Source organism: Rosa chinensis, chromosome 2, assembly GCF_002994745.2.
Source record: "Rosa chinensis cultivar Old Blush chromosome 2, RchiOBHm-V2, whole genome shotgun sequence".
Classification (NCBI taxonomy): domain Eukaryota; kingdom Viridiplantae; phylum Streptophyta; class Magnoliopsida; order Rosales; family Rosaceae; genus Rosa; species Rosa chinensis.
This window is the reverse complement of record NC_037089.1, coordinates 83333492-83402160: the sequence shown is the minus strand read 5'-3', so window position 1 is coordinate 83402160 and position 68669 is coordinate 83333492. Positions and strand designations below refer to the sequence as shown.

The following is a 68669-nucleotide window of genomic DNA, read 5'->3' as shown; positions in this document are numbered from 1 at the left end:
TCACTATGTCTCAAAACAGCTGCAAGACTGAGGGTTGCTGCAATGGAAAAGGCTGAAGCAGAAAAAATTTTACAGGTCAAGAGAGCTGAAGCAGAAGCAGAGTCCAAGTACTTAGCAGGGCTTGGAATAGCTCGCCAGCGCCAGGCCATTGTTGACGGGCTGAGAAATAGTGTTGTTCTATTCTCTGAAAATGTTCCTGGAGCATCAGCCAAGGATGTCATGGACATGGTTCTACTGACTCAATACTTTGACACCATGAAGGAGATCGGAGCATTATCTAAGTCATCATCCGTTTTCATTCCCCACGGGCCAGGTGCTGTGAGAGACGTTGCTTCGCAGATTCGAGAGGGTCTCCTTCAACCCGATTCTGCTCAAAATTGAAGGCATACAACTTTAGAATAGCAAGTACTATCTGGAAACTTATTGACTGTTTAGGTTTCACTTAATAAGATGCTAGCTGCTCATATTTTTCATGCTTGAATTTTGGTTTTCTCCTTGGTAACACAATATTGTCATATTCTTTGTAGTGAATCCCATATCGACAGTCCTCAAATTTTGGTTGTCTTCTAGTATTATGCAACTCACCACGGCACAAATGCAGAATGACAACTTAAGCAAGAGTATGGTCCTGCTATGAAATATCCTAATTAAAAGAAACAAAAGCATGAAAGCATTGCCAATTTATTGAAGGGCCACTTTAATTTCTAATATCAAGATGCAATAAGGTCATATCATGATGAAAATCTATTGGTGGTTAACATATTATTATTATTATTTTTAAAGGGGTTTGGAACCCAGTCTAGCTGGGAGGCTCAGCCCCACACCCGGTTTCATTTATTATATTAATATTAGAGTTTTGCATCGAGAGGGACATAAAACCTGAACCCCGAGCTACATAAAAATAGTTACATTGATCCTCGTAGAAAATATCCTTAATAATTACAGGCATCGCATCTAACCACAAATCATCAATATCGCATCTAACAATTTTAATGAGAAAGTATAGTATAAAAGTCTAGTATCTCTATTTCTAGAAGTTTGTTTTTTGTCGCAATCATTCATTATTCATTTCTACCTACCCAACTCAAGAATCTATATTCACACTTTCTATAATCTATCCTAAACAAAATTTTCATGATGTAAGGCTATAAGCTATTAGAAGAAACAAATACCATCAAAATTTCAACCAAAAAAAAAAAAAAAAAAAGAGAAATTGATAAAAAAGAACAAAAAATTGAGTCCTAACATGAACTTCCTACTTTTCATTGAGGTGGAAATTAGAAAATTTCAAACCTAATTGGTCCTTCATTTCAACTTTCCCAACTGTCGAGTACTGAACTGCAATTTCTCACTTTTTTTCTGGTCTTTATCTGCAAATTTCTCACCCACCACAGTACATGCTACAGGTAAAAAAAAAATAGCAAAAGTTACGAATGAACGTGATCAGAGTACAAGGGCACTATCGACATTTCCCCAGTCGTCCTTGTTTTCTTGGAGATGAGGCACCTGCATACGTTGCCCACGTCAGCGCACAAGGGCAAATCGGTCATTTTCTTCACTGAGCTCTTATGCCAGTGTAGTGTGCTCTCTCTCGCTCTCTCAAATATATAAGCAAGTTTTTCAGTGCTAGAGAGAAAGAAAAGCAATTTCAAGAAGAAGAAGAAGAAGCATTTTGCTTTGTAAGGTAATATGCCTCTCCAAGACTCCAACTTTGCTTCTTTCTCTATTTGGTAGCTTCATAAATTTTTATTATATAATATGTTCTTGTGCTAGATCCTTTGATGCCTATTTGTTCTGTTTTCCATGTAATTTCTCTTTTGGTTGATTTTTTTTCATGTAAAAATGAAATGGGGCGTGGATTTTTGTGAGAAATGAGCATATTGTTCTTCTGGTTCCAAAGAGATGTGGAAAACGAAGTCACACAAGTAAAAATTTGTGTAACATTTACAGAAGAAGGGAAAATGTAAAGTTTTTCTTTGTTATTTGAGTGGATCAGACTTGTTATTGTTCTTTATTATCATGGAGAGAAAATAGATCTTCACTTTGAGTCACTTGTTTGAATTTATTGCTCAAAATGTAAAATTCAATTCAATTTGAATTTTTTTTTTTTCACTTTGCCTAGCTACTGTTGTTGTTTGTTTTGTAATTCTTCTTTTGCTTTATTATTTTCTGTAAACTGAAATGGGGCTGTTTGTGTTCTCTGAAATTTATGTGACTTGGATGAGGTAATTGTCATCTTTTGCTTTGAGAAATGAGCATATTGTTCTTTTGGTTCAAGAGAGAAGTGGAATACCAAGCCACAGAAGTAAAATTGACATTTATAAAAGAAGAGAAACTGTTATGTCTTTTTAAGAAATAAGGGCTTTATCACATGGAAATACCTCTTAGTTTTTCATTTTTTTTTCGTTCTATTAGTAATCATTGCAGAGAAATCCATCTTTACATTGACTCGCTTGTTTCAAGTTCTGTTCTGATTTCAGAGTTATGCTATATATTTTCTTGAGATCTCATTCTGGGTTTTTGATGTTGTGTAACAGAAATTTCTTTTCTCTAGATGGGTTTTAGTTTCTAATATTTCTAGTATTAGTTGCAGAATTGAAGTATGGGTCAAGTATTTGGTTGTGTTCAAGTGAAGCAGTCAAAGGTTGCTGTGAGGGAGCGTTTTGGAAAGTTTGATGGGGTGCTTCAGCCCGGAGGTCATTGTGTGCCTTGGTGTTTCGGATATGAAGTAGCCGGTGAGGTTTCACTGCGTGTGCAACAAATTTGGTTTAAATGTGAAGCCAAAACTAAGGTAATTTTCACATTCTTTACTTATATTCCCGTAGTGATGTATTTGGAACTTTAATGATATTCTCAGATTAATTTGGCTATTTGACATTGGCTTTTCAGGATAATGTGTTTGTCAATGTGACTACATCTGTTCAATTTCGTCCATCAGCAGAACAAGTAGAGGATGCTTTCTATAAGGTCAAGAACACCACCCATCAGATTCAAGCCTATGTTTTCAGTGGTAAGATACTGTTGATTGTTCTACTGTTAGAGAATGTGGTTGGTAAACATTGCTGCATGTACCAGGTTATGAGAAGCTAATTGTTATTCTGGTATTTTTCAGCTATCAGGGCAAGTGTAGCCAAGTTGGAATTGGATGCTGTGTTTGAAGAGAAGAATGGCATAGCAAAAGCTGTTCAAGGCGATCTTGAAAAGGTGAACGACTAATAAAAGGCTAGATTATACTCAAACATAATCTAAGAATTACCAACAGTATAACCACTTGTGTTTTGTTACAGGCAATGTCTGCTTATGGTTATGAGATGATTGAGACCCTCATTGTCGATATAATGCCTGATGATTCTGTGAAGAAAGCAATGAATGAGAATGCAGGTAATGTACAATTATAGTTCATGTGCTATAGTACCTCTGTGTTGTATATCTTAAAAGAAGCGTGTAAAGTCTGTTACAAATAACAGTTTCTTATATGGTAATATCTCACTCTACGTGTCTTAATTGCTCACTAATTCTTATCTGGTAATACATGGTTAGTGTGCTAAATTAGTACCTTTCTGTTGATATATCTTAATAGATGCATGTAAGTTTTGTTACAAGTAACAGTTTCTTATCTAGTAATATGTGATTTTAAATGTCTTAATTGATCACTCTGATGTTAAAACAGCTGCAAAGGAAAAGCTTGGCACAGCTCACCAGCGCAAGCCCAAAGAGGAGCTTTGAAGCCTTGAAGGACAGTGTCATTGCATCATCATGTTTGCTGTTAAAGTAGAGTACTACCAGTCTATTGGGATGTTTCACCACCCTTTTATATTTCTTATCATGCTTGGATGTTAACTAATGAAGTGGCGGAACTAGAATATATTGGGGTGTTTCACCCTTAATGTTTTATATTTTGGCAGTTGCTGGATGCTGCGAAAACTAATTAGAGTTTACATGCTTGGATTTTCTTCTTCAATATGTTCTCTTAACTTTGGCATGCATGTTTAGAATCACTTTCGGCGATGTTCTTCACATATACTATCGAGGTTGCCAAACTAAACCGTTTATGCCAGAATGTACCATTAAACAATTCTCTCTTCTGCTCTTCATACATTTTCCAAATTCTCTTTCAAGTTTCAACAGCCACTACGTACTAAACCATTTATGCCAGAATGTACCATTAAAATCCTCTCTTCTGCTCTTCATATATCTTCCAAATTCTCTTTCAACAGCCACTAAACCAAAATGTCTAACACAATCTACTTGTATAACCAAATCCACCGTATGTGTTCATGGCGAGGGACGTGGCTTCTCAGATTTGGGAGGGCCTCCTTCAAGCAACGCTATTCTGCTCACAATTGTAGATATAAAGCTTGTACATTACATCAGGTTGCTGCTCATATGCATAAGAAAACTTATTTGATGAATGACCAAATCAAAGATTTCCATTTGGTGCTGTTAGAACTTCCTCATTGTTACCCTTATTCCTCTTGAGTGAGGCTTTTTTTAAAAAAAAAAAAAATGGAAAAGTTCTAATTTTGGATAGTGAACTTCAGATCATGACACAATGATAACCTCAAATCATGATAGCTTTCCATCGTTAAACAAAACAAAAACATATACGCATTTCTCATTTAGTGTGCAGTAATATTATTCCTTTAATAAAAATTTATCAGTATTTGTTGTAGGAGAATAGAATTGTGTTTATTATTGATAATAGGAGCTCTTTATATAGGGAGTTTACAGAGTACACAAAAGGTAACAGAATCGGAATACAATTAGTATACCTAGGGTACTTTCCTATTACAACTCTAAACCCTAGTTTGTAGAGGCACACATTATGTCGATATCCTTCAACACTCCCCCTTGTGCCGCTCAAACTTGGTGATGACGCTTTAATTGTTGCCTCGTTAAAAACCTTGTCAGGTAACAAAAACCCTGTGGGACAAAAATAACCCTGGTCGAAGGACAAAAAGAGCACAACACATCCTTCACTCTTCGAGATCGAACATGTAGACATCATGCCTCCCCCTGATGTCAATATCTCCCCCTGATTGCTACAATCATGGGAGTTCGGATAACTTTATCAATCCGATGCTCTTCACATGTTTCTCGAAGGTGGATTTTGGTAACGACTTAGTAAATAAGTCCGCTACATTATCCTCTGATCGGATTTGGTTCATTTCAATATTTAGAAATGCTTGTTGTCATTTCGATGGAGGGGAGGAGGAGCACGGAAGGTGGCACTTTGCCTTGTGGGGTCCGATCCCACACTTCCGTCGTCTCTTTTCTCTGTAGGGATAGAACAAACCCATATCAATCGTACCTCTCAAATATCGAAAGATTGTCTTTATACCAATCTAAATGGTGTTGCGTTGGCGCGGGGCTATATCTAGCCAACAAGTTCATAATAATTGAGGTGTCCGGTCTTGTATTGTGCTAAGTACAATAATGCGCCTATTGTACATAAGTAAGCACTTTCGCTATTAACACGTCTTCGTCATCATCCCTGGGACGAAACGGATCCCTTTTAGGGCTAAGACTACGGACGACCATGGGAGTGCATTTTTGACTTTATCAAAAATGTCTAGTGACACGGTATACAAGTTCTGAATCTAGACAAAACCGTGCTCTCCCAAGGTCCTTCCTCTCAAACTCGGATTTCAGGTGTTCAGCGGTTTCCCTTAACTCTCAAGGGTTCCAATTATGTTTATCAACATAAACCGCGACAATTGCAAATCCGGAACTTGTCATGGAAACGTGTGGGCATAGTTCACCATATCCCTTCCCAATCAAGTAGTCATTTTAGTGAGCATTTCAACCTCGTTGCAAATGCGCTCTGTGGTCTAGAGCCACTTGACTTGGGTAAATGAAGTCCACAAGAACCTTCATTATATTCCGTATCTAGATCCCCATAAAGATACGTAGTGACCACATTCGTAAGCTGCATGTTCAGTTATTTGGAAGCTACCAAACTGACAAGGTAGTGGAGTGCAATGACATCCATTACGAGAGAATATGTCTTCTCGTAGTCGATTCCAGGGCGTTGTGAGAAACCTTGCGCCATAAGGTGAGATTGCCATCTCTTTTCCTCATCACGCTATCTAACGAAGACCTGTTAATGTCAATAGGTTTTATGTTAGGAGGTGTTGGCATCTCAGGCCCGAAATCCTTCCTCTTCGTTAGTGAATCCAATTCAACCTGGATCGCATCTTTCCATTTAGGCCAAGTTTCTCTATGTTGGCATTCTTCAACGGAGTAAGGTTCGATGTCATTGGTCTCAATAATTCCACGTCCTCATGTACACTAGTGTAGTTCGTAGAGATCTCTATATTTTCAGGAATTGGTTCTAACATTGAGGCGTCCCCCAACGATGTCTCTTGGACATAACCACAATCCAAAATATTCTCATGAGACGGATTATGAGTATCAATGATCAATGGATCAAGTTGTGCCAAACTCGCTCTCTTCTTAGGGCGAGAATCCATCGAACCTATGTGTCTCCTACTCTCTCTAGCGGAACCCATGGCCTATGACGCCATTATGCCACCTTTGTGGCATCACCATACTACCATCCATGGTAGTGGTGCAGTACCCATCTTCTCTGGGTGGCACCCTGTCCTCTTGTGGGGACATCAATCCTTGCAGGCATGTTTGCAACAGGTATATGTGATCTCGTCACTTTTAGGGGATCAAGATGAGACATAGTGGGGACAGACCACGACAATTCCTGTCGTTCCTGTTGAACATTGACGTTCTAATCTCCCCCTAACGACGGGAAGACTGTCTCATCAAAGTGACAATTGGCAAATCCAGCGAAATAGAGATCGCCTGTCAAGGGTTCTACATAGCGAACTTATAGTTGGAGACTCATGTCCAACAAATATATATATGCATTCGTTGCAATGACTCATGTTGATGCGCTGTGGCGACACAATTGGCACATGAACCGCACACTCAAATATGCATAAATACGAGATATTAAACTCGAACTCAGTCACTAGCTGTAACGCAAATAAAAGTTGAGTGGCTACTATGAGTCGTAGACGAATTAGCATAGCTGCATGCGTTATTGCATAACCCAAGCGGAAATATTGGTGCGCATTACCAATGTCCGGGCTACCATTGTAGTCGTTTAATGGTGGCTTTTCCGCGAGACCAATTGGGTGTGTACATGGGAATATGATACTTGATATCAATACCCAATGATATGCAATAGTCATCGAAAGCTGTCGATGTAAACTCTCTAGCATTATCAAGTCAAATTGACTGAATGGGATGATCTGGGTAGTGAGCCCGTAGCCATATGTTATGTGCTAGGAGTGTAGTATAAGCAGCATTACGAGTGGATAATGGCACAACACGTGACCAGCGTGTTTGCGTATCAACCAACACCATAAAACATCTCTATGGTCCGCAAGTTGGTTGATCAAATCCATAGAATTCCCTTAGATTCTTTGTGAGAATGGAATTATTTCCTCAATCTCCTTTGCATAGGATGGTCTCAATTCTAAATAACAGGCTTTACAGAACGAAACATGGGCTTTATAATCAACCAATAAAGGTTTTGGTGAAGTCATAGTGTCACAATAGACTTGAGAAGTAGATAGAGGAGTTTATGGCGTCAATGCCATGTATTTGCCGCAGGGGGTAGGCGGCACCGGCCATGTATGGCCTGTCTTTGCACAATCATGGCGCCATGAGGCGTATGTGCAGCTCCTCGAACCAATTCTTGGTTCTTACTTTTCTTCGTTCTGAAAATGGATGTCCGTGTAAAGTCTTTAATACACGGATCATCATGTCAAAGCTTATATGTGTCAAAATCCCATAAGTCGTCTCTCATGACATAGTTGGATTCAATAACTCAAATAGTGGTTGCATACAACCCACTAGAGCGACACATAAGTTTCTCTAATACTCGTTTATTGTCCGTAGTCATTAGAGGTGATGCAAAGGAACTTTGTCCATTCTCATAATGTGTTTCCACATGAAAACCATTGGCTCTTATATAATAAAGTTCGAATTAAGGTATGTCCAAGACATTAAGTAAAAGAATTGACACTTTATTAATAGTCAATGATTACATCCAAGTTTCCAAAGTCTAATCCAAAATAAAATCAAAGTAAGACACATTGTAGTCACTCTATCCGTTTGGTAACTCCAATCAAATATGACCAGGAAAGTAGAGAGAGATGTTGGTGGAGCGAGGCTCTCTTAAGTACCAATAATCTCAATGACTTTCCTAGACATCACATTTTATTGGGTCTGCCACATAAGAAAGAGTTAATACAATTGTCATTTATTGACTAATGCAAATTGCCATTACAAAAGTTCTTGGAAAAATAAAAAGGACTAATCTAATCAAAGTCTGTTGCATCCATGTGCACTTCATCTTCAGCTTTGAAGTCCTCTATGGTGAGATTGACATCTCCACCATCTTCTTCTTCTTCTGCAAGGTACACTTCTTGCTCTCTCATGTCTCTATATGCCCTGTAGCTTGCAGCTAGTTCCTCACTTGCCTTGCATTGCTTGAACCAATGCTCAATTGATCCACATCGATGACACTCATCATTGCGGTTGCCTCCCTTTAATTGAGGTGCACGTTGTGCACGTTGCGGGCGTTCCCTAGGAGGGTTGGTGCCACCACCACGACCCATTGAGCCATCATTACGGCTAGGGATACCACGACCCCCTCTCCCACGTGTGGCATTACCACCACGTGTATCTGCACCAAACTTGTTGTTTCCTTCCTGGTTAGGGCGGTTATATGGGCCCATACGTCCCTCTTGTCCCCCATTCTTAGGGTATCGCTCCTTGCGCCCTCCTTTGGGTGCATTATAATTCGCCTCATGAACGCTCTTAGTTCCAATGGGCCTTGAATTATAATTCCTCACGAGTATGTTATCATGTTTCTCAGCTACAGATATAATATTGATAAGCTGATGAAACCTCGTGATCCGTCCAGCATTGACTTCAGTACGGTATTGCTTTGATACCACAATGGCTGAAACAGGGAAGGTGGAGAGAGTTTTCTCAATTAGCTCTTGCTCTGTGACATGTTGTCTACAAAATCTCAACATGGATTGTAAGCGAAGAGCCTCTGAATTATATTCAGCAACAGACTTGAAGTCAGTAAAGCGTAGATTGTTCCATTGAACCTTCAAGTCAGGGAGGAGGGAATCTTGGACATTGCCAAAGCGCTCTTCTAGCGCTACCCATAGCTCTCTTGCATCCTTGATCGACATATACTCCAATCTGAGTGCCTTATCCATATGGCGTCGCATCAAGATAACTGCTTGAGCATGCTTTGTAGATGTTCGGTTGAACACAAGATCCGGGTTAGGTGCCTGGATTATGGGTAATATTCCCTTTGAAGTGAGATGGTTCTCAACATCGGTTACCCAACTGTGGTAATCCGAGCATGTTGAGTCAAGCATGGGAAAGTCGAGTCTAGGTTCATTCGACATCCTGAAAATAAGAAGAGAAGATATATTAGTTTCGGAGTTAAACTTCCACGAAAACTAAAATAATAAGATTTCCGAGCTATGCTACCAAGAAATCAATTTCCAAAAATCTCGTTTGGACTAGACCAAACAATGATGTTTTAATATGGTCACAATTTGATGCTTACGGACGCTCTTAGTCCAAGCATTGTGAACGCTCTTAGTTCACACGAACACTCTTAGTTCGTTAAGCGTGAATCCCCACAATTCCGCTTTGTTAAATACTCAAAATCATTTGGCAACATATATTCCAATATTATGCAGAAAATAAAAGGAATTTAAATACAAGAAAGCAGCAACCTTAATTATAAAAACTTACGTGATTGTTCTCGGCTTGAAGACACGCGCGTGTTGATGCAGGCGTGTAGCTAAGTTAAGATTGCTGGAATCTGGTCGGAAATTGGCAGTTGGTGGGCTGCCCTTCTCCTTTCCCTTTTTTTTCTTTCTCTTCTTCCTCCTTTTTTTTTCGGGCCCAGCCCTTCTCCCTTCCTTGTTTTTTTTTCTTTCCGGGCCCAAGCCTGCTCCTCCCCACTTTCCTTTTTTTTTTTGGCCGCGTCTTCCCTCTTCTTCTTTCTTTTTCTTTATTTTTTTTTTCTTCTTGTGGCAGTGGACCGCGTCTTCTTCTTCCCCTTTTTTCTGTTTTTTTTTTCTTTCTCCGATTTGCAGGTGGTGTTGGTTGGGTTTGCAGGTGATATCGATCAAATTTGCAGGTGGAAGCGACGAGAGCACTGGGGTAGGCAGCAGCTGGGGTGCGTCACGGGCTTGCAGGTACTGCTGGAGCGAGGGAGGCAACGCGGGGCAGGGGCGTGTGCAGCGTGGGCTGCTGGTGCGGTGGCGGCAGCAAGCAGAAAGCTTGCGTCTGGGCGCAGGAGCGCCGTGCAGAAGGCAGGGCAGCGACGCAGAAGGGCGTCTGTGCAGCATGGGCTGCTGGTGTGGTGGCGGTAGCAAGCAGAAAGCTTGCGGGTTTGTGTAGGCTGCGGGGGAGGAGGCCGGAAGAAGTTTTTTTTTTTTTTTTTTTTTTTTTGGGTTGGCGGCAGAGAAATTTTTTTCTTCTAGGGTTTTATTTTTATTTTTCTGAAGATAGGGTTAGAACTCGTGCTGATAACGTGTTGTAGGAGAATAGAATTGTGTTTATTATTGATAATAGAAGCCCTTTATATAGGGAGTTTACAGAGTACACAAAAGGTAACAGAATCGGAATACAATTAGTATACCTAGGTATTTTCCTATTACAACTCTAAACCCTAATTTGTAGAGTTACACATTATGTCGATATCCTTCAACAGTATTCACAATTTAGATGAACTATTCTATCGCCAAACTCTAAAATTTATTTCCCGTCACAATCATTCATTAATTATTACTTCCTACCCAACCCAAAAATCTCTATTCATACTTTACATGAGATAATCATCCCAAATTTCTCCAAGATCCTACCCTTTTTTTTTCTTCTTCCTAGACTTCTAGTCTTTGGCATTTACTCACTAAAATCCAAAACAGAGTTTGCCTGCAATTTTCACCCACCACAAACCCACTGCAGTATTACATACCATACTGAGAATAGGCAAGGAACAAAGTTTCTTTACGAATGAAAATGGAAAAGCACTGCCTCTTCTACCATTATTGTGAAGGTGGAAGGAAAACAGAACAGATCAAGGGCATTCTCGACTTTTCACTCATCTCAGTGACTCCTACTAGGCTACTACTACTTTCTAGGAAATTTACACAGATGCCAGTACTGGCCAAAGTCAGCATAGAAGGGCATATTAGTCATATACCCACTGCGCTCTAGCCGGTGTTGCTCTTAAATATCATCAATTTTCACTTGGACACCAAGAAATAGAGGCATAACAATTTGCAGTTAACAGTAAGCAGTGCTCACCTTGCAAGAAGGTATGTATGCCCATACAACTCTGTTTTCTTGTTTGGTTCTGAGAAAAATTGAAAGAAGAAGGAAAAAAAAAAAAAAAAAGTTGGATTCTTTACTGGATTTTGATGCCTACTAGTTCTATTTTTGTGTTCTCTGAAATCATTCTATGTTCCTTCTGGTTTTGTGCTTTTAAGCAAAATGGAGATGGAATCAGAGATTTGAAACTTGTAAATTCTATGTATTTTAAGAACTGAAGGGTTATTGAAATTCTGACTCATTGCTTGAAGTTACGTACTGCCTAAAATAAAATATAAACCCTTTTCTGATATTTATTGGAGTTTTGTTAGATGGTTCTTTTTTCTCTATGATGGAGATAAATTTACTTGATTTCTAGTCTGATACTTGTGCAGAAGTATGGGTCAAGCACTTGGTTGTATTCTAGTGAAGGAGTCGACAGTTGTTGTGAAGGAACATTTTGGGAAGTTTGATGAGGTGCTTGAACCAGGGTGTCACTGCTTGCCTTGGTGTTTCGGATACAAGGCAGCCGGTGTGCTATCAATGCGTGTGCAGCAACTCCAAGTTAAATGTGAAACTAAGACTAAGGTTAATTTGCACATTCTTTCATTGCATGTCCTGTATCATGTTTTGTGTTTTGAAGTTTGACATAATATTTGCCTCGAATTAGCTTTGATGATATAACATTGGTTTTCAGGATAATGTGTTTGTCAATGTGGTTGCATCGATTCAATTCCGTGCCTTACCAGCGAAAGTAGGGGATGCTTTCTACAAGCTCACTAACACCACTGCTCAGATTCAGGCCTATGTTTTCGATGGTAAGCATTGCTGTTTGCTTATACGAGTGTTGGTGAAACTGGTTGGTAAATATGGTTGCTTGTACTAGATTAGTAGATGCTAACATTTTGCTATTCTCCAGTTATCAGGGCAAGTGTACCCAAATTGGAGTTGGATGCTGTGTTTGAACAGAAGAGTGACATAGCAAAAGCTGTTGAAGAGGAGCTTGAAAAGGTGACACTAATAAACATTAAGTTGTATTTGTCTGCATAAGCACATTTTGAGTACCATCAGTCTAATCATGTACATTTCTGTTACAGGCAATGTCTGCTTATGGTTTTGAAATCGTCGAGACTCTCATTGTTGATATTGTGCCTGATAATCGTGTGAAGAAAGCAATGAATGAGATCAATGCAGGTAGATATATATATGGTTCATGTGCTAAATTCAGTACCTGTGTCTTGTATAGGCACCAAATAATCTAAAAGGAGCATGTAAAAATGTACATGTTTGCTAGCATCACTCTTGTGTTAAAAGTGAAAACCTATTGACATCCATTTTGAAACACCATATGAACAAAGGGGTTCTTGTTAGCAATAAAAGCAAGCTTGTTTGGAGATTGTTTTGGAATGAAAATTGGATAACATGCAACAGAAATACCCTATATGAAACTAGTCTACTTATAGCATTAGACAATTTACTTGTTTGCTACAATTTGTTGCAAGTTACATAAAGGAAAGCTATATGCAGTTCAACAATCTGTGATTAGATACATAGTTGCTCACTTTCTATTTATCTTTATTAAACAGCTGCAAGACAGAGGGTTGCAGCAAAGGAAAAGGCTGAAGCCGAGAAGATACTACAGGTCAAGCGAGCTGAAGGAGAGGCAGAGTCCAAGTACTTGGCAGGGCTTGGGATAGCTCGCCAGCGCCAGGCCATTGTTGACGGGTTGAGGGACAGTGTTCTTGTCTTCTCTGATAATGTTCCTGGAACTTCTCCCAAGGATGTCATGGACATGGTGCTGGTGACTCAATACTTCGACACTATGAAGGAGATCGGAGCATTGTCAAAGTCAACATCTGTCTTCATCCCACACGGGCCAGGTGCTGTCAAGGACGTTGCTTCCCAGATTCGAGAAGGTCTCCTCCAAGCTGATTCTGCTCACAATTTGAAGGCATAAAACATCTGAAGATAACTGCTTAGTTTTTACTTCTAGTTGTTGGTTGCTGATCTTAGGTTTATGTGCTTTGGTTTTCTCAGTGATGGTACACAGTAGATGCTGATGGATTGCTACAATACTTGGATATTATGTTCTTGGATAATAGAATCTTGACTGGGTTTCATGCTTTTATTTCTGGGTTTCATATATATATATATATATATATATATATATATATATATATATGCTGCTTTTTTTTTTTTTTTTTTGGAGTAAAAGAATGATCTTTATTAATGGGGGATTAGCCTGAGTTATAATCTCGGGCTACTACATCTAGGATACATTCAGGAGGAGTATCTCCCATAAAGGTCTGAAAGGATCTCCTTGTGATGTGGGGGCCAAAGTTGTGCTTAGAACTTGCTCTCGTGCAATCCAATAAGCGGTCTTGACAGAGTAAAAATCCTACTTTTCTGGTTTCCAGAAAATTCTATCTGCACTTGTTCTTGCACTTAGAGGAATGCACATAATTTTGTCAGCAATATTTCCCGGAAAAAGTGAAAGTACAACATCAGACTTCCAAGTTTTGGTGTCTTCATCAACTCGGATACCATCTCTAGCTGCGAGTTTGGGGGCTTATGAATTTGATATTGAGGACATCCAGGTATCCATTTATCTGTCCAAATTCGTACCATGCTGCCATCCCCAATGCGCCAATGTACACCTGCATTTAGGATTGAACGACTTTGTAGAATGCTTCTCCACGAGAAAGATGGAGCTTCACCTAGTTCAGCTTCCCAAAAGGAAGAATTGGGATAATATCTAGCTTTGTATAGCCTAGCAATAAGAGATGAGGGATTAGATCCACCCTTGCTTGGCTAACATTGCTAAATTGTATGCATATAAGTTTTTAAATCCCATTCCACCTTCATTTTTTGTGAGGCATAGCTTTTCCCAACTCCTCCAGTGAATTCTCTTCTTTTCCTGTGTCACCCCAAAAAAAGGAGGCACACAACTGATGGATATCATCACATAGTCCTTTAGGCAGCAAATAGCAATTCATGGCATAGCCGAGCCAAAGAGAAAAGAGTCATCTGCAAATAATAAATGATGCAGAGTGGGAGCCTCTGGACACATTTTTAGGCCAGAGATCAAATTGGATTCAGCTGCCCTGGAGATGAGTGCTGACAATCCTTCAGCACATAATATGAAGAGATATGGTGCTGCTTTTTATTTCTGGGGTTTCATATATATATGCTGCTTTTAATCTTTCAGATACTGCTGTTTTCATCTTTTTAGCTTAACTCAGAATCAACCAAGTTGCTATGCCTGAAACCAATGAGCCTTCTAGCTTTATGTAGTAGAAAGATACCATTCCAAGATTCTGCCACAACTCTCCGGTCGAGCTTAACTCTCAAGAGAATCAATTCACGAGGCAAATGACACTGCCATGTACACATACTATTTATTCTACTCAGAATGAGCAGTAACCGAAAAGATAAATAGGAGCCTATCACCTTCAACACAACAATTGGTAAACAATGACACACTGCAAGATCAATAAAACCAAACTAATTCATTACGGTTATCAATGTGGGAGGGAAGAAACCAAACCAAATAGGCAACAAGTCTAAATTTCCCGATTACTTGACCATCCTCTGTTAACAACGATGAAGAAAAAAAAAGTACCAAAACAACATGAAAAATCTTTATTTTTACAACCAAAAAACAGTACGACTCCCTAACATGTTGACTTGCTCGAGCAAAGGACACAGGAGAGGAGAGACGACCTACACTAGCACTATCTCAATGCTCTCCCTCCCTCGGTCAGCAATAAGCTACTTCTCATGGCTTCAGAGCCAGAGCCAATCCAATCTTGGCGCTCTTCTCAATGGCTCTGGTATCTACCTCTCCAGAAACGGTAAAAAATGATTTTGGGCGCCACTCATGCTGGATGAGAGCATTGGCCTTGCCAAAGTTGTTCACACGTCCCTTGACAGTGGTCAAAGGATCCAGGGCATGCTGAGCACCAAGAGTGATGGTATTCTCACTGTTGGCAAATCTGTGGGTAACCTCAGCTCCTAGAGCAGTGTTTTGTTCGGGATAGACACTGTGATAGTAAGATGCACTCACCATATCACCTTTCTCGTTCCTGCATCATTAAGAAAATCATCATCACAGTGGATCAATGATAAGAAATAAAAAACCAGTGCATCAATGATACGATAAATGACTCAAAATGTAAGCTAGGGCAGCAACATGGATTCTATCTGATGAGAGGAATTTCAGTATAGAAAATAAATTTAATTCATCTTTGGTTCAGGGGAAGAACGAGACAATAACTAATATCATGTAACATTCACTCACAAACAGATGAGAATACTTACAGGTTCAATGACGCAATGAGATCTGCATTGGAGAAGCTCAAACCAGCATTGCATTTGGTGAAATTCCCAGTTTTGGTATCAAATGACACATCAGTACCAAGAGCGAGAAGGTTAGTCCCTAGAACACCAGAGAAGTTGACAACAGGGTTGGCCGTCAATCCAACACTGGTGCTTATCCCTGCATAGTCATGCAAGTACTGGAGTTCCACCTGTTGACAATCAATCATTTATTAGAGGGTAAATCTACAGCCATTGCGATGTTCAATATAATGTCTCAAACCACAGAAGAAGCACATCCACATAAAAGTTTTACTGCATATCCTCAAACTTAATGAAAAACCTGACATGACATTCTTACCTTGCCTGACCTCTGATCAGGAAGTTTGAAGCTGAGAATTGCCTTAAGGCCAGGAGCAGGTTGATCAATGGTCACAGTGGTGAGAAGCTGTCAGCAAAACAAACCATTAGTAAGCTGACTTCTTCTCAGAAGTAGATGTACTACAGTTTATAAATACTTCCACCCCTCAACATATAGATATAGCTTATAAGAACCCAAAAGACCTAATCACAAACAAGAGAGCTGAATAAAATATTATCCAGAACCAGAAGTTGCTCTATGCATCAGAATGAATTCAGTGGCAACAAGAATAAACAATGTGATTCTTACATTGGAGTCAGTGTCAACTTTGACATCGGTAGTGATATTTTTGTTCTTCAACTGAGTAGTAACATCAGCCAGTAACAGCTCACCCTTTTTTGTTCCTGAACAAGTGATAGCCTGCAGAAATGAAGCAGTAAGAGTAAGTACGAGTAAAACCTACATGGTTAACATAGCGCTACTATGCTCAAGCAAAAGGCAATTCACATAGCACCTCACATCGACCAGTTATAAATGAATAGCTAATGCATCAAGTAGTTCAGCTACAAACTTAACGAAATCTTTTGAACTCAACAAAATATACTAAAACCAGTCAAGAGGTTGCAACAAATGGACCTTAATTCATAAAACTAGTAGAGTAAATCACAATCACAAATTGTCCATGCAATTCTGCTTTTAGGTAGTTCCATATGTGCATCAATCAACCAAAAATTAACACTCAGTGCTTCAATTTCACTAAACATATAGATGATAAACGCAATCCAAAACTGGAATCACATAGACTACGAATACGAGCTAAAATACACAACCGAGATTCAAAACCCTAACTTTCCACAGATCACAGAGCAAAAGAGACGAAGAACTAACCACTCCAGTGGGACTGTAGGTAGTGACGGTGAACTTGTGGTCGCTCTGGTAATCCTTATACAAGAGATCTACAAAATTCAACAACAAAAACACTCAGATTCAGCAACCAAAACCCTCGCAAATTCAACCTAAAATCTTCATCCAGAAATGTAATAATTTGAACGAGACAAAAGTGACGAACCTCTGGCTTTCTTGCCGATCTCGGTGTAAAGACCTGGACCTTTGGCCATTTCGCCGATCAGAAAATGAAGCCGGAAAACGAAGCTGCAAATCGGAGAGAGAGAGAGAGAGAGAGAGAGAGAGAGAGAGAGAGAGAAGGTGATAACGGGAGAGAGCGATGTGTGATTATATAGGGGCGCCGATAAACCCTATTTTCGATTTCTACCTTTCTTTTCGGCCAGTATTTCAGATTTTCGGGTCCGGGTTTTATTTTATGGATATATCCTGTCCGTCGGATCTTGATCTTTCTACCGTTGGATTTTGATTTCAGGGTTTTTTTTATTAAATTTTAATTTTATCCACGTAATACTTTGCGTTTCGTCCAAGCTAGTCGCTTTCTTTATGGGCCATGGGGGCCAATTTGACTAGATTATCCCCTTTTTCTTTGGCAAAAAGAAAAGTTTTTTTTTCTTCTTTTTTCTGGGAGGAAAATAGTTTTTGTTGGGTTGTCAGACTGAGAGGTGGTGATCGAAAGCCAAGAAAACCCAATCCAAAATTTAATAAAACTTTTACCAAAAAATAATTGTGAAATCATGTGTGTATACTATCATTATTTTGAGTCGAATCCACACAAAAAAAACACTCTGAGAATTATAAATTTTATTTTTCAAAATAATAGTCTCATTAGTAATTTTAATTTTGAAGATACACAAAATTTTGAATCTGCAAGAATTTAGAGTTGTGCTTTTCTTTCGAGAATAAGAAAAAGTAAGTATAACTGCTCTAAATAATGAAACGAAAGAGTGTAATTTTAATTTTGAAGATACACAAAATTTTGAATATGTGAGAATTTAGAGTTGTGATTTCCTTTCAAGACTAAGAAAAAGTAAGAATAATCACTCTAAATAATGAAAAGAAAGAGAGATTAGCCTTCGAGAGACATTATAGTTGAGGTAATGAGAGTTTTTGTACAAAATCACTTGAAGTGTTTCTATATAGCGAAGTTGCTTAATAGTGTGTCTGTTTTGCTTTGGACTTTGGAATACAAAGAAATCTTTTTATTAAAAAAATTTCATAGTGAATAATTTGAAGATGAAGTAATTTTATAAAGTAATACCGGAAGGAAGGTTGCAAGAACTGAAAATTATCAATCATGTGGAAGCTTCAATAACCGCAAAATAGTTAATGAAGTTGACCACATTAAATCTTTGAGAAAATTAATTACTGAAATTTTAGTTAGAAGTTAAATCTCATTTGCTTCTGCATTTGCTCATACACTAAATATCATGTTAAACCCTGGTAACCAACAAATATCAAGTGCAGTGTATGAAAAATTTTAAGGCAAAAAACTATGATATAAATCGTATTGTTAAATGAAGTTCATTTAGAAATAAAAAGGCAGCCAACCTTTGAAACGGTGTGAGTTCTTGTACTCTAAAATATATTTACACATAACTCTAGCTCAACAAACTAGTAAGCAAATCAGAAAGCCACGTGGCAGCATCAAAGAGGTACCTTATCCACCCACTCAAGCTCAAAGAAATTTATGACATTTTTTTTTTTTTTTTTGCCTTTATATTCCTAAATAACCATGGTGAATTTACATGACTCTAGTCTTCTCATCACATCCATTCATGTGTAGAAGCAGTATACTTACCATCATATTACATGTCAAAGATATTCTTATAGTTAATTTGAATGAGTATCAGACTTTCCTCAATCTATTATATCCTCATAAGTTAGACCCCAATTTGATTTATAATCCCAGTAGGAAGTAGTAGGCCAATGCTATAGGCAAAGCAATGAGCATGCCAAAAATTACTCTGCAACAAAAACAAAACCAGATCATCTCAGAAGTCTCAAATATATGCAAAAAGTGTGATGCAAGATGAACAAAATCAACTTTTAGGTTTAAAATAAGTCTGGGTTTGATCCCTTCCAACGTAATCAAAAACTTACGCGGTGCTTAGAATTTCTGGATGCACATTATATTCCTTGGCGAAAACAAAAGGAACAATTCCTTGAGGAAGAGCTGCCTGCATTAAATTACAGGACAATACTTTTATATCTCCTTCATAAAGTCATAGGTTGTAGAAAGAAAACAAAGTAATATATGTATATACATATATAGTATGTATGCACCTGCACAATTGCTATTCTCAGAGCTCTGCCTCTTAGTCCTATTGCAAAGGAAGACAGTGCCATTACAGCAGGTCCAGCAATGAACTTAAGTCCCATGGCTACCGCTGTCATTCGTGTTCCACAAGCTATTATACTAGGCCGCGACGCCATGAAAAGGCCTAATGACATATCAAGCAAATATATACTAGGTTAAATTCATGTTCATCAAGGGTTTTGGTTCATAATGTCATGCCAAGAAATTGCTGATGTTCCTTCATACCTAAGCTGAATGTTGCCATGCCAAGTCCTCCATTTGCCAGTATCGAAATTGATTGCGTAACAATTTCTGGCATTTTCACTCCCCATCTGCAAGAAATATATACATGAGCCATCAAAATTGATGAAAGAAATTCATGCCTAATTGCCTATACAAACCTCATTATGATTAACTACCTGAAGTGTATGCTAGCCCAAATTAGACTCAACATTGTTGCATGAGTGTTGGGGTTGGCAAAAAGCTTCCTCCCAACTGTCAATAGAATAGATTTCATTTTCTTTGGATTTCTGGGTCTTTCTTCATCCTCTGCTTCGTCTTTCGATTGTGCTTCATTAGGGGCCTCCATCTCCTCTTCAAATCAAACCAGACCACCGAAGTTTTGCAGAAGTTAGAATAAATCAGCATAAGTTGAAATAAGAAGCAAGGCATTTATGAGTTGCCTGAAGACATTTATAAGCAAGGCATTTATGTGTTGACATATCGTTTACAGGCAAAGCTTTTTGCCTGAAGTTGTAGTAGCATTTCAGACCAAAAGATTTATAGGCTAAGATTCCAGTTGTGAATAATACAATTAACATCTAGAGAAACCAGAATTGTATTCAGGATCTTTAGAAGTGTGTTTATGCTGTTACAGCTGCACGTGTGCCATATTGTTCATGCTTCTTTTTTTATATTCTTAGACAAAAATGCAATTTTGAATGTGCCTAACCTGCAGTTGCTTCTGATGAAGGTGTCACAGAAGCTGCCTTTGCTGCTCCAAACTCGAACAGAAACAGCAACAGATTGTACCAAACTAAGCTTTGTAAGACAACTATCTGACTAACAAGCGCGCCTGCTTCTTCACCATACATGGCCTTCAAAAGTGGAATTCCAAGGATCAATGTGTTAGGCAAGGTGGAGAGAGAAAGACCTGTGATGATGGAATTCAAGCCACCATGGGTGCTGAATTTAGTGATTGCTGTCAGTGCCAAGAAAACAATTGCCTTTTGTAGACCATCCGAGAGAATGAGCTTGAGGTTCATTTTGTAGGGGTTATTGGCAGAAATCACTTGAAATGACAGCAATGGGATTGAGAATTTCGCGACAAACTTGTTTATGCCAGAACATTGTTCTGGTGTGAAAAGCTTCCACCATTTCACAGAAACATAGGCTAAGCCCATAGCAACATACAAAGGAACAGTTGCTGCCACAACATGGTAGACATCAATTAGGGAAATCATGGTTTCTGGAGAATTGAATAGCAAAAAATTCTCTAGCTCACAACTGTTTATACATATTCTTGCTAATGAAAAATGATCTCTTTATATGGTTTTCATGAGAAGTCTCATATGCTTTGTTTCTTGCTTTGTCAGATATGAAAAGTTAAGGAGAGAATGCCTGGTTTTGTGCAAGCTTTATCAAAAGCTTTTCTTATTCCCCAGAATGACCTTAAGTTAAAACACGGTAGTTAAAAGCAAATACTATGTACATAGACTTTATTCCCTGATTTGATACTTGACTATTACCAGTATTTGATTATAAGAAGCGTCTTAGTAATAAGTTAGTCAGGGCATAAGTGTCATCAAACTTTAAAGGTAGATTCCAGCTTAATTTCTTCAGGTGATGTTCTTTGGGCAAAGGTGGAGCTAGCAAGCTATAACTGTAGGCTGACATGGTAGCTCTACAATCTTTCCTGTTATGCTTTCCCTTTAGAAATTTATATTTCTTTTTAAGAGAGAGCCAAACACATTAATTATTTCCATACCCAAATATCCAAATAGAAAAATGTAGTAGTTTAGTCTAGTCAATGAATGTATTTTCTAATTTTACTTTGGAGGGATTTTCAAATCTAGCTGTATATAGGAAGGAAATGAACTGAAGAATAAAGAAGTAAATTGCAGGTTAAGTAATTGAACTGCAGAGTTTATTAACAATTTGAAGGAAGAATTTTGCTATATGTGGTCAAAAGTGTTAGAATAAGTGTTGTTGGGGAATTTGCTTTATAAAATGCTAGAAATTTTTCCCAAAAATGATCATTATCTCTTTCTTCAACTTGTCTATGAATATTGATCGAGTTCCATATTGTTCGATCAGTTGTTTTCGATGTTTCTTCACATGAATGCACAATGGAAACATCTTTATGAAATCTAAAAGGTGGGTGAATATATTATATATCTCTGTTGCGTTTGCATATTTATTCCTTTCCTGCAGAGCATATTATAGCACAGCTAGCATTATAAGTTGCTTAGTATAAGTGCTTTTAGTCAAGGGCTTATTCTGTAAGTGCTTCTCAACTAATGCATACCTGTAAATTCTATAATGGCCAGCCTCTTGCAGTTGAAACTTTTAAGTGATGAATCTGAAGTATACAAAGAATAAATTTTAGAATCCATCAATGTTTTGTTCATTGAAAGAAGGAATGTATGCTCTCTGTCTGATATCAAGTTGTTTAAAAGCAATATGATATTATATCAGACTGCAATGGTTTTAGTTATATTTCACTAGCTATCTAGTTTGAACTTCCTCATTTGAGGTAGAGCCCAAGAGGACCAAGACAAAGTTGTTCCATCATCTATTCTATTTTCATACAGTTGTTGTAAGCTAGCTAAGTGTCTTTCTTTTGATAACCTTTCACTAGACAATGAAAATGTGAAGTAGAGCCCAAGAGGGCTAAGACAAAGTTTCGCTTTCTTATAAAGAGCACCTATAGTGTTGCGGATTATGTTTTATGCATGTTTACTTGAGGTTGTAGCTAGTATTTAAGATTTGGCTTGGTTAGCATTTTAATGGTTTGAAAATGAGAGGGAAAATATATATATAATAGGGTTATTATCACAAATGGTACCTGAATTTTAATTTTAATCACAACTGGTACCTTGTTTAAGGATAATAGAATTGAGAGAGAATTGTAGAGAGAGATCTGTTCTTATTATTGAGAATAGGAGCCCAATATATAGGGATTACAAAGTGCTAGTTCTAATGTTACAAGGAATACCAATCCGTGTAGGATTGGGAAATCTAGAACCTTCTCTCCTATTCCTATTCCTAGTTTGATAAGGCACACTAAACTTGATTTTCCTTCAACACTCCCCCTTGTGCCGCTCAAACTTGGTGGTGACGCTTCATCCGTTGCCTCGTTAAAAACCTTGCCAGGTAACAAAAACCCAGTGGGACAAAAATAATCCTGGTCGAAGGACAAAAAGAGCACAACACGTCCTTCACTCTTCGAGATCGAACATGTAGACATCATAACTCCCCCTGATGTCGATATCTCCCCCTGATTGCTACAATCGTGGGAGTTCGGATAACTTTCTCAATCCGATGCTCTTCACATGTTTCTCGAAGGTGGATTTAGGTAACGACTTAGTGAATAAGTCCGCTACATTATCCTCTGATCGGATTTGTTTCACTTCAATCTTTAAAAGTGATTGTTGTTGCTGATTATAAAAGAACTTAGGCGATATATGCTTGGTGTTGTCGCCCTTGATGAAACCTAACTTCATTTGTTCAATACAAGGTGCATTATCCTCATAAATGCATGTAGGTTCATCTGTGGTAGACTTCAAACGACAACTTCCTTGAATGTGTCGAATTACAGACCTTAGCCATACACATTCACGTACAGCTTCATGTAGAGCAATAATCTCTGCATGATTTGAGGAAGTAGCAACAAGGGTCTGTTTCGTAGACCTCCAAGATATCGCAGTGCTTCCCATGGTAAAGACATAACCTGTTTGGGAGCGACCTTTGTGAGGGTCAGAGAGGTACCCTGCATCAGCAAAACCCATCAAGACATCATTGTCGTTTTGATGGAGGGAGATAGGAGGACGCCGGCCATCATGACAGGCGGCGGCGCCGGCAACATGGCCGGCGGCCATTCCATGGACGGGGGCGTTTTGCCTTTTGGGGTCCGATCCCAATTTTCCGTCATTCCTTTTCTCTCTATAGGGATAGAATAGGCCCATATCAATCGTACCTCTTAGGTATCGAAAGATGGTCTTTACACCAATCCAATGGCGGCGTGTTGGCGCAGAGCTGTGTCGAGCTAACAAGTTCACTGCGAATGAGATATCCGGTCTTGTGTATTGAGCTAAGTACAATAATGCGCCTATTGCACTTAAATAGGGCACTTCGGCCTCTAGGGGTTCTTCGTCCTCATCCCTTGGACGAAACGGATCTTTTCCGGGCTCAAGACTACGGCCGATCATGGGAGTACTCGCAGGCTTTGCTTTATCTTCATTAAAGCGCCTTAGAATTTTCTGAGTATATGCAGACTGATGGATCAAAATCCCATCACTACGGTGCTCGAGTTCTAAACCGAGACAAAACTGTGTTTTCCCAAGATCTTTCATCTCAAATTCAGATTTCAAGTAATTAGCAGTTTCCTTTAACTCATCTAGAGTTCCAATTAGGTTCATGTCATCGACATAAACTGCTACGATTGCAAATCCGGAACTTGTTCTTTTAATGAACACGCATGGGCATATTTCATTGTTAATATATCCCTTCCCAATCAAGTAGTCACTTAGACGGTTATACCACATCCGTCCAGATTGTTTTAATCCATATAGTGAGCGTTTTAATCTTATTGAAAACGCGCTCCGTGGTTTAGAGCCACTTGATTTGGGTAATTGAAGTCCATCTGGAACCTTCATATATATCTCTGAATCTAGATCCCCATAGAGATATGCTGTAACCACATCCATAAGCTGCATGTCAAGTTTTTCGGAAACTACCAAACTGACAAGGTAGCGGAACGTTATAACGTCCATTACGGGAGAATATGTCTCCTCGTAGTCGATTCCAGGGCGTTGTGGGAAACCTTGCGCCACAAGGCGGGCTTTATATCTTACCACCTCATTTTTCTCATTACGCTTTCTAACAAAGACCCATTTATGGCCAACAGGCTTTACACTTGGGGGTGTCTGCGTTACAGGCCCAAATACCTGCCTCTTTGTTAGTGAATCCAATTCAACCTGGATCGCATCTTTCCATTTAGGCCAATCTGCTCTTCGTTGACATTCTTCAACAGAGCGAGGTTCGATATCATCATATTCTATAATCCCTTTCGCAATATGATATGCAAATGCATCATCAATCGCCATAGAATTTCTATCTATCATCTCATGTACACTAGTGTAATTTATGGAGATCTCTCTATTCTCTGGAGTTGGTTCTGACATTGGAGCGTCCCCCAATGATGTCTCTTTGACATAACCATAATCCGGAATATTCTCATGAGATGGATTATTCATATCGATGATTAATGGATTATTCTGTGCCAAACTCGCTTTCTTTCTTGGGCGAGAATCCATCGAACCTATGGGCCTCCCGCGTTTCCTGGCAGGAGCCGTGGGCCTAGCCATAACGTCACCATCATTGAGAGATGGGACGTTGGCGCCATGCTCATGCATTCTTGAGTTGGCGTCATGTCCTCTACTTTTAGGGACATCAATCCTTGCAGGCACGTTTGCAGCAGGTATGTGTGATCTCGTCACTTTAGCGATATCAGAAAACGCATCAGGCATCGATTCTGCTACGTTCTGAAGATCGAGAATTCTCCGCACTTCAATTTCAGACTGTGCGGTTCGGGGATCAAGATGAGACAGAGTGGGGACAGACCACGACAATTCCGGTCGTTCCTGTTGAACATTGATGTTCTTATCTTCCCCTAACGATGGGAAGACTGTCTCATCGAAGTGACAATCCGCAAATCTTGCGGTAAAGAGATCGCCTGTCAAGGGTTCTATGTAGCGGATAATCGTTGGAGAATCATAACCAACGTAAACGCCTAATCGTCGTTGAGGACCCATTTTGGTGCGCTGTGGAGGCGCAATTGGCACATAGACTGCGCACCCAAATATGCGTAAGTGTGAGACATTGGGCTCATACCCAGTCACCATCTGGGACGCAGAAAAGGGTTGAGTGGCAGTAGGCCTCAGACGAATAAGCACAGCTGCATGCAATATTGCATAGCCCCAAGCAGAAATAGGGAGATTGGTGCGCATTACCAATGCCCTAGCGACCATTTGTAGTCGTTTAATGGTGGCTTCTGCGAGACCATTTTGGGTGTGAACATGAGGAACAGGATGTTCAACATCAATCCCAATGGACATGCAATAATCATCAAAAATCTTTGATGTAAACTCTCCAGCATTGTCTAATCTTATAGACTTAATAGGATGATCAGGGTAGTGAGCCCTTAACTTAATTATTTGTGCTAGGAGTTTAGCAAATGCAGCGTTCCTTGTGGACAATAACATGACATGTGACCAGCGTGTCGATGCATCAACCAATACCATAAAATATCGAAATGGTCCGCATGATGGTTGAATAGGTCCACAAATATCACCTTGGATTCTTTGCAAGAATGGTATATTTTCTTTAGTGTCCTTTGCATAGGATGGTCTCAATCCTAACTTTGCTAAAGAGCAGGCTTTGCAGAACGAATAATGGGCTTTAGAAATAACCAATGAGGATTTTGGTTGAGCCACAAAGGCACAAGTGACTTTAGAAGTAAAAGTTGGAGACAAAGGAGCCTTGGTGGCGTCAATGCCACCCTGAGGCCGCAGGGGGAAGGCGGCGCTGGCCAAGGATGGTCGGATTTGGGGGTGAACGGCGCCGTGAGGCGCAGGGGCTCCTTCGGTGTCCAAAAACCGAGTTTTACTTCTTTTCGTTCTGAAAAAGGGATGTCCGTGTGAAGTCTTTAATATACGGATCATCATGTCACGACCTGGGTGTCCCAAACGGTCGTGCCAAAGCCTATATGTGTCGGAATCCCATAAATCATCTCTCATGACATGGTTGGATTCAATGACTCGAATAGTGGTTGCATACAACCCACTAGAGCGACACATAAGTTTCTCTAAGACTCGTTTATGTCCGTAGTCATTAGAGGTGATGCAAAGGAACTCTTGTCCATTCTCACAATGCGTTTCCGCAGGAAAACCATTGGCTCTTACATCTTGTAAGTAATAAAGTTCGAGAAGTATGTCCATGACATGAGATAAAATAAATCGATACTTTATTAATAATAGCCAATGATTACATCAAAGTTTCTTGACCAAAATCTAATCCAATATAAAAATCAAACCGTAGACAAATCGTAGTCACTCAATCCTTTCGGTAATTTCAATTTAGTTGTGACCAGGTAAGGTAAGGCGAGATTTTGGTGGAGCGTTGCTCACTTTTAAAACCGTTCTCTCAGATCAAACCTTGCCTAGACATCACAAGTACTCTTGAGTACGCCTAGAGGGAAAGAGTTAATACAATAAGTCATTTTATTGATTTAAGGCATAATAGCCATTACATAATTCTTGGAAAAATAAAAGACTATAAATAAAAATCTGCGGCATTTTGTCTTCATCGCCAGATTTAAAGTCTTTGTGATCTCGAAGTCTTGATCACCATGATGCGACTACCTTCGTAGGTACATTGCAAATTCAGGTCCATTGATCAGACGTTCCATATCAGAAATAGACACCATAAAGAGGATTCTCCCTTGATTGAGGCGCATTGGCGCAATATGCATAGTCCCTAGGACTGGTGGCGTTGGAAAGTGGTGCCCATGGCCAACGTTGGCTCCATGGTTTCCAACCCTATTTCCCTCAAAATCACGCCTCCTACGGTCGTGAGATTGTCGCCTTGAGCGATTACCTTCTTGAGCATTTCGATCGTATGGATCATGACGTCTATGGCGACTTTCTCTAGCCATAGGATGATGCTCTTGATAGCTATCTTGAAGCCTATCAAATCTTCTTTGCACAAGTTCATTGCCATGTCTTTCAGCAGTGGCCATAGCTTCAATAAGCTGTTGGAAACTTGTGATCCGTCTTGCATTTACATGAGTCCGGAATAAGTCAGAGGACCACATAGCATAGACGGGGAAGGTATTGAGGGTTTTCTCAATCAACTGGTCTTCTGTGATCATCTTTCCACAGAGACGCATCATTACTCTGATGCGGAGGGCTTCCGAATAAAATAGCATGACCGTGTCAAATTCAGAGAAGCGAAGATCTTTCCATTCTGCTTCTGTATTCGGAAGTATGGAGTCACGAACATTGCCATATCGTTCGCGAAGCGCATGCCAAAGCTTTATGGCGCTATCCTCATTTATGAACTCAAACTGTAGGTCACTATCCATGTGACGTTTCATGAAGGCAAGTGCCTTGGAATTATCTTTCTCAGTTTGAGGGTCTGGAGCTGTTTCTATAGGACAAAGCTCTTGGATAGTATGCAATAAATCACGGGCAATAAGGTGGATCTCGATATCAATGACCCAAATTAAGTACCTTTTGCCTGCATAATCCAATGGAACAAAATCGAGTTTGTTCATGTTTGACATCCTGAAAGATGAAACAAGAACAAGTTAGTTTCGGAGTCAATGCTTCCACGAAAACTAATATAAATAAGATTTCCGAGCTATGCTACCAAGAAATCGATTTCCAAGAATAATTGGATTAGACCGAAACAATGATGTTTGAATGGTCAAAATAGATGCTCACGAACGCTCTTAGTCCGTAGCATATGAACGCTCTTAGTTCGTTAAATCGATGCTTACGGACGCTCTTAGTCCGAAGTCTTACGAACGCTCTTAGTTCGTTAATTGCGTGAATCCCCACGATTCCGCTTTTCAAGAATCGAACCCACGTTATAAGAAAGGTGGGATGTAGAAGAAGGGAGGTTTTCAAGTCCCCGAGAAAAGAAGAAATATTTGAATTATAGGAACTTCAAAACTTACTCTTGAATACTTACTTGGTGAAAATTCGGAGCAGATTCTGTTTTGAACAGCTTGTACCTCGATTGGTGTACAGATCTCAATATGACTCCGATAAGGCTGAAATTCGGAGGTTAGATGGAAGAGACAGAGACGAACAACTTTGATGAAGAAAGTTTTTCGATCTGAGCTTCTGATCTAGACGTTTCGAGGCTTGCAAGAAGACGGATGTGCACAGGAACGGGAAAAAGATGCAGTGGGTGTGCGTTGGCATGTTTGCGCAGCAGGGATGCTTCGGTGGCAGCAGGCTGGAACGCAGGGCTGCAGGAAGGGGGCAGCAGGGGCTGCTGTGCAAGGTTGCAAGCACACGGGCGCTCGGGCTGCAACGAAGGCTCGGCTAGCTTGGGCTAGGGGCTGCTTTGTGAATGAGATTTGGTTTTCTGTTTTGTGGTTAGAGTCGTGCTGATAACGTGTTTAAGGATAATAGAATTGAGAGAGAATTGTAGAGAGAGATCTGTTCTTATTATTGAGAATAGGAGCCTTATATATAGGGATTACAAAGTGCTAGTTCTAATGTTACAAGGAATACCAATCCGTGTAGGATTGAGAAATCTAGAACCTTCTCTCCTATTCCTATTCCTAGTTTGATAAGGCACACTAAACTTGATTTTCCTTCAACATACCTTAATTTTTCTATTTCATTTTAAATGGTACCTACACTGACTTCCGTTAATGTTCCGTTAAAAAATGACATATGTAAAGCACATGACCTATATTCAAGAGTAGTTTGACAAAAATACCCATTTAAATTATTTTGTATATTAAAACAATCTTCATCAATTAATATGTTAATAAAAATAGAAGTTCAATTAAACATAGAAATTAAAATGTATCTGTACCCTCTTATGAAAATAAAATTTAAAACAAGATCTCATCAAAAATTAGGAAAATTCTACAATGTGTTAACGTATGACATGCATACAATTTCCTTAAAAGTAGTAAAATGAGTCCTCAAAATAGTAATATTAGTCCTCAAAGTAGTAACATGAGTCCTTAAAGTGGTAATTAAATTTTCTTAGTTACCACATGAGTCCTCAAAATAGTAATATTTTAAAGTGATAACATGAGTCCTTAAAGTGGTAAATTTTCTTAGTTTACCATATGAGTCCTGAAAATAGTAATATTAGTCCTCAAAATGATAACATGAGTTATTAGAGGGGTAAAAATAGTTGATGTATGAGAAATGTAAAAATACCATAGTTTTACCCCAAAAATTAATTGGTTTTATAGACACAGACAAAACATTTCAAATAAACTATAAAACTTTTTTTAAAACCAAAATTTTATCAAAACGTTCGTAATTATTTTTTTTCTTGTCATGCATATTTTTAATTGAAGTTGAATTTTTTTTTTAGTCTCATTTTTTTATAGTCACAATATAAGTGAAAATAAGTGATATAATAAAAAAAATTTAAAAAGTAATTTTACAAATTTATCCTTGAAAAATGAGTCACATGTCAGAATTTAACGGAAGTTAGTGATAGGTACCATTTGAAATGAAATGAAATCGAACAGTTTAGGTACTGGTTGTGATCAAAATTGAAATTCAGGTATCATCGATAAGATAGAGTATAAGTTTAGGTACCATTTGTGATAATAACCCTATATAATATTTATCCAGAACGAGACCTCCTCTGAAATTAAAGTGCGAGGTTAGAGTTTAAGATCACTTTTCGATCTCATATCTACATCTCAACTGTTTAGTTTTTAGGTACTAATGTATAAATCATCTCTGCAAAATTTTAGCCAAATTGATAATCTTTAAGGTATCCAACTCGCTTAAACCAATGGACGAACTGAATCTGTCCAACTTGAATCGTACTAGCTTTAAGGCAATTATCGTTAGGCATCCAAAACTGCAATTTACAATTATAAATACGAACGGTTCAGAATGGACAGATTTGGTTTGTTCGTTGATTTAATCGAGTTCGATACCTTGACGATCATCAATTTGGCTAAAAATTTACAGAAGTGTTCTATATATTAGAACCTTAAAACTGAACAGTTAAAATGTAAATATGTGATCGAAAAGTTGTCAAAATATGAAAATCTGTTCCTTAGCTAAGAAACGGACCTCCTTAGCAATATATATATATAAATTCTATCCAGAGCGGAGTTTCGCTCTGAAATTAAAGTGTGAATTTCTAGTTTTTAGTCTCTTTTCGGTCACATATCTACATCTCGACCGTTCAGTTTTTAGGTACTAGTGTATATATCATCTCTGCAAATTTTCAGCCAAATTGATGATCGTTAAGGCATTGATTACTGCCTTAAAGCTATTACGGTTCAGGTTGACAGATTCAGTCCGTCGATTGATTTAAGTGAGTTAGATACCTTAACGATTATCAATTTGGTTGAAAATTTACAGATATGATCTTTACACTAGTATCTAAAAACTGAACGGTCGAGATGTGGATATGCGACCGAAAAGCGACCAAAAACTCAAAATTCACACTTTAATTTCAAAGCAGACCTCCGCTCTGGATAAAATCTGTATATATATATATATATATATATATATTCTTCCATATTTAGCAAATGTAAAAACAAAACAAGAAATAGTCAAAATGGTGGAAATCGATGAAACCCTTCAGCCTGGTCCAGGCATGTATATGTATGAAACTTTTGGGCACGTCGAGATCTCATAGCTTTTTTCATTACATATCCATTTGCAATAAGCACAAGTGCCCTCTAATTCACCACCTTACTAAGTAAATAAAAAGCAAGACTGTATTGTTGATTTAATATTGCTTTGATCCAAACAAAATTGCAAGAGTAAGAAGAAGCAGGTTAGTACGTAGTAGTCATTGGCATCAACGGTGCGCCACGGAGGAGGAGTTACAGACTTACAGGCGCCGATATCGTGCTATGTGTACGGAGTTGATGATCAGGAGGAAGAAGAGGAGGAGGAGGAGGAGGATTGCAGAGAGGGTATGGCTGCAATTGTACCAGGTACCAGGTAGGACATCCAAATTTTGTGCGTTTAGTGGTGGTGGAGTTCAGTATGTGCAGGGGAAGGGCAACTTGGGAAACATGAATTAATGGATTTGTACGTTGCATATATACTTTGCACCAGTTTGCTTAGTGATTTATAATGTGTACCCAATTTTTCCAATTTGTAGTTCTCTTGTAGTTTCCATGTTCTTGCAGTTAATATATATATATATATATATATATATATATATATATCTGGTAACAAAATTACGTGAGGCTTCTTCGGTTGAGCCCCAAAGTATCCGATTGAAATAACATGGTCTACCTCAGGTGATGCTAACCCTTTGTTAATATTTAAGAATTGGCCATAAACTAACAAGAAAATTCTATGGTACATTATTGTACCAATACATCAAGTAGAGTAGATTGGATACAAATATAGACTAACTCCATGCATAAGTAGACTAGATTGACTTAATATTGAGCTAGTCTACCTCTGTTAAGTTAATTTACTTGATATATCGGTACATTAGTGTACCATAGACGAACTCTAACTAACATTTGGTCTAATGATTAAAATATTTCTCTCATACAAAATACAAATGCAATTAGAGATCCAAAATACAAATACAATTAGAGATCTAAAGTATATGAATCACTCATTTCCTTTAAATATAAATAAAATACCAAGAATTAGAGATCCAAAATACAAATACAAATACTAAGAATTAAATACAAATACGATTACAGATCTAAAATACAAATACAATTAGAGATCTAAAGTATATGAATCACTCATTTCCTTTAAATATAAATAAAATATTAAGAATTGGTGCAAACCAAACTTCTTTTCGGCCTTAAGTTCCAATGCTAGATCACGTATTTCCTGTGTCATGTACGTATTTTACTTATTTTATATATTTTCAAAGAATGAACGGCAAAATTTGGTTATAACTAAGCCATAGAATTCCTGTGCTAATTAAGCACTTGAACCTAATTAACCAAATAAGGTTGAGCTAATGAGTGGCGGTGAAGTCCCAATGACCCTTAATTAGTTAATTTCCTCACATTTCATACAAGAACATCTAGAAAATTAACAGTTGGAGCTAATTTTGAACTGCATGGTTCTCCACCTTATACGCATCTATTTTCAGAAGAGCCATGCCTTGAGTTGCTTATATAAACATATGATTTCATTCATCGACATTGGCCAGGCTATACTAATAGTTAGTAGTACTACAGTATCACACCATTTCTCTTCATAACCTTTATAGGCTGGCAAGGTCTATCCGGGCTCAATCAGATCGATCTCTAATAGACCTTGACCATTAATAAAAAATAAAAGAAAAATATATAAAACAGAAGAACTTGTTCAAAGTGTCCTAAGAAATAAGAACTAGCAAGATAGAAGAGGGCATATTGTAGGTAAGAACCCAAATGGCGTCAATGAAGGTCAGTTTAGTGCTGTTTATGTGCTCATTCTGCGTAATACTTCCATGCCTAAAAGCGGGCGCAGATTCCGACAATAGCACAATTGCGGTGTTCGATCCTGTCCTTAAGGAGCGGGAGCATCAGGCCGAGGTAGCTGCCCTCCAGGCCTATCAACCCAACCCCGAAGCAGTTGCAGATGACCTACTTCAAGATGTTGAAACGTACGTACATTCTATTGCCTTTTTCTTTAATATAAATTGAGCTTTACTAGTACTAATGTTTTACAAAAAGTGTCTGAACCGCATGTCTCACCTATATTAAATTTCTGGCTCCGTCACTGTTTGTAATGCAGGATTTTGGAAGGGACCAACACCACAAGGAGGCATCTTGGGCATAAGTACAAAGGCCCATGCACGGCCACAAACCCTATTGACCGGTGCTGGAGGTGCAATAGCGAATGGTCCAAGAACCGGAAGCAGCTCGCCGGTTGCGTGAAAGGGTTCGGGCACAGGACCCGCGGAGGAAAGCGCGGTCCCATCTACGTCATCACCGATTCCTCCGACGACGACATGGCAAACCCCAAGCCAGGAACTCTCCGCCACGCCGTGATCCAAACTGGCCCACTTTGGATCATCTTCAAACACAGCATGACCATCAAGTTGAATAAGGAGCTACTTGTGACCAGCCACAAGACCATCGACGGCCGTGGCGCCAACGTTCACATCGCCCACGGTGCCGGAATCACCCTGCAGTTTGTCCAGAATGTGATAATCCACGGCCTTCACATCCACGACATTGTGTCGGTCGGAGGTGGCCTGATCAGAGACTCATTGGACCACATTGGACTTAGGACCCAAAGTGATGGAGATGGTATCTCCGTCTTTGGATCCTCTCACATCTGGCTCGACCATCTCTCCATGTGGAACTGCTACGATGGGCTCATCGACGTCATCCAGGGATCCACCGCCATTACCATCTCCAACTGCCACTTCACTCACCATAACGACGTACGTAATCTAATATTCCCTCGACTTCGTCTTTTTTATAACTTTTTTAGTGTAGACTTTGTGCTTATGTCTAAAATTAACGTACGTATGCATGCATGCAGGTGATGCTTTTCGGAGCAAGCGATATATTTGAAGGCGACAAGATCATGCAAATCACGGTGGCGTTCAACCACTTCGGGAAGGGCTTGATCCAGAGAATGCCAAGGTGCAGACACGGCTTCTTCCACGTTGTGAACAACGACTACACCCACTGGCTCATGTACGCCATTGGAGGCAGCTCACACCCAACCATCATCAGCCAGGGCAACCGCTACGTCGCCCCACCAAACCCTGCAGCAAAGGAGATCACAAACAGGAACTACGCAACCGAGGATGTGTGGATGACATGGCAATGGAGATCGGAAGGTGATCTAATGGAGAACGGAGCCTACTTCCGCGAATCTGGAGTGCCGAGAACGGGCGGAGAGTTCAGCCGCCATGACATGATGAAGGCAAAGCCAGGCACATTTGTGAGGAGGCTCACACGCTTTGCGGGTACTCTTGGATGCAAGGTTGGTAAGGAATGTTAACAATATAGTATGGGGACTGCAGGCTGCTGTAAAGGGATGTGTCTACAGTCTTGCAGTACCCCCTAAATTAGTTGAAGAGTTGCCAAAATGGGGGTTGTGATGTTTGCAACGCACTCCGGCCCCTTGAAAGGTTTATGTTCTCTTCTCTGTGATTAATATATTCAATGTCGATATTAAGTAGTACTATTACTAATATATATGTTCATCTTTTACTATTAACGTACATTGCAACTAATACAATATGACTTGAACCCGCACAACGTAATGGCGGAGGGAATCCAATTCCCCATTATCTAAACTAAAATAAACAATCAGTACATGCCTTGAAATATGAGTTTCAATATATATACATATATATATATATATATATATATATATATATATTCAATGAAAGAAAGAGAAGAATTCGGCTAAAAGTAAAAGCAAAGAAATGGATATAGCAGTGGCTATAGCAGAAACTATTAAGAAAATAGTATAAAGGATCTAATTTATGATGTTTTATAACAAGAGTTGAAAAGTTTAGGGTTTTGCCTAGCCACAAAACTAAGCGAGAATTTGATTAAAAAAAAAAAAAAAAGAAGGGTTTTGTTCTCAAATCCTCTCTATTTGTTCTAGATTCCACTAGTGATGGCTATTGATCAAGAATAAGGAATTGAATTTGGTCTGGGAATTCAAAATCAAAGTGTTTCGGCCGTTCAAATTCCAGCAGAGTGAAGAGCATGGTGGAAATGAGTTTTCACTTTTCAGGACCGGAGACGGAATGGGTTGTGGTGCACCAATGACAGTGAAGAGCATGGTGGAGACGCTCTGCTTCTGGTTGGGATATCAAAGTAACGCCTGTATAGGCGGAACTTGGAGAAGGAGCATCTCTTAAACAAAAGCCCTCTGGATCCCTCCCAAAATCCCGGTTTTTGAAATCCCTATCTCAAAATTTGCCAAACAAGGCATTTTAGGCGTGGGATTTTGATATCCCACCAAATTGTCATCTCCCTCATCCAAACACTGGCTTAGCAATTGCTGTCTTCAAGCACTAAAACTAGATTTATAAGCAAACTAGTGTAAATCGAAACATGGTATGTTCATAATACAAGAGGTAAACAAAAATCTACCATACACGTTAAGTATACCACTCGAACAAAATATAAGTGGCTGATTTGATTCTACTTCAAATCTATTCGCTGTCAGATTCATTCCCTGAATCCACATTCATGGGTTGGGGGGTGTTACTCTTGTTGTAGCCACTAATTTCATCCTTGTAGCGTAATTTATCTTGACGGGCCTTTGCTTCATATGGTTCTTTCTCCTCCGCTGCAAGGTGGACAGTAAATGTTATAATCAACAGAACTTATCAAGTTTAAACAACAATTACTCGGAATCATATATACCTGACATCTTCTTCCACTTGTCCCCAAGCACTCTTCCCACATCCGTAAATGCAATCCCGGGGTTGTCTTTCTTCACATTCTGTGGTCAATGCAAGTAAAGATAAGCAAACTATCAAGTATTAATAGAGATAAATCAATCCACTTTAGTGTTGGTTAAGGCAAAATAGGGTGGGTGGCAGATGGTGTAAAATCACATCAACAGAAAACCTGAACCATTTACAAAAGCATCTTGCCAAACCAAACCAAACCCACCTCTCTCTCCATCTGTGAGAAGAACATGAAACCAGACATCGCTCTTTTTGGTGCATTTGGATCCTTCTTCTTTTTCTGTTTTTTCTTCTTTGGACCATCTTCATCGACCTCTTTGGATTTTTTCTTGGAAGATGGCACCTTTGAAGTTGAAGGTTCTTTCCTGGGCTCCTTTTTAGCAGGCTTCTAAAATTGGCAGTTCATGTAATGTGAGAATAGCTTGTATGATAACAATAAGTAAATTCACATGTGATAAAAATCACTTGCCTCTTTCTCGCCTCCACTTTCACTAGCATCAGAATCTTCACCCCCAGAATCATCAGTTGGAGAACCTCCATCATCCTTCTCAATAACAAAATCTTCATCCTGCCAAGTTCATCATGTTTAACAAGCTTGGACTGAATTATCACGACATTCAAAAATAGCATGGAAATGGCACCAGATTGACATGTGGACAAAAGGGTACTTGCAAACATGCACACAAAAATAAATAAATAAATAAACACCAAGACTAATGACACCCAGAGTAAAATCACCCAGGGATGTTGTCATGAAAATACAAAATACGCAAAACTTTCTTGATAAACATACACAAGCTGGTTCTAATGCATATTTTTGTGTAAAACTATAGAAAGCACTCTTACACTTGCAAGAGTTGAAAACAAGTGTCTTACAGTAAAAGTTCAAGCATTTTACAATTTAATTCTGTAAAGTTAAACCCAAATGGCAATATTAGTACATCCAATCCAAAGAGAAGAATTAAAAAAATAATAATATAAGATAACAGAAAAGCTTTAACTCTTCATCACTATCATCCAATGATTCCAATCCATAGAGAAGATTTAAAAGAAAATAAATTAAGATAAGAAAAAACTTTACCTCTTCATCACTATCTTCCTCACCAGCTTCATTCTTTACGCGAACAAGATGTGGGTCAACAACAGCATCATCATCTGCCTCTTCAAGAAGAGGAGACACACCATCTGTTACTTGAGCATCTCCTAAGTTCATGATTTTGATACCCTTTAAACTGAAGGAGAGGTAAAATGTTTAAAGATTTGTATGCCAACAATGCAATGAGGTGCTAGGGAAAAATAATTTTGGTACTCATACCAACCTGATGAAGTCAAAAAGAGTATGATATTCATTCCTCTGAATGTTTCTAAACAGATGTTCTTGCTCACTTTTAAGTCTGATAAGAAGATCAAAATAATGCATATTTGAGCCTCCAGCACCATGCCTCTCAAATTCCACATAGTCAATCTAGTAACAAACAATAATAAGAAAAAAAGGTGAGGTTCCAAGTAATATTAACCGGATTCTCGACAAAAAGCAATATATTGGATGGAAATTCTTACCACATCATGAGTAATAAGGGTAGGAGGTTTAGGTAGGAAAAAGAAGCTCTTTTCCAGAGGATATAGAACTCCGTCTTCAGCTTTCAGTGAAGACTTCACAGCATAACCATCTTGACAGCTGCGGAACTTCCCTGGTTTAGTAATTTTGGCACCAGACAATCCATGCAGTATTTTGGTGAACACATCATGAATTAGTCCCTGTTATTGAAAGCAAAAGTTATTCATTGTAGCTCATGTCATCAAGCGCTCTCACTACTAAACAAATGAAACAACTGTATTGCATTGCAATCTTTGGGGACAGGTATGAACTATTACCTTATAAGTTGGTTCTAACTTGTCTTTGTACTTGCCGTTTAAAAGGTCATCACTTATTGCCAGTTCACTTTCAACTACATATTCAGTTTCAAACTTCACAAGATAGGGCAATAAGTCAATGAAAAGAAACAATAATCATCATTGTTATTTGATAGGAAGAAAGCAACTATGGAAATTAGGATCATTGAGGAAATGAAACAAACAATACCTGCAAAACAATGTGTGGATACAGTGTTTGTCCTTTACGGATAGGCGGATCAAGAGTAACAACAACAAAGGTATGTGGCTGGTTAGACTGCACAAACAAAGAAGAAGCACTTATGAAATCTCAACAAGGCCATATGTTCTACGAATGAAATGATTGTCATGTTGATAGTCCTTTCAGCCATTGAAAAAAGAACTAACTAAAGTGCATGAAATAATGTCATTTACATAGACAAGTATGTAGGCAAAGCCATCAGGAAGAAGAAACATGTGAAGAACTAAATATTAGTGCCCAAGATATGAATAAACCTTAGGAAGGAGAAAGAGGCGAACAACACTGCTGTACTGAATTTTGAAATCATTAGCCTGCCCTTGCAACCGCAAGAATGAAAGATGAAGTTCAACATTGTAGCGACCCCTACATTAGGCAAGTAGTTATATTAGTGTGACACCATAAATGGAAAGAAATGGAAGCACCAGGACTTAGAACTATAATATAATAAATGCAGATGGTGCGTGTTCTTGCCCAATGGTGCTGCAAGTGCAGTATCTCTAATATTTTCAGTCACATCTTACCTTGGTGTGAGGACTGCAATACTCTCAAATGTGACAACAGCATCTTCACCTCCAGCACCAACATCTGCCATCGACATAATTTTGTCACGAAATACCTACAAAGATTGATTGAGAATTTATAAGTAAATCAATCACAAGATCAATAACAACGACGTACAACATTCTATCAAGTGACAAGAAAAACACCAACCTGAGCAGGAGGACGATTCTCATCACCCATAAATTGAGTGTTGGAGTTGGGAATGTGAAAAGTTACTTCCATCAAAGAATCTTTCTGTGACGATAGAATAAACATTAGTAAAAAAAAATATATATAAGCCAGTAGTGGCATGAACGTACTAGCTACTGAATAGTAATTAAGAAATATAAATTATGCAAAGTTGCGCTTTTATTTACTTCTTATTATCTGTAATGACATGAATACAAACGTGGAAATATATATATATATATATATATATATATATAGAGAGAGAGAGAGAGAGAGAGAGGGGGGGGGGGGGGGGAGAACCTCGTTTGCTCCAGTGGTGTCATCCACATGGAACTCTAAGGTGACGTCGTTTTTCCCCTGAAGCTGTGTTTGTGAGACATCAGCCAAAGATACCTCAAATCCTTGCTTGGAGTCAACCAAGAAAGACAGCATATTATCTGCAAATAGCCATAGAAGACGTGGAAATTACTCAAAGTGACATGTTGGCAGCCTATGGCCTTTTAGAAACCAGTCGTGCAATCAAGGGAGTCATACTGGAAGAAAGACAATTAATACTTCAAAATAGAACTTCACAAAACCATTCAACAGAATAACAAATGGGTGCAAAAGGAAGGAGTCATGTTTTTAATAAAGAAGACATATGATAAGCTGGAAAAAAATATAAGTAAATAGAAAATGAAAAGAACATTGCAGTGAAGCTTCTACAAAGCTGAAAGGAAATTCCCAACTTTAACACAATGAGTCCACATGCCAAAAACCATAGAAAAAATTTACAAGAAATGTGTGACTCAGAGCCAAGGAGTGCAAGAAAGATCAAATATGTGGGAAGATTAGTTGCATTGGGCAACTTGAATAGAAGAGAATATCACTAACCGCTTAAATCAACTTCTCCCCAGTTACGCCCACTGACAGAAAGCTTCTTCTCCTCTGCTACTATTCCGAAAGTAGTTTGGAAATAATTGGTTAAAGTAGTGACATCCTACAGCAAAATTATAGAATAACAGAGAAAGATTAGCACGTTGTTTGCGTTCCTGCACAACTTTTTTTTTTTTTCCTTTTCAATATAATGCATGAGCTCATTTTTATCCCATCAAAAGGGCCACTAACATGCATCAGATGCATGGAACCAGACACTTGGTTTGACCATTAGTAAGTGAGGGACAAGTTTTTTTGTGCTTAGTTTGACATCTTACGGAGAACTATCTTTACAGATATTAAACATAAACATAGAGAAGTATAAGTGAAGAAGTTTTTGCAAATGCTCAATCCAGTCATAAAACTTCATCCACTAAATGTAAATGTACAACACAAAGAGGGTGGATTGAACACTAACCTGGTCTCGAAATCCAATGAATTTATAGTACAACCCATCTTTAATCCGAACACCAAGTTGATTTGTCTTTGGGACCTTCATCCATGTCACTCCAACAATGACCGCCTTATCAACCTCAATTGCTTTCCCACCCCCTTGTTTCTTCCACATAATCCCTCCTGGATGTATTTTTAGCTGCCCCGGATTCTGTTTCATATATCACAAACGAAGATTGTTACAACAGTCACACTCACAGATTTCCACTTCCTCACCTACTAGATGCCCCTAGCTCATCAACAAAAACAAGTCTGTTTTACCAATTGAAATACATAGCTTTCAATAATCTAGGAAGACAACTCGAGGTGGTTCAAACCTTTTATGACCATTTCTCATAAACAAAGGCATAGAATTTGAGAACTCCATCAATACTTATGAAGTTATGAACCTTCCACAAAATGCAACAACTTGCAGTTTCTTTTCTCTTCTAAAACACAGACTGATATATTTATCTCTAGTAATCAAAACTTAAACAAAACAAAGAACTAAAAAAAAAAAAAAAGTTAAATACATACACGAAATATCATATTTGATGTAGGGTTTCAATTTTATGATGAACAAAGAGAGTGGAATGGGTCTTATCTTTCAAATTCACCATGTCTGAATTCACAATCCGAAAAAGCAAAAATCTAAATATAAAGTCAGAAACCTATCTAATCCAATAAAATTAGGGTTCCAAAAGAGCGAGACAAGGAGGAAAACGCAATCTTGTTCCCAAACCCTAGGATTCCACTCGGGCAACAAAAAAAAAAATTCAACCAAAAACTTTCTCCGCAGACAAGCACCCCAAATCCACAGATGGATAGCTTCAGAAACTAACAAATTAGGGTTTCGGCAAATCCAAAAAGGACATCAGAATCCCCAAATCATCGTCTACCGAAGCAAAATTGACGGAGACCGCCGACATTGGAGAGCTAGGGTTTCAACATCGAATCGAAATAGGTCTTTGGAGAACGAAATCGAAGAAAGAACGCCCAAAAACTAAAGCTTTAGCTAATCAAAATCGATGAGAGAGAGAGAGAGAGAGAGAAGGACTCACAGTGCCGCCGCGGCCGCCGAGAGAGATGTTATTGAAGAGATGGACGTCCGACATGGCTCGCCGTCTAGGAAACGGAGGCTCCGAGCATAGACAAAATGAGAGAGAGAAGAGTGAAGGCAGTGGAGGGAGAGTTTGTGTTTTTGAGAATGAGGGGTTGGGAGTGTGAAGGGGAAGGGGTTTTTATACACGGAGGGTGGAACGCACCGTTTTGCTCAGCGCGCCAATTTTAGTTATTTACTTCTTTTTTTTCTATTTAGGGAAACCCTACTCATTATTATTATTATTATTATTTTAAAAAAAGAAAAAGTTTAGTACTTTATCAAGATATTTTGGAGAGATTAATGTAACAAAATGTAGAAACTTGTGTATTGGGTTTGTGGGGAGTGTACATTTAGCGAATTCATTTTCTGTTCTGAATAAGAAATTAGAAATGATATATGGAGGCTTGCTTGCTTGCATGCATTTGCAAGACCAAAAGTCAAGTTTGTTTTTCATGACCATTGTATCATCCATTCATCCTAGTTTGAATCTTGCATGGGTGTGGACTTAAAGGGCAAAGGCTCCTCAATAGGGCCCTTCTCTAAGTAATAAGTACATATAAGATAATAAAACGGGTTCATCGTTTTAGTGAAGTTTTGGATAAGTAATTTTTGAACAAATTAGTAAGAGTTTGAAGTCGGAGAGTGGCTGGATTTTGTTTAGTGAGGCTAATCCGTCCACCCTCATAATTTTGTATATTTTATCTCGGAGTTATGAAATCCTCTTATTATCTAAGTTATATTTTTTTCTTTGATATATGTTAGGTAGATCTTATTTCAGAGATAGCTGATTGTCTAGTTAATGTCTACAAAGATTAGAAGTCACAACTCATATTCAGGTCTGAGCAGACCGGCCAAGATCAACTATGCAGTCTATGTTTGAACTAGCTATTTTTATCCATCATAATGGATGAGGTTTGAGTTGAATCTCCTTCCCTCAACATGAAAAAGAAAAACTAGTTGAAGTAAAAAGTGAATCCATGGATTCACAAAGTATTTTCTTAAACACCAGATGAGCAGAGATTACTAGTCTTTAGACAGCAACATTTGCAATCAAACAAGGAGTCATGAATCTTGATCAGGAAGACTAGCCATGCATTTTTTGATGGAGTCCTTCATCAAATCCTCAGGATCTCAAGCCTCAAGCTCATCAAATCCTCACTGGTTTTGAGGAAGATGGGGATCTCAGAGTACCACGAACTCGAAAAAAATGACTCCTGCAGGAACTTCAGCTTCCCTTAAATAGTCCATATCCACTTCTGTTATTGGTAGGTATTGCAAATATTTAATAACTTAAGCAACAAGAAAATTGTTGTACTTATGGCATCTGATTCCTGATTTTCTAGTAAACACCGTCGTTTCAGAAGCGTGAAGGGAATAAACTTTATACCAGCCTCAAAAAGCGCCAGATTCTGATTAGTTTAATACCAGACATAAACACAACAAAATCTGCGATGAAACCTATGGAATGAAGTCTTGGAATATCAACTGTTTATACTCGAAAAACATTCCGTTTTCCATTTCTTTATTGATAGGAGACAAAGCTTCAAGGACATTAATTCCCGATCTTTCTTGTACCAGATTGACATTCAATGGGTTGATTAATCTCCATGAAATGAACTAGAGCCAGTCAGTATCAGAGACCAAGAGTCAGAACACGCATGCATTCTGCCTTTATCTTTTTGTGTTTGTCGAGTCTTGACCATGTTTGGTGGGGTGGTAAGGTTTTGGTCTCATATATAAGAGGTCAGGAGTTCGAGCCCCATCAAGGGTGGGAATGGGGTGGGTTTTTATAAACAAAAAACAAAAAAACAAAAAAAAAAAGTCTTGATCATCACCTTCAAGGCAGCTGCCTAGAAAGTTGTAGTTAATTGCCACTGAAATTTTGTTACCTATATGTATTTGAGGGTAGTTTTCTTGTAGAAGGAGATGCCATTTCTGCTTTTTACTTCATATCAGTTTATGAAATGTTGCATCAGGAAGAGAGATACATCTATGAGATAGCTAGACACCAAAGGATTTCTTGAATTTCACAGAAAGTGGATGTTACATGAGAGAACCATCGGAGGAGGTGTCGAGCATTTTTTTCAAGGAGTTCGAGCATCACTCAAGGGTGTTTGAGAAGATACAACTCGAAGGGAGCTCGAATGGTGATATTTATAAAACAGACCAAGTTCGGATCGTTCAAATATTTGTTGTTCTTAGGAAGTTCTCTTAGGTACATTAATGATTCAATGTATTACTTCCGGTACTGGCTAGTCTAAGTGCATGAAGTTGGTCTACCTTTCTAAAGATCTACCCTACAGATCGAGAGTTAATGTAGTAATACATCAATGCATTCGACATTTCTACCACTCAACCAAAAATATTTCCAAGATTTTGAAAAGGTTGGTAAATTACTAGGACTATTTTTACAATGGTCCAGAAAACCCTTCTAGGATTGAGATGGTATGAAACTTACCCATGGTATACAGTGGCAGACTAAACCGACCAAACCGGCCCTATGGGCAAGTTGATCCGAAACCAAATGGAACCACAAAACTTTTGGATCTTGTAGGGCATAGTAAACAGTGTGAACATTGAAATTCTTCGGTACCATCGTCCTCTTTGTTTACTGTTATAATACTAGTTGTAGCAAGTTAGCAACAGAAAACAAAACAGCATGAAGACAAAACAAGCTCACAAGTTAATGAAGTTATATATACACTCAAAACATCCTTCCAATTCAGGCAGCCACAGAAAAGAAGAACAAGCATTGAGTTTTAACAGAAAGGAGAGGAAGTTCAGAAAATTCATCTGCTTACAAGAGATGGATCAGCAGCTAATGATGGTGAAGAATGAAGAGACCCCAGCTGGGAGGCGCCGCTTGAGCACCGCTGATCGCGAGGCAAACCAGGCAGCACGGTGTGTCAAGAGACGCCGAAGAGACCCAGCTGCTGTTGCTGTTGACATTAGCAAGAGTGAGCTGCCTCTGCCAGAAAAGCCAGCCGATCCAGCTTCTGCAGCTACCACAATGAAGAGAAGCTCAAGGTTTCGCGGCGTCAGCAGACATAGGTGGACTGGCCGATTTGAAGCTCACTTGTGGGACAAGCTTTCTTGGAATATAACACAGAAGAAGAAAGGGAAACAAGTCTACCTTGGTGAGTAACATTTTGCTACATATTGCCAACTCAAACTGAATCACAGAGAAAGGGAAACTTATTAATCAACTTTTTCTTCTTTTTTAGGGGCATATGATGAAGAAGAGTCTGCTGCAAGAGCCTATGATTTAGCTGCACTCAAGTACTGGGGAACCTCAACTTTCACAAACTTCCCGGTATGAACATCAGCTACTTATAAGAGCTTTATCCATCAAAAATTCAAAAGAAAGCGCGCTTTTAAATGACCTTAATGTACAAAAATCTGATCTAACACCTTCACGCTGTTTACAGATATCAGACTATGAGAACGAAATTGAGATCATGCAATCTGTAACAAAAGAAGAATATCTGGCCTCTTTAAGAAGGTAGAATTCATACATATAAATTTCTTTTGTCGAAAGAGTTTTTGCACCGAGAAATTTCCCTGATGAAATTATTTGTTCTTTTGTTTCAGAAAGAGCAGTGGCTTTTCAAGAGGTGTGTCCAAGTACAGGGGAGTAGCAAGGCACCATCACAATGGCAGATGGGAAGCAAGAATCGGGAGAGTTTTCGGAAACAAGTACCTCTACCTTGGCACTTACAGTAAGTCATCTTATTTCAAAATTTGATTTATAACATCATGCAGCATCCAAAATCGAAACTAAAAAACACAAGGAATAGAATTTAGGCACCTTACATAGCAATGCGTCTTTATCTTGTTGCAGGCACCCAAGAGGAAGCAGCTCGCGCCTATGACATTGCGGCAATTGAGTACAGAGGGATCAATGCTGTGACCAACTTCGACTTGAGCTCTTACATTAGATGGTTAAAGCCAAAAGTAGACAGCACAATAGCAGCTCAAGAATTAGAGACAGTTGCAGAGCCTGAGAATATCCCATTCATGGCCAGCAACTACATCCCAACAGAGGAATCCCCCTTGTCACACACAAACCCTTTTGCCTCTGACTACTTGACCTCGCCAAAGCAAGAAGTGTCCAGGAGCAACGTCCCTCTCGACTCAAGCAGCAAGTCATCCTCTCCAACCGCACTTGGCCTCCTCCTTCAGTCTTCTATATTCAGAGAACTGGTTCAGAAGAACTCGAATTACTCGGAGGATGAAAGCACCGATGGAGAAGAACAAAAGAACCAAGCACAAGGTGGGAGTGACGACGAGTATGGTGGACCTTTTTCATATGAACGAATTGGGGCCAATAGCCCGTTTGTTTCCTCTACCAACAGGGAAAGCATAGAACTGCAAGAAAGAGAGCTCCTTCACTCCCCATGGAACAGCTTCGCAAGCACGATGCTGCTTAATCAAACAACAAAAGCAGATGCCTCAGAGTCTCTGTTCTTCTTTTCTTAGCAGGCAATCGATCAGAAGTACTAGCTTCATATGGAAGAATTTTTTTTCACTTTTTGTAAATAACAGTGGCCCATCTAAGTAGATATATCATGTCAACTTTCTTGATCATGCGTTGCTTGCATGTAATGTTTTGCGAAATGAAATGTTTGCCTGGTCCTTTGGATTTTGGAATTTCAATCTCTCCTTACTATAGTTTGTCAATAAGACTCCATTCAATATCAGGAAACAGAACAGGCATAAATGATTTCTGGTTTGCTTAGTTGAATAATTGAAACCAGTAAAACAATGGTTCTGTTCCTTCTGAATGACCAACGGGGGCAGTTAATTTCAACCTCTTTGGACTCTGATTTCGGTTCTGACAGTAAAAACTGAGTTTCAAGTTCATTTTTAATCATTTGACATGAATTCTGCACAATGAACTTCCATTCAAACTTTGAAACCCCGTTGAAATAGTCGCCTAAACTGAAAACCCACCTTAGAGGACGGCATCAGATCCATTGTTGTCTTGGGGCGATGAATTTAATATGAAAAAGGGAAACAACCCAGAAAAACTTTAAAGCCAAGTCCAAAACAAACTAAGAAAAAGAAACACCAGCAAAAGCTAAACTAGAGCATCAAAACTGCAACTAGGCCCAGGGTCAAAAGGAAGAAGCAGAAAGCAACAGGCAAAACACCAAGAGGAGACTACGACTCTGTTGACAGGGGAGTCACTGGATTTAGGAGTCTCAAGTCTGCATCTACGACTCTGTTGACAGGGGAGTCACTGGATTTAAGAGTCGCAAGTCTGCATCTAATAGTAGAGACAACGGTTGCAAGTCAGAATCAGTCCTATGAAAGTATTCTACTTACAGAGCTATTCAACTCTATTTCAAAAACGGAACAGAAAAGGAAAAGAAAAGAAAGCTATTCAATTTATACATATTACTGCGATAGTTGTGTGCACAACCCGCATACAAACATAGCACAATGCTAAACAAGTAGTTTGTAAGACAGTAACAGCTGTAAATTCCAGTTATTAAAGAACATGCATGATCATTTCTAGTGATGTTCCCATGGATGTCGATCTAAACAAACAATCATTTTAGACTAAACCACACCACAGAAGTTCTCCAAACTACATACCATCAGTGGTTATTCTGCAAGTGTTGAAATCACAGTTTGCAATTGGCAGATGTCATGAACTTAAGAAATAAAGGGACAAAGAACAATACAAAATACAGTGAAGTTTCAAGCAACTAAATACTAGTTCCTGATCTGATGAAGTTCCTTACAGAAGTACATGTGTTGTATTGCATTCAAAAGATACAAACCTCATTTCCTCTATTTCCTCTAAAGAGCTTCAAAATTGCTTACTCTTACTTCTGAATAGTTTGTGTTTTCTAGAACTAATATAATAGCCAAGAAGGAGAAGCACTGCAACCATAAACACAAAAGACCACGGAAATGGTGGATCCTTGAAACATACAAGGGATGCCTCCAATTCCTGGGAGGCATGATACACAATAGAGTGGATAGCATATAGATCATGATCTGAGGACCTCATATAGTATAAAGCCATCTCAAAGTCTAAATGTGACATTGCAGCAACTGCTTTGTCCAGCTTGTACTTGAAGAAATTCCACCTTTGTACGAACTCAACATGTCGATTACGTTTCAGGAGCTTTCTCTCCCCACCATGTGCAGCTATGGATTCAAGAACATCTACAGCACTTGATATGCTGTAATTCAGTGATGTCAAAAGAACATTTCTCCGAGCAGCATCCTTCTGTACGAATGATAGTGATGAAATCTCCGAGAACGGCCCAAATGGAGTCTGCCCAACACTCCACGTGTAATCCACCAACGTAGTATTGTGCCTAGGGCTCCACAACATATGAGTCGGCGACACTCCCCACATACTCTGTAAAATCGAACCAACAAGTGGTCTCTCAAGCTCCCTCGTCTGTGTAAACACATGGCGGCCATTGCAGCTATAATCACTCACAGTCTGTGTGTTCCTGGTCCTCACTGCAATCACCATATCTCTAAAAGCAACAGTTTGGTGATACCTATCGAGCAGCAACAGCATGTGGTAGTCCAAATCAAACACATACACAGGAAGCACCCTGCCAAAATCCTCCTCAGGAAACCCTGCCACTCTCCTAAACTCATCAGCAGAGTCTGACAATATCTGATGCAATCTCTTCGAATCCAAATACTCACTTGCAATCAACGTATAGTTATCAAACAAGAACCTCGACGTATATGAATTAATCGACCTGGCAATAGCAAATGAACATATCGGGCACTCCGAATACTTCACCTTATAATTCTTGAATCTCAAAGACTGATCCCCTAACAACAAGCCATTATCCTTAGCCTCATCCATAAAGGTCCTCTCAATCGATTTCCAATCCAAACCACTCGAATCCTTACCACTCTCACCTCCATAAACATGTATAAACTGAACAATCAAAGAATTCTCATACTGAACAGGAATTCTCAAAGAGGGAACAAGAAGAACCTGGTAAGCACTCCAAACCAAGGAAGCCAAGTCCGCCAGCAAAGCCTTCTGAGCTTTGGGCGAGCCGTGCAACGCCGCCAGAGGATGAAACTCGCCTTTCGGCAAGACACCGTCGCCGGAAAGCGCCGGGCCGTAGTCGACCGGTCCGGCGCCCAAATCGATCCAAATGTAGCGGTCCGACCCGGTCCAAACGCTGCCCAAGCACTTGGTGAAGCCAGGAGAGGAGTCACCAGATCCATAGCTGTAAGCATAGCTCTTGGATTGGGGCCCCAAATCCAAGAAATAGAGGTAAACGCCGTGGACCGGCTTCTCTTTGTCGAAGTCCTGCTTGATGATCCGGTCGATTGAATCGTAGGCGACGGAGACGAGCGGCGATCGGAGACTGGCGGGGGTATTGGCGAGCTCGGAGGCTAGGGTTTTGGAGAGCTGAGAGGCGAGGGAGGGGGAGTGACTGACGTCGAGGTGGAGGGAGTGCTTGACGGCCAAGCGGTGAGAGTCCGCGGCGTCGGCGGGGGTGATGACGTGGAAGTGATCGGAGGTCTGGGAGGCGGAGAGGAAGGAGGAGAGGAGAGTGGCGGAGGAGGAAGGGAAGGAAGGGCCGACGAGGCGGACGTGGAGAGAGAGAGGGATGGTGAGGGAGAGGATGGAGGAGAGAGAGTGGGAGAGAGACGGCGAGGAGAGAGAAAGGGAGTGGCGGAGAGTGGAGGAGAGAGACTGGAAGGAGTCGTTGGAGGCTTGCCGGTCGTAGCGGGACTGGTGGGTGAGGAAGGTGTCGAGGCCGAGAATTGGGGCTGAGGTGGAGGTGGAGGTGGCGATTAGGGTTAGGAGGAGTAGGAGGGTGGTGGTGGTGGCCGTGGCGGAGGACATGGTGGTGGTCATCGACGTGACCGTGGACTCTGGTTGGGACTGAAATGACAAAAGTGGGAGCTTTGTTGGGGTCAATTGAGCTCTTTGGAGTGGTGGGAGTCTAGTCTTGTAGAGTAAAAAAAAAATGAAATTTCACAGTGGAGTAAAAGTTTAACTAGCCTCTTCTAATTTTACTTTCATCCCACACTTTGACGACCTGAGTCAAAGAATGAACACAAATAACTACGAAGAGAAACCTCTGACACAACTTTCCCTCGGCTGATTAAATCTAGAAAGAGAAACCTCTAATACAATTTTCATTGGGCTTATCAAATTGAAACGTTGGACAAATAAGAAGGGGGAGACAATCAGACAATGAGATCAAATTGAAACGCTATTAGCCTAATTAGTAATTTTTTGTATTATACGTAAATAAAAATGTATTTACGTTTTTTTTTTAAATACTTCCATATTTCATATTTTTGAAAGGAACTTGTTAAATTTCCCGTATTTTTAAAGCCAAAAGTATTATAAATGTACTATACACGATTTTTACTTTTTTTTTCCCGTATTTTACACATATTATTGAATATAAATGAATATTTTTTATTAAAATTTTTAATTATTTAATTAATTAAAAATATTTTGCCGAACTATTTGATAAAATGTCCAAATAATACACGTACGTATTTTTTGCGTACTATACACGTCCCATTTTTTACTAACTATGGCTATTAGTAGAATGACCCAACATAGCAATAACATCGACAAGAAAATTAAGTTCTTTGTACATATCCAAATGCTAAGGTCGTTCATTTTTTTAGTTTTTTTTTTTAGGCCCCCAAATAGATAATATGTATATGTGTATACAAACATAAGCATAGTTCAAAAATCTCATTCCAAAGTTCATACCTACAATCATACGTACCATCATCAAACTCGATACATCTACCCTACTTATAACCAAGAACACAAAAAGTACTAAGATAGTGATATTTGAAACTACAATTGCCTTTCCTTTACATTTTGGTGGGTATAACTAAAGGAACCGTTCTTCCAGAAATTTCAATCTTGTGCGAATCATCATTTAGATTATTGATGCATGAGTGCTTAGAATCTGATCCAGCATCTAGGCCATCTTTTTCAAAAAGAACAAAGAAATTATTTGCTATGTCTGCTTACTTAGTTACTGACATTTTATAAGCCAGCATAAACAATATAGGCTTCCAAAACATCTTTGGAGTGAACTCCATCTATTCTGCTGACTGTGCCACTTGTTCAAATTCATAGTCATGGCAAAAACTGTCTTTGGAGTTTCAATCAAACTCATTCGACACTCTAATAACACTCTCCTCGACCTTGACCTAGTTCCAATTGTATCGGTTTGCACTATATATGTTGAGTAATCTCTTATGTTGCTTCAAAAAATCTAGTAGAATGTGCATCTATCTTGAAAAGCACTTTCCTCTTTTGGATCTTCATGAATCTAAAGTAGTCCCGCAAAGTGGAGAGTGGAAGCTGTATATGCTCAGGAATCTCTTCAGTTGTTTCAACAAATCTAGTGGAATGTGCTTCTGTCTCGAAAATCACTCTCCGCATGTAATAGTCTCCGGTTAGCTCTGTTAACAGGTGTCATGAATAATCAACTCTGCTCCATTTCCTACAAAATTGAAGAGTTAAAAATATATATATCTATACGTATAAACTACTGAATATAAAAATAAATATCAAATAAAAAAATAAGTACTTTAGTCGATTCTCCAAAACTTTTTTGTTGACATAGTTCGGCACATAGAACAAAAATACCGATACTCCTTCGATATCACGGAAAGCAGTGGTACGCATGTCCAGTGATCCATCTAGAAACGACGGACAAGTAAAGAAATATCATAGTATTCTAGACAAAGCTCAAGCACCGTCTTGCTCAACACTATCTTTATGTCATCTGGTCCGAAATGAATCACTGTTAATGAAAATAAAATATTAGTAGCTGAGTATATTAATTAATATAAAGTGTTTTGGGAGAGAAAACTACCTGTCAATAATCCACCAGTGAAAGGATCAGATAAAGCGGCTACAAGCAATGACCAGATTATAGTTTGAATGCCCTCTTTCAACGGCAGATCATTTCCATGTTCAATCCACCTTCGTGCCAATATGTTTCGGGCAGTTGCCGAGCTAGAGCCAATTGCAATCTAATTTTTAACTGGGGTCAATGCACGCACACGCTCTTTACTATTTTCCTTATTATCAATTAGATGAAAACATGTTGGACCCTGCATACAAAATTTAAAGTTAAAACCGAGCCTTGGATTGTCAAACAAATAACAACTTCAATTTTTAAGAAAACAAATAACAAGTTTAATTTTTTTAAACAAATACCTCATATTGTAATCCAACGATCAAGAATTTAGAGGAGTTGGCATCGGCACTTCTCTCCATCAAACGACCAGCCATGCCTACTCTCCGTACATGATCTGGATCTATTCCAGCTCTGACCTCATTACTGATGGAAAGCGCCATGTGCTTCCATGTTTGAGTGGCTTCTACATCGTAACCACACTTTGTAGCAAGCACATGGTCGGTTATCAGTGTGAATTTCTCGACACTATCTGAGTCTAAAAATGTGAAATGTAGAGAACTTGAGAAGACAAGAATCCAAGAAAACGTTAAAAAAAAATAATAAGAAAAAAAAATTAAGAGTTATTATTACAAACGGTACACGAACTTATCCATTGATAAAATGGATGATATGTTCAGCTGTTCATGTGTCGTTTGTGATAATAACCCAAAAATTAAACAAATAGATAACAACCAAATTTACCTATATTTCCATTCACTGTGGAGGATCGTGAATCACAACCAGCGAGTACGCATTCTTTTAAAACCCACATAAGGTTTGTTGTGCCTTTAACATATACATTATGCTAGATACATGAAATTATGCAACATAACTCTTCTAAGATGCCTTTGACTGAACTAATTAATTATAATCAAGTATGATGTATAAGCATCATATATATCAACAAGAAAATTTGTATTTAGTGTACTGCCAGTACCTTGCGAGAATCAGAGTCATGAATGAAATATGATTCGCTTGTATTCTCATCCCCTGCATTGCACTGTCCCTTTGCATTGTCAGTCTCTCCAGCAAGCACATCAATATCATTCTGACCATGGAGTAGAGGATCTATCTTCAAGAATTGAAGGAACCTTGGGTGCAAACAGTGTGCTTTATGTTGTGTAGAGTTCATTTCAGGATACCTAGAGGAGGGTTTCTCTTCCACATGGCTAGTGACACTTGAGCTCCATATTTCGTCTTCAATACACTTTGAATCACTACCAGAGTCAAGTGAAAGGTCCTGAAGGCACTTTGAATCAACATCATTGTCAGCTGGAAGGTCCTAGATACACTTTGTATCACTGCCGCTGCCAGTTGAAAGGATCTGAAGACCCTTTGAATCACCATCATCGTCACTTGAGAGGTCTGAAAGACACTTTGAATCACCCACATTCACAATGAATGTAGACAAAGACAGAGTGTAAGGTGTTCTGAGTGTAGGAGGAGTCGGCATTGAGGCCTAGAAAATTTTGGTCGGAGGGTCATGTGAGTTGGAGTTCCGTGTTTGCATATGGGGAGAATCTCAATGGCACATAAATCGGAGACACACTTCAGGAAGTCACTAAGCTTAGAGTAGCCCACAGATGAGTGATCCAGTTCTAACCCAAATTTTGTCCTGAAGTCACATTTTAGAGAAGAGACAGATAATTTGAATGCTTTGACAGACCTTGTAAGAACCCAGGAAACCTGATGTAGAATGAATGGCAGTCCGAATTGAAGAACAGTTCGATCGTGCAAAAGGAGGTAAACCCAAGTTATTATTGCAACTTTGGCATTCGGTGTCCGATTCGTGATTGCTATAGCTTTCCAGAAAGGGAACGACGCCAGGAACAAAACTTGTCGCTTAACCACAACGTGTGGGCTTTTTCGGGCTTTCGGGGTCGTTTAGGGCCTAAAAACTGCAATTTACTGTTTTTCAGAATTTTCGGTTTCCTAGTTTATTTTGGATTTGTTTTATTTTTACCCGTGGGCTTTAGGGTTTTTTTGTTAGTCACCCTAGGGTTTCTTTTCTCATATATAAGCAACCTTAAACGGCTGCAGAACCTATTTTTATCTTATTATCAATCAAATTGAGAATTTTCTCTTTTATCTCTGGTGGACTCCAGAACCTTTATTTTAGGTTTATTGCTTGTAAACCTAGGTGATCTTTCCAACTGCGTCAAAACCACTTCCTGAAAACCTTCAGCCATGTAGGAGTGCTTGGGTCCTCAGAGCTCTTGGTAACATGTGCTTAAGTTTCAAAGGAACAAGCCGCTGGTTGTCCAAGGACTAATCTATCAGCAAGAACTTTGTTCAGGATTATCACCTTCCAAAAAATTCTCGTTCGACTTCTGAAGTGGAAGCTGATACTGAAAATTCTTCTCAAGCTCAGCTCCCAAAACCAATTTTGGAATCAAATTTTTTATTTCAACTTTCTTGCCCTCGTGGTGATGTAGTGCGCTTGTATGGCTTCCGAAGCAGATTTCTCCTCTCTAAATGTGACAAATCCAAAGCCTCGAGATTGTAACTTGTTTTCAATTCGAGTTACAATAACTATAGCATCTTCCACCGATCTAAACTCTTTTTCACAGAGCTTTCCCAAAGCATCTGCCTCACAAAGTAAATACGTTTGTCAGAAAATAAACTTGTATACGTCTGTTATTTGGATTATTAATTGATCCTGCTAGATAATGGTGATTAATACAACTTGAATTATTTTGACAAAATTTTCATACGTGCATTACCAGAGTCCACTGAAAGAGGAAGTCCTCCAACAAAGACTTTGCGTTTTAGTTTAGCAGCAGAAGAATGATTCCAGTCTGCTTCCTCCTTCACTTTCTGACACTCCTCACAATGTGCATTAAAGCACTTTGCTCCCCTGACACATCCTTGATGAGGGTTGAAGAACTTACAAACCTCTGCCTTGGTGTTTGAGTTAACATTTCTAGCATTCACAGGGGTAGAAACATGAGAACTATGAACAAAGTAAAGATATAAACATGCACAAGTATGCCTGCTGACACACAAGCATATAAGACAGAACATTTTTCTTTTCTTTGAAACACATAACAAGCAACTTTGATGGATGTAACAAGGGTCACCTTTTGGTAGTGGTGTCTTCATCTGCCAACTCCAGAGCCATACATTCAAATTGATTGGGGAAGGCATGATCAACTGCACATGAGAAATTAGGGAAGTTAAATCAAATATACCAAAGATGGGTACAGTTGCTTAATATATTATTTCCACATATTTTAATATTGAACTTACTAAGGCTAATAGTGGTTGGATTCAGCACTATGTAACGCATCTCTTGAGAGGTTGCCAGGTCTATAGCTCTTTGCGTACTGGTATTTGAACAGTATTCCAGAAATTCATGTAAAAAATAAATGTTAGCGTTCAAACCTTCAACTAATGAGGCAGGCTCTGAAACCACTGAAAAGATACATACACAATTGAGTTCGAGGAGAAGTTTTTCATTATTCCTTACAGTAGATTAAGGACTTCACTATTTGCTCCCCAAGTCAAAAGAAGCTTAGCACAGTCCTCACTTTCATTCTTCACAGCGAAAAACAGAGTGGTTTCTTTCATTTCCGTCATATACTGCACTGTAAGGTTTTATGGACTAATCAATATCAGCTAAAGATCACAACAACTTTTCACATTTTGGACAGAACGAGTAATTGGACTAAGTGATGTTATTCTAATTGTATTCCTATTACATTTAGGTAATAACTATACCTTATTACATTAAGTGAAGTTGTTCTGTACACAGTTTAGGAATAAATTTCTATTGCTCTTAGGTTTAGGAAAACTTTTATGGGAAGGAACCTAAACTAAAGCCTATATATAGGAATACTTGGTCCCTGCTCTAGCTATCACATTATAAACAAGAGTATTCATAATCTCTACCCATTGGAGACTCTCACAAAAGATAGCTCAGAGGAGATTCAAACCAAGTGCACCAGCTTCTAAATTCAATCTGTAATCTTCAACAATGGCTGCAACTCCAGGTAAGTCTGTGTTCTTACATTGAGTACAATGTTCAAATGCATACATTCAGTTTCATCACTTATATTTGGTATCAGAGCCTTTGTGCTCAATTAAGGATCGGCTAATTTTTTGCAAAACCTGTTTTGTTTTACACAAAATCTAATTTTCTTTACATGGTTGGAGCCTACAGAAACTAAAAAAAAAAAAAAAAAAAATTATAACCAAATACCAAAAGGGGGAGAGCATTCATATTTTTGATCTGGGCTGATACATGAAACCCGGCCCACTATTATTAAGCGTTCGACAAATAGCAATGTGAAGCAAAATTCTAAACCGTTGTTTCTTCAACGGACAGCCCCAATTCTGGGTATTGCTTCAGATGCCAGGGCTCCTCGATTAAGTCTTCAACAAGAGAATTCCGCCTAAATTTTCTCTACAGCTTGTCGAATTCTTAATCAGGGAACCTGTGCATCTCCTATTTTGTCTTCGGATTAACATCATCGATCAAAACTTCATAGAATTCTCAAACCCAGGTATACGATTCTAATATATGCTCCTGTTTTCGATTAGTCTAAAAATTTAAATTCAAATAGCCTTGTTGAGGCCTATACATGTGATTGTTACAGGTTGATTGTGTTTTGGTTGAGTTTTGTTTGCTTGTGATTGCTCTTTTGTTTGCTTAAGTAAGTCTCATGTTGTTGTTAAAATCTCACAATGAAACCTTATTCATAATACTCAACCAAAACACTTAAAATGTGTTGATTCAGTTTTGGTTTAGGTCTTTTGCAGATAGTACTGTCGATAGCAGTCTCTTGTGAAAGATTTATACTAAAACATTAGTACTGGATTAACATCTTGTGACGTCGATTTTAGTAGCTTGAATCCTTGCTCCATACAGGAGGTATAAATGATTAGAGCTTCTAAGGTAAATGTCAGCATATAACAAAGTCTAAAACTTGCCTTAAGAAGGTAACTGAACTGTTTTCTTGCCACTCCAGGTGTTAACATGTTCAAGATACCTACAGTTGAGTTTCTTAGATTTTGGGTATATGATTAATGTAAAATAAGTGTCAAAAGTCTTTTTGCCACTCTAGGTAAAGCATGACACATTCAGCATTCATATAGGCACTTCATTCATTGCCTCTCCAGTTAACTAAATGTACTGCTTACTAACAAAACTTCTAAAATTTTTCCAGCTATGAATATGCTTTTTAATTGCAACCAAATGGAAACACTTAATGGTTCAAACTTTAAGAGATGGAAACAAGACCTAGAATTGTGTCTAGGATACAGTGACTATGAACACGTTCTGCATGAAGATCCTCCGGCTGAATTGACACCCACCAGTACTAGGGACACAAAGGACAAGTATGCTCAGTGGTTCAAACATAATAGAATGGCCCTAGTTATCATGAAGAGGTCTATGTCTGAAGCTGTCAAGGGTGGTATACCAGATGCGAAACTAGCAAGAGAATATTTTAAAAACATTGAAGAGAAATATCAAGTGTCTGATAAGGCTGAAACTGGGGCATTAATGAATGCTCTTACTGGTATGAAGTTTGATGGAGTAGGAAGTATCAGGGAATACATTCTGAAGGGTACAGAAACTGCAGCAAAACTTAAGGCTTTAGGTGTCACCATTGATGATCCTTTTCTAGTTCACCTAATCCTGAACTCCTTACCCTCTCAATATTCTCAGCTAGAATGCAGTTACAACACACAGAAAGAAAAATGGAGTGTGAATGAATTAATTTCAATGTGTGTGCAAGAGGAAGATAGGATTAAGAAGAGAAAAGGGGTGGTTGTCAATCTGGTCAACAAACCACAGTTCAAGAAGAAAGCCTTCAAGCCTCGATATTTTGCACCATCTACCTCAAAAGCTGCAAATGAAACATCACAGGGATCTAACAACTTTAAGAATCAAAAGTCAAGTTCAGTTAAGTGTTTCTTCTGCCGTAAGCCAGGGCATGTTAAGAAAGATTGTAGAGGTTTTAAGGACTGGATGAGTAAGAAAGGTAACAAATTTGATTTTCAAAATAAAACTGTTTTTCATTTAGAGTCAAAAACTGTCAGTGTGTCTAGTAGCTCTTGGTGGTTTGATACTGCATCTCCAATTCATGTTATTACATCTATGCAGGGTTTTCTAAGAAAGAGGATTCCAAACAAGGATGAAGCTAGGATTAGCTCGGGGAATGGGAACCGAGTAGCTGTCAAGGCCATAGGAGTCGTTAGACTTGTTTTTATTACTGGTTTTTCTTTAGATTTAGAAAATGTGTTTTGTATTCCTTCTATGCAAAGAAACCTGATTTCAGGCTCTCTTTTAGTAAAAAACAATGGCTGTACTTTTACAGGCAATAATAAAGGTTTGGATTTCTTCAAAAATTCTGATTTTGTTGGTGATGCTTCGTTAATTGATGGTTATTGGCATATGAATTGCAGGAATTCTGTTGAAGTGTTTTTGACGGAAAAATATGTTGGTTTTAAAAGGCCTAGACTGAATGAAAAATCTGCTTTTCTTTGGCATAAACGTTTGGGTCATATTTCAGAAGAAAGGCTGAAAATCTTAATCAAACAAAATGTTTTACCTTCTTTAGACTTTTCAGATTTCGGTGTTTGCATAGAATGTCTTAAGGGTAAAACCACCAATCTTAGGAAGAAAGGGTCAATTAGAAGTCAAGAGCTATTAGAACTTATTCACACTGACATTTGTGGTCCTTTTCCTCATAAAACCATCTGTGGAAATCAATACTTCATTACTTTTATTGATGACTTTTCTAGATATTGTCAAATTTTTCTTATTTCTGAAAAATCAAAAGCGCTGGAAGTTTTTAAAATTTTTAAAGCAGAGGCAGAGAAACAGCTGAACACGGTTATCAAAGTTGTTAGATCAGATAGAGGTGGAGAGTTCTATGGCAGGTACACTGAATCAGGGCAAAACAAGGGTCCATTCGCTCTCTATCTTCAAGAAAGTGGAATCAAGGCTCAATACACCACACCAGGAACCCCACAGCAGAATGGAGTCGCAGAGAGAAGGAATAGGACTTTGATAAATATGGTGAGAAGTATGATCTGTAAGTCTGGTTTGCCGAGATATTTACGGGGGGAAGCACTGAAGACGGCTAACTATATCTGTAATAGAACCCCTAGCAAATCAGTCGAGAATAAAACACCTTTTGAGTTATGGTTCAACAAGAAGCCTAGTCTGCATCACTTCCACGTATGGGGCTGTAGAGCAGAAGCAAGGATTTACAACCCTCAGCAACAAAAATTGGATTCCAGAACCTCGAGTGTTTATTTTGTTGGTTACTTGAACAAATCTAAAGGTTACAGGTTTTATAGTCCTCATGGCAACGCAAGAATCTTAGAAACCAATAGAGCTATTTTTATTGGAGAATTAGATGGTTCAGACATTGCAGATATCATTGAAGTTGAAGAAACTGATGAAACTAGTACTAATGATACCTTTGAGTGGTTAGTTTACAGCAGCAATGAAGGAATAAGCACTGAAGTGGCAAATCATATTGAAATACCAGCTATGCATAATGTTGTGCCTCCAGCAGAAACACCTACAATTCAGCATGATGACAATCAACCACAATTTGAACATAATGAAGCTGCACAACATCAAGAACAACAAGATGAGCCTCAACAAAATAATGATATTGTTCAGCAACCTCAGGAAGTGGAACCAATGCAGTTAAGAAGATCGCAAAGGGAAAGAAGATCAGCTATTCCAGATTATTATGAAACGACTTTTCTGACGGAGACAGACTTTGATTTTGGAGAAGAAGAAGATCCAGTCACTTATTCTCAAGCATTGCAGTCATCATATGTAGATAAATGGATAGAGGCTATGAAAGCTGAGTTGAAGTCAATGGAAGTGAACAAAGTGTGGGATTTGGTTGACAAGCCAGAAGGATACAAACCGGTGGGATGCAAATGGGTATTCAAGACCAAAAAGGATTCAAAAGGAAACATAGAAAGACACAAGGCAAGGCTGGTTGCCAAAGGTTTCACTCAAAAAGAAGGAATTGACTACACAGAGACATTCTCACCGGTGTCAACTAAAGATGCCTTCAGGATATTAATGGCCTTAGTAGCTCACTTTGATCTTGAGCTGCATCAAATGGACGTCAAGACAGCCTTTCTGAATGGAAATCTTGATGAAGAGATATACATGGTGTAGCCCGAGGGTTTCGTTGATGAGGGACAGACTGACAAGGTATGTAAACTTAAGAAATCCATTTATGGTTTAAAACAGGCTTCTAGACAGTGGTACCTCAAATTTGATTCAGTAATTACTTCATTTGGTTTTGAGGAAAACAAAGTAGATGAATGCATATATATGAAAATCAGTGGGAGCAGGTTCACTTTCTTGATCTTATACGTTGATGATATCTTGTTGGCAAGTAGTGATGTGAATATGCTAAAAGAAACAAAGAGTTTTCTTTTGAAGAATTTTGATATGAAGGATATGGGTGAGGCTGCATTTGTGCTTGGTATAGAGATTAAGAGAGATAGAAATAGAAAAGCCTTGGGATTATGTCAAAGAAACTACATCGACAGAGTGCTTAAGAGGTTTGCAATGGAAACTTGTAAAGCTGGTGAATCGCCAATGTCAAAAGGGGACAAACTACACTCAGGGCAATGTCCTAAAAACTCATTAGAAAGAAAAGAGATGGACAAAAGGCCATATGCAAGACTAGTTGGGAGTTTAATGTATGCTCAAGTATGCACAAGGCCTGACATTGCTTTTTCAGTTGGTGTGTTAGCTAGGTATCAATCTAATCCTGGGAACGAGCATTGGGTTGCAGGCAAGAAGGTACTCAGGTATCTACAAAGAACAAAAGATTTCATGCTGGTATACAGAAGAATTGAAAATCAGGACCTTGAAGTGATTGGATATACAGATTCAGACTATAAAGGTTGCATTGATGATTTGAAATCCACTTCAGGCTATATCTATGTATTGGCAGGGGGTGCAGTATCTTGGAGGAGTGTTAAGCAGTCTTTAACAGCTACTTCAACTATGCAGGCTGAGTATGTGGCTATTCATGATGCCACTGGACAAGCTTTATGGCTGAGAAACTTCATGAATGCAATAAAGGTTGTGGATTCAGTTGAAAGGCCATTAAAGCTTTACTGTGACAATGCAGCTGCAGTGTTCTTTGCTAAGAACAATAAAAGGTCTACAGCCTCAAGGAATATAGATGTGAAGTACTATGCAGTCAGAGAGAGTGTAAGGAACAATGAAATTGAGGTAATTAAAATTGGCACTCTAGCTCAGCTTGCAGACCCTCTCACAAAGGCCATTGCAGTAGCGCCTTTTCAGGTACATGTCAAGAACATGGGTATCTTAGAAAATATTGACTCGGTTGAATGAGTGGGAGTTAATTTTGAACTCATTATGTTTGATTTAATATGTGAATCACGTTTTAGTGCTGAAAATTTTAGTCTGTTTTAAGTAAAATTAATTTTTTAAGGTTTGTGTGTTCAAAGTTATAGTCATCATAATTTTCTGCGTACATTAAGCTTGAAAGTTCAGAGTTTTTCAAGGATATTAAACATCAGTTGCAGATTTGCATAACTATGATGATTCAGTTAGAACTTGAATTTTCTTTTGTAATATCAGTAAGCAAAATTTTATGCATTCTGATTCTATTATTGAATCCTACAGTAAGGACCTTATTTGTGCTATTATATTTTACATTCATAAGCACCTATGAGTATTTTTGTGTACAGGTAATTGCTCCTGTGATCTGTGGTTGCCGCATCATGGTAATGAGGTGCTGGTGTTTAGTTAAACATCTGTTTTCTTGTTGTCTGATGAGGTTAACTGCAGATTGACTGAGCTCAGGATAATATTGGAATTCATAACTTGTCCAGCGCGCATTTCATAATTACTATATCTGGTTTAAGTGATATTCTTGTTGTGCTGCATATTGATTGTCCAAGTGGGAGACTGTAAGGTTTTATGGACTAATCAATATCAGCTAAAGATCACAACAACTTTTCACATTTTGGACAGAACGAGTAATTGGACTAAGTGATGTTATTCTAATTGTATTCCTATTACATTTAGGTAATAACTATACCTTATTACATTAAGTGAAGTTGTTCTGTACACAGTTTAGGAATAAATTTCTATTGCTCTTAGGTTTAGGAAAACTTTTATGGGAAGGAACCTAAACTAAAGCCTATATATAGGAATACTTGGTCCCTGCTCTAGCTATCACATTATAAACAAGAGTATTCATAATCTCTACCCATTGGAGACTCTCACAAAAGATAGCTCAGAGGAGATTCAAACCAAGTGCACCAGCTTCTAAATTCAATCTGTAATCTTCAACAATGGCTGCAACTCCAGGTAAGTCTGTGTTCTTACATTGAGTACAATGTTCAAATGCATACATTCAGTTTCATCACTTATATGCACTCCATCTGGGTCTTCCAACAGAAGGACCTGTAAATGGCTCAATGTCACTGCTACTAAGGTTCAAGAAAACATAATGGGTGCTAAGGTATTTCTGGTTGCCAAGGAAGTTGACTCATCAAGAAAATTGCAGAAGTAGAAGAGAAAACATACGATACCTCAAGGGCCTCAGAATTACCATTACTGGCAGCAATATGAAATTCTGTCAACCCCAAGTTATTCCTTTGGCTTACTAGAGCGCCATGCTTGAGAAGAAGCAATACAATTCTGGGATTGAAAGAAACAGAAACTCATTAAGATAATTAAACCCTGTGCATTAGTGTGTGTGTGTGTGTGTGTGTGAGAGAGAGAGAGAGAGAGAGAGACCTCATCTGTAGTGGACATGATAATCTCGACAACCCAAGTATCCCATGAAGAGCAGAATTTCCATCTGCATCAGCATAATTGACATCTATATTTGTCTTCAGAAGCAGCTGGATGACATCTTGTTGATGTCAAAATTTGGTTCAATAAATACTTTTGATTTTTCAACCCACTCCAAGTAGGACGCGTTGAAATGTCAAAGAATCCACGTAAGACTCTGACCTTTCAACACACTTAAACCTTTCGTCGAGAAAGAAAAGATAATCCTAAGACAGGGAATAACCTTGGCTAGTGAGATACCTCACTTTGGTACTCCAAGTCTTCAACCTTGGATCTCCACCTCTTAAGTCTTGGACAGTCACCATATGATTGATTCACCATCTTGGATGGCAAGACAAAAGCATATCATGACCTCACTATCATGGAAACATAATCAAAAGAAATCAAGAGCCTCAACCCCCAAGAACAAGAGTTCGACCTCCAAGCTTTAAACCCTCAACCTCTAAGGATCATGACCACGAGATCCAAGGCTAAAGCATCGACCTCCAGGCTCATAACATGTAGTCATCATGAAGAGACATGTAGCACCAACTAAGGCCAAATCTCACCAACCATGCCAAGTGTCGAGTTCTGACATGAAGCATGGCTAGCTCTTAGGCATGGCCTATGAGTAATTCAAGGAAAAGGGAAGCTTGGATATGCGACACCTATCTCTTGACCCTTCACCAACCAAATCAGACCACATCGAGGTGACACGTGTCACCGAATATGTCAAACCCATCCCTTTGGAGTGTCAGTAAGCAGGAATTACGGGCAGACACCCCGATTTTAGGGAAGAACCCATACTTTTCCCTTTCCATCTCAACCAACCTTCTCCTATAAATACTCAGCCTTCACAAGGCTGAAGAGGGGACTTCAGCTTTTTCTTTTCTCCCAACACTATGCTAAAAATATCTATGCCATGAAGCTCTGCCGGTTGGAGGCGATAGATGCCCAACATTAGGTGAAGGAAGCCCGAGGCGAGACTATCAGTTTCACCCAACAAGGCAGCTTGGAGGCCCAACATCAGGTGAAGGAAGCCCGAGACGAGACTATCAGTTTCACCCAACAAGGAGCTTGGATGCCCAACATCAGGAGAAGTAGAGGTGGTAAACAGGCCGGCCGGCCAGACCCGACCCATTTTAAGCAGGCCTAGTCGTGCTTCGTGCCATGCCTGGGCCTGCCCATTTATTATAGTGTCGGCCCATTTACTTAAACATTAAGCTTGGTCCAGCCCATGGCTCGAGCTCATATCGTGTCTGGTCGTGCTCATGCCCAGTTAATAAACAAGTCGTGCTCGTGCCTACTCACTAAAAGCACGATTTTAAAATCTTAATTTGAACAAATAAAAATTAATTTTATTTAACTATTTAGAAAATTAAAATAAATTAAATTCTACAACGTTTTTCTTAATCTCAGCTTTTTAAGATTAATTTTCTAATAATTTTTTATATTCCACTATAAGAAAGAAAGAAAGAAAAAAATAACTCAAAATATATTGTTTTTAGTATATTATTGTGAGATTAATCTTTATTAATATAATGAAGATTTAGTATCATATTATTATTTAATTCATTCATTCTATAGTTGTATTATGATGAGGTAATAAACATATATTTAATATTTAGAAAAAATACTTATGTTAAAACAAGGATATAATGTTTTATATCACTATTTTGACAACATAAAATAAATAGCATTGGTGGAATTGTCATGAGATTTTAAATAAAGAGGTTTAATATTCAAATCTCATCATTGTAGTTTTTTAATATTTTTAAAAACAAAATGAAATTTTGTGTTTGTAACGGGCCAGCCCACAATATGTCGTGCTTGGGCCATGCCGGGCCCATTACGGGCTCCGGTCGGGCCAGGCCAATGGGTCAATATTCCTAGGCCCAACCCGGCCCGTTATTCTAACGTGCTCGGGTCGTGCTGGGCCACTAATGGGCTTGGGCAGTGTCGGGCTGCTTTTAAGCTTGTCGGGCCCGTGCCGTGCTTGTGCTTAGCGGCCCATTTGCCACCTCTAAGGTGAAGGAAGCCCGAGGCGAGGCAATCAATTTCACCCAACAAGCTAGGCAGCTTGGAGGCCCAGTATCAGGTGAAGGAAGTTCGAGATGAGACTATCAGTTTCACCCAACAAGGAGCTTGGATGCCCAACATTAGGTGAAAGAAGCCCGAGGCGAGGCTATCAGTTTCACCCAACAAGGCAGCTTGGAGGGCCAGCATCAAGTGAAGGAAGTATGAGACGAGACTATTAATTTCACCCAACAAGGAGCTTGGATGCCCAACATCAGGCGAATGAAGCCTAAGGCCAGACTATTAGTTTCACCCAACAAAGGAGTTTGGACGCCCAACATCAGCTGAAGGAAGCCCGAGGCCATACCTTCAGTCACAAGAAGTGGACGACCAAGGCCACACATATAATCAAAGTAATAGAAGGAAAAGATAGACCCACTTCAAGAAAGCAACCCCACCACTTTACACTTGGATTTCAACGAAACTTCTGTTGACTCGTTGATGCCGAAATTGGCACCAACACATCTCCATCTCCTCCCTATCCAAATTTTATTGAAATGTGGTCACATATAATAAAATCATCCTAACACTACGTTGATATGAAGCACTGAATATGATAATTGCTCACTCAATGTTTAAAAACAGAAATCTTCAATCAGAAAATTTGTTCCCATGCAACTAATTTGCAGAGTTCCTCTAGCTGCATTGTATACAGATGTTACCAGTATGGATCAATTACTATTCATACTTTCTTATAGCTGCATTGTATACAAAAATTACCATATAAATTATAAAGATGCATGCCGGAGAGTCTGAAGAGTTGAAGACGAAGAGCTTTTTGTCAGTCATCATCAACCGAAGTCAGACAACTATTATGATGCAAGATTGCAAGGTGTACACTATCATAAACACATATATTTTGCAGATTGATGTAACAGAGTAGCAAATTGTTTCCATTTCGGAGACATTATGGAATGGGAAAGTGCATACTGAAGTCATTATTAAACGAGAGCAAGACACCAAGACCAAGACCCACCACCACATCAGGCCAGGAAACCAAGTCACATAGACCCAATCCCAAACACCATATAGAAAGTAGAGCAATCATTTAGTGGCCATGTCTATTGGAACATACCCAAATGCAGTAACGGATTGCAAGTCCCAAAAGGGGAGTTTTAACAAAAGACAAATGGAAATAAGCATCAAATTATGGTTTTCCTCTCAACAAATTCAAAAGAGCTGAAGCAGCTCTATCTCGCAAAGCAACCGTTTCCTTCTCTCAGAATTCGACGGCTTCCCTTATAAGGCATTCGTAGATGGTCACCTTCTCCTTGCAACCTGAGTCGGAATCACGCAACTCCAAAGCGGAGTCGTTAACCTTCTCGGCGGCGACGGTGACTCAAAGAAGCTACACGCCCTTTACCAGCTTATGAATAAGCCACCTCAGCAATCTCTTTGGTTTTTTCACTTAAAAGTTTCACAGTGCTCAAATCCTGAGATCATGGAATCACAAAATAAATTAGCGACACGTCGTTTTTTTTTTTTTTTTTCTAGCATACTCATACCAAACAGGCTTAATAGCCTCTATTTTTTTTTTTTTACTTTCAAACAAACACAGACCTTTTCACTTAGGTGAATTACCAAATTGAAGTTGGGACTCGGGCACACTTCCATCTCCTAAAATAAAAAAGTAAATTGGAAGTGGAAAAGATAAAGAAATGGAGGTCAGTAGATAGTAAAACAACAAGAGCTTCAATAAATACGAACGGTAAAAAAATCAAAAGCAAGAGCTGAAAAGGAAAAAGCAGATTTTCCATTTCAGGCCATTTCTGCAGAGAGTTTACGGGGAAGGGGCAATGGCGCAATGCCTTTTAGCCGTTTCTGCGTATCAAACGAAAACGACGTCCTGATTCGACGTTTTGATCTTCATGATTTCATTGGCTTACCTTGTGTCACTAAGAGACAGCTCCAGTGCTAGCTGTGCCTGACCGTCCCTGGTCTTCAGGTCCGTACGAGCGTGTTTCTTCAGCAACACGTACATCTACGCACGGTGACGAATGAGCCAAAGCCGCCGTGTGCAGCGGCGATCTCCCCGAGTCGTCCAACTCCACCGATCGAGTCGAACTTGCAGCAGACGTGGAGGAGCTTCGACGCCGTCTCTAGGTTCAGTGAGTCGCCGGCGAGCCGCTGTAAACTTAAACAGAAAAAACTATTAAATCGCTTCACAAGGAATACAGATACAATTGTATAAAAATAAGAACAAGAAATAAATTAGAAATGGATTATGAACCTTTAAACTGAATGGTCACTCAATCCAAGCCTAAGTCTTCTGCACTGCATCTCAATATTTGGTATTCTTTGTATGGGGCAAGAGACTGTATTACCGAGAGCATATGAGAGAGTGCAGGGACCCAAGCTTTATATAGAGAATTGGATATTCTGTAACCTCCCATAAAGGAAACAATTCAAGTCCAAATCTCTATTGTAATTGCATATTATTTTAGGTTAACTTAATAACCATGTCATATTAGATTTCTCCATAATTTAAGTGGATACACCACAAATAAAATATCGGATTAAAGTCTCAAGATTCTCCAATTACTTATTCTGCGTAAATTGGTAAGTTGTTGATGACTCGATGTAAACTAATGATAAAGTCCATTTTAGTCTTACATTCTCCCACTTGGACTATCATAAGTTTACTCAACAAGAATACCATTGTGATCAGATATAGTAATCAATTCTTTAGTGCGCACAAGAGAATCATGATCTTTTAAAATCTAATTCAAAACTCTGTCAAAAAACAACCACAACATAGAGCCAAGGAGGAGCTTTATGTTCAACAGAACACAAGACCTTCATAACTACTAATGTTGCAACTGTAATCTACATGAGTTACCAAACAAAAGATATATCCATAATGTACAAAGGCTCCTCCATGTATCAAAACTTTATGCCTTGTACTTGGTCCTCTTAATGGTTTTGAATGATAAAACCTCAAGGAAACACAAGTTTCCAATGAAACTCAGCTGTATGTGTTCCTTACTATCTTGATAGATTCCATATGTTGCCTCTGCAATACGAGAACAACTAAAATCAAATAGCTATTTATATTTCAAAGCACATAATGCTTTAGCCGAAAACAACAATGCTGCAGCAAGAAATAAACATAATACCATGGAATTTTAATCACGAAATCCTTGGTAGAAAACTTCATCATAGAGCAGATATCCCAAACCAAATCTCAACAAGAAAATCATCAATTAGAAGAAGTTAATAGCTCCAGCTGAGATTATGAATTATCTCATCAGAGAGTTCTAACCTTAACGTTGCCTTAAAAATTCAAAGACAACATGAACAAAGAAAAGACTTTGAATATTCATAATCTGTGGATAATAACCAAAACCTTCTGGCATAAGAACTCAAGTCCATGGAAAAACTTAATCCAATAAATCTGGGAATGCACTTTCAAGATAATCGGCAACTTAACAAAAACAGTTGCTAAAGGAAGAACTGTAGGTCAGTAAGAAAGAAAGTACTCCCACTAAACCAAGTAAATTTAGAACTTCCACTAAAGAACATGAAAACAATCTTTATTCAGTGAAAATGGATCATAAAACAGACCACCAATTTCTTGATTTATCCTTACTTAATAGCAATATCTAAATAAGAAAATTAAACTTGTCCAAAATCTATAAGATTGGGAAAACTTCATAGGCTATTAAATAATGTCAAAACTTTAATGGAATTTTTTTTTTTTTTTTTTTTTTTGATAAAAGAATCAGGAATATCTTTTCTCATGAAAACTTAACTTGTGAAAGTAAATCCTTACTCCCACTGTCCCTTATCAAATCCGAGCATCCATATGACCATGAAAAATGGTGAAATTGTGAAACCATAAATTACCAAGTAGTAGATTTTAAGCAATCAAGTGATAAGCCACACAATGCTTTTATAGTAAACGACACACATATGTCAAATACTTTCCCCTGTGAAAAAAAAAAAAAAAAATTGTTGTCTAAAAACAAAACTTTCGTACAGACAATAAGACACATAAACAAGGGAACTCTGTAGCCAAATGCTCGTTAGGATAAAAGGTGGTGATGCTATTTGAAATTTTCATGTCAATAGGCAAATCAAGTATCATAATATAAACATGCTCCTTATTGCAATTTGCGTTTAGATCAAGTAACTAAGGAACTTAAACCGTGTTTATACCTTGAAAAATATACCATAACAACCTTGTCACAACATGACAGCAATTTTCTTGACAAAAAAAAAAATATCAACATATACCAGATATATTGAATACCACTAATTAAGCATCACATTAAACATGTGAATGATTCAAACAAATAGGTTTACACTCCAAGTACTTGGAAAATTTGCTATTGTAAATTGCCATGCTCAACTTAAACCATACTGATAATTTCAACATCCCTGCCAACTTTAACGTTTCTGCAGTTTGCTAGTCTCACAGGCAATGGAAAAATAACAGACAGCTTAGCAAACAATATAAATATAGTGATCACATCAAACAAGATGTACCGTAGTAAGCCCCTTTAGACAATGTCAAGCAACACCTGTGTGGCAAGAAGACATGACATTCTGAAGTTTCTTATTCACAAAACCAAAATGGATAAAAATGCTATTTTGCTAAGATCAGTCAACACCTTTAATGGCAAGAGGAAAAGATCTAGGCAAACCAAATGCATTTGTATCAATTTTGTGATGTGCTGTATGTGCAAGTTAAAGCCATGTAAAGTTTGAACCTCCTTTGGGAGATACAGTCATGAAATTAAAATGCACAACACAAGTTTCTTGATCTTATAACCTTTAAAATCAATGAGAGATCCTAGTGGCGGTTTGCTGTGTGCAACATGTACCACTAAGACACCCCAGAGATCTAAGATCAAAGTTGGTTCCTGAAGTTTCGTCTAGCACAAGGCTTGATGAAAGA

General features: G+C 38.7%; 9 protein-coding genes across 12 annotated transcripts in view; 5 read left to right on the top strand and 4 right to left on the bottom strand.

The window, feature by feature from the left end:
* Positions 1 to 1534, top strand: part of LOC112190469 (hypersensitive-induced response protein 2) — a 3847-nt gene extending 2313 nt beyond the window's left edge. Inside the window, exons 6-7 of the mRNA XM_040514085.1 lie at positions 20 to 620; positions 1407 to 1534. Of these exons, the coding sequence (XP_040370019.1) occupies positions 20 to 381 (362 nt within the window). The 3' untranslated portion in view covers positions 382 to 620; positions 1407 to 1534. The remainder of the gene's footprint in view (positions 1 to 19; positions 621 to 1406) is intronic.
* A 19-nt stretch (positions 1535 to 1553) lies between these two features.
* On the top strand, positions 1554 to 3961 carry LOC112190471 (hypersensitive-induced response protein 2). 2 transcript variants are annotated; one of them, XM_024329899.2, is made up of 6 exons: positions 1554 to 1684; positions 2594 to 2791; positions 2890 to 3010; positions 3113 to 3204; positions 3288 to 3381; positions 3671 to 3961. In XM_024329899.2, exons 2-6 carry the CDS (start codon positions 2603 to 2605, stop codon positions 3724 to 3726), a joined length of 552 nt encoding a protein of 183 aa, XP_024185667.1. In that variant the 5' UTR covers positions 1554 to 1684; positions 2594 to 2602; the 3' UTR covers positions 3727 to 3961. The 2 variants fall into 2 exon arrangements, with proteins under 2 accessions (XP_024185667.1, XP_024185668.1); XM_024329900.2 differs by having other exon boundaries at positions 2588 to 2791.
* Positions 3962 to 11236: 7275 nt separating this feature from the next.
* On the top strand, positions 11237 to 13501 carry LOC112188358 (hypersensitive-induced response protein 1). 2 transcript variants are annotated; one of them, XM_024327457.2, is made up of 6 exons: positions 11237 to 11381; positions 11769 to 11961; positions 12071 to 12191; positions 12293 to 12384; positions 12471 to 12567; positions 12960 to 13501. In XM_024327457.2, the coding sequence occupies exons 2-6, from the start codon at positions 11773 to 11775 to the stop codon at positions 13328 to 13330; spliced, it is 870 nt and encodes a 289-aa protein (XP_024183225.1). In that variant the 5' UTR covers positions 11237 to 11381; positions 11769 to 11772; the 3' UTR covers positions 13331 to 13501. The 2 variants fall into 2 exon arrangements, with proteins under 2 accessions (XP_024183225.1, XP_024183226.1); XM_024327458.2 differs by having other exon boundaries at positions 11240 to 11381; positions 11753 to 11961.
* A 1362-nt stretch (positions 13502 to 14863) lies between these two features.
* Positions 14864 to 17286, bottom strand: LOC112188359 (mitochondrial outer membrane protein porin of 34 kDa). Its single transcript, XM_024327459.2, has 6 exons — positions 17121 to 17286; positions 16940 to 17007; positions 16361 to 16471; positions 16052 to 16138; positions 15694 to 15902; positions 14864 to 15458 (listed from the first exon to the last, which is right to left on the bottom strand). Exons 1-6 carry the CDS (start codon positions 17167 to 17169, stop codon positions 15152 to 15154), a joined length of 831 nt encoding a protein of 276 aa, XP_024183227.1. The 5' UTR covers positions 17170 to 17286; the 3' UTR covers positions 14864 to 15151.
* Positions 17287 to 18467: 1181 nt separating this feature from the next.
* On the bottom strand, positions 18468 to 20856 carry LOC112189963 (probable auxin efflux carrier component 8). Its single transcript, XM_024329370.2, has 6 exons — positions 20206 to 20856; positions 19673 to 19847; positions 19500 to 19585; positions 19241 to 19398; positions 19058 to 19134; positions 18468 to 18921 (listed from the first exon to the last, which is right to left on the bottom strand). The coding sequence occupies exons 1-6, from the start codon at positions 20714 to 20716 to the stop codon at positions 18855 to 18857; spliced, it is 1074 nt and encodes a 357-aa protein (XP_024185138.1). The 5' UTR covers positions 20717 to 20856; the 3' UTR covers positions 18468 to 18854.
* Positions 20857 to 32638: 11782 nt separating this feature from the next.
* On the top strand, positions 32639 to 34411 carry LOC112187918 (pectate lyase). The gene is made up of 3 exons (XM_024326884.2): positions 32639 to 32837; positions 32969 to 33623; positions 33725 to 34411. Exons 1-3 carry the CDS (start codon positions 32656 to 32658, stop codon positions 34190 to 34192), a joined length of 1305 nt encoding a protein of 434 aa, XP_024182652.2. The 5' UTR covers positions 32639 to 32655; the 3' UTR covers positions 34193 to 34411.
* A 788-nt stretch (positions 34412 to 35199) lies between these two features.
* LOC112187917 (FACT complex subunit SSRP1) lies at positions 35200 to 41057 on the bottom strand. Of its 2 annotated transcripts, none has more exons than XM_024326882.2 (16): positions 40896 to 41057; positions 39821 to 40006; positions 39361 to 39466; positions 38788 to 38924; positions 38470 to 38553; positions 38280 to 38374; positions 38013 to 38121; positions 37708 to 37794; positions 37500 to 37592; positions 37185 to 37382; positions 36944 to 37089; positions 36706 to 36856; positions 36094 to 36192; positions 35830 to 36012; positions 35578 to 35656; positions 35200 to 35500 (listed from the first exon to the last, which is right to left on the bottom strand). In XM_024326882.2, exons 1-16 carry the CDS (start codon positions 40947 to 40949, stop codon positions 35364 to 35366), a joined length of 1944 nt encoding a protein of 647 aa, XP_024182650.1. In that variant the 5' UTR covers positions 40950 to 41057; the 3' UTR covers positions 35200 to 35363. The 2 variants fall into 2 exon arrangements, with proteins under 2 accessions (XP_024182650.1, XP_024182651.1); XM_024326883.2 differs by having other exon boundaries at positions 35830 to 36009.
* A 2619-nt stretch (positions 41058 to 43676) lies between these two features.
* Positions 43677 to 45488, top strand: LOC112187482 (AP2-like ethylene-responsive transcription factor At1g16060). The gene is made up of 5 exons (XM_024326291.2): positions 43677 to 44073; positions 44161 to 44249; positions 44365 to 44438; positions 44528 to 44655; positions 44778 to 45488. Exons 1-5 carry the CDS (start codon positions 43743 to 43745, stop codon positions 45413 to 45415), a joined length of 1260 nt encoding a protein of 419 aa, XP_024182059.1. The 5' UTR covers positions 43677 to 43742; the 3' UTR covers positions 45416 to 45488.
* A 1021-nt stretch (positions 45489 to 46509) lies between these two features.
* Positions 46510 to 48869, bottom strand: LOC112187481. The gene has a single exon (XM_024326290.2). It carries the CDS (start codon positions 48795 to 48797, stop codon positions 46755 to 46757), a length of 2043 nt encoding a protein of 680 aa, XP_024182058.1. The 5' UTR covers positions 48798 to 48869; the 3' UTR covers positions 46510 to 46754.
* Between the last annotated feature and the right edge of the window lie 19800 nt (positions 48870 to 68669).

What these genes read in the sequence shown, in the direction of transcription:
- LOC112188358 (XM_024327457.2), top strand. Translation starts at nt 11,773, where the DNA reads ATGGGTCAAGCACTTGGTTGTATTCTAGTGAAGGAGTCGACAGTTGTT. An exon ending in AATGTGAAACTAAGACTAAG is followed by an intron (nt 11,962 to 12,070) that starts GTTAATTTGCAC and finishes ATTGGTTTTCAG; the next exon opens with GATAATGTGTTTGTCAATGT. An exon ending in TTGAAGAGGAGCTTGAAAAG is followed by an intron (nt 12,385 to 12,470) that starts GTGACACTAATA and finishes TTTCTGTTACAG; the next exon opens with GCAATGTCTGCTTATGGTTT.
- LOC112190471 (XM_024329899.2), top strand. Translation starts at nt 2,603, where the DNA reads ATGGGTCAAGTATTTGGTTGTGTTCAAGTGAAGCAGTCAAAGGTTGCT. An exon ending in TTCAAGGCGATCTTGAAAAG is followed by an intron (nt 3,205 to 3,287) that starts GTGAACGACTAA and finishes GTTTTGTTACAG; the next exon opens with GCAATGTCTGCTTATGGTTA. An exon ending in AGCAATGAATGAGAATGCAG is followed by an intron (nt 3,382 to 3,670) that starts GTAATGTACAAT and finishes ATGTTAAAACAG; the next exon opens with CTGCAAAGGAAAAGCTTGGC.
- LOC112187917 (XM_024326882.2), bottom strand. Translation starts at nt 40,949, where the DNA reads ATGTCGGACGTCCATCTCTTCAATAACATCTCTCTCGGCGGCCGCGGC. An exon ending in TCATTGGATTTCGAGACCAG is followed by an intron (nt 39,467 to 39,820) that starts GTTAGTGTTCAA and finishes ATTTTGCTGTAG; the next exon opens with GATGTCACTACTTTAACCAA. An exon ending in ACTCTTTTTGACTTCATCAG is followed by an intron (nt 36,857 to 36,943) that starts GTTGGTATGAGT and finishes CCTCTCCTTCAG; the next exon opens with TTTAAAGGGTATCAAAATCA.
- LOC112187482 (XM_024326291.2), top strand. Translation starts at nt 43,743, where the DNA reads ATGGATCAGCAGCTAATGATGGTGAAGAATGAAGAGACCCCAGCTGGG. An exon ending in CAACTTTCACAAACTTCCCG is followed by an intron (nt 44,250 to 44,364) that starts GTATGAACATCA and finishes CGCTGTTTACAG; the next exon opens with ATATCAGACTATGAGAACGA. An exon ending in CCTCTACCTTGGCACTTACA is followed by an intron (nt 44,656 to 44,777) that starts GTAAGTCATCTT and finishes ATCTTGTTGCAG; the next exon opens with GCACCCAAGAGGAAGCAGCT.
- LOC112189963 (XM_024329370.2), bottom strand. Translation starts at nt 20,716, where the DNA reads ATGATTTCCCTAATTGATGTCTACCATGTTGTGGCAGCAACTGTTCCT. An exon ending in TTCATCAGAAGCAACTGCAG is followed by an intron (nt 19,848 to 20,205) that starts GTTAGGCACATT and finishes TTTGATTTGAAG; the next exon opens with AGGAGATGGAGGCCCCTAAT. An exon ending in CATGGCAACATTCAGCTTAG is followed by an intron (nt 19,399 to 19,499) that starts GTATGAAGGAAC and finishes ATATGTCATTAG; the next exon opens with GCCTTTTCATGGCGTCGCGG.
- LOC112187481 (XM_024326290.2), bottom strand. Translation starts at nt 48,797, where the DNA reads ATGACCACCACCATGTCCTCCGCCACGGCCACCACCACCACCCTCCTA.
- LOC112187918 (XM_024326884.2), top strand. Translation starts at nt 32,656, where the DNA reads ATGTGCTCATTCTGCGTAATACTTCCATGCCTAAAAGCGGGCGCAGAT. An exon ending in CTACTTCAAGATGTTGAAAC is followed by an intron (nt 32,838 to 32,968) that starts GTACGTACATTC and finishes TTTGTAATGCAG; the next exon opens with GATTTTGGAAGGGACCAACA. An exon ending in ACTTCACTCACCATAACGAC is followed by an intron (nt 33,624 to 33,724) that starts GTACGTAATCTA and finishes GCATGCATGCAG; the next exon opens with GTGATGCTTTTCGGAGCAAG.
- LOC112188359 (XM_024327459.2), bottom strand. Translation starts at nt 17,169, where the DNA reads ATGGCCAAAGGTCCAGGTCTTTACACCGAGATCGGCAAGAAAGCCAGA. An exon ending in AAGTTGACACTGACTCCAAT is followed by an intron (nt 16,139 to 16,360) that starts GTAAGAATCACA and finishes TTTTGCTGACAG; the next exon opens with CTTCTCACCACTGTGACCAT. An exon ending in CTGATCAGAGGTCAGGCAAG is followed by an intron (nt 15,903 to 16,051) that starts GTAAGAATGTCA and finishes GATTGTCAACAG; the next exon opens with GTGGAACTCCAGTACTTGCA.